The sequence below is a fragment of the Lathyrus oleraceus genome, chromosome 4 (assembly GCF_024323335.1).
Source record: "Lathyrus oleraceus cultivar Zhongwan6 chromosome 4, CAAS_Psat_ZW6_1.0, whole genome shotgun sequence".
In the NCBI taxonomy this organism is placed as follows: domain Eukaryota; kingdom Viridiplantae; phylum Streptophyta; class Magnoliopsida; order Fabales; family Fabaceae; genus Lathyrus; species Lathyrus oleraceus.
In genome coordinates, this window is record NC_066582.1 from 355,028,015 (window position 1) to 355,100,103 (window position 72,089).

Below are 72,089 nucleotides of genomic sequence, written 5' to 3' on the forward strand. Positions count from 1 at the left end.
TGTTAAGAAATATTTGTGATTGCAAGGTCCAAAGTTCCAGTGAAGATTACTGCTACCAGAGTACCTATGAAGATTGTTGCTGAACCCAAGGTAGCTCCCCTAATCATTACCGCACCTGGCCCAGTACCGTATTCCTCAAGCAAAGCCATTCCGTGGAATTATGGAGGTGATGTTTACATCCATGGCGTAAAGCAAGTTGGTAATTCTGCTAATCCTAATGACATTGTTGGGACTAGTAAAGTTACTCGAAGCGGAAGGATCTTCTCTCCAGAAATCTCACCTCCCGCCCCTGAAACTCGAGGAAAGGAACCAGTAGTCAACCCTTCTTAGTCAGAGACATCGGTCGAAGTTACTACTGAAGATGTTGCCAAACAAGAAATGGAAGAAGTGTTGAAGATCATCCGCAAGAGTGATTTTGATGTGGTAGAACAGTTAGGGCATACTCCGTCTAAGATCTCGATGGTATCCTTGTTGTTATCTTCTGAATCTCATGCCAATGCATTGGTAAAATTCTTGAAGACTGCTCATGTACCGCAGGAAACATTTGTCGATCAGTTCGAAAATTATGTTGCTAACTTGGCTATTGACAATGGTCTAGGCTTTTCCGATGCTGACCTGACACCAGCAGGAAAGAATCACAATAAAGCTCTGCATATCTCCATTGAGTGTAAGGGGATCACCTTGTCTCATGTGTTGATCGATAACGGCTCTTCTTTGAATGTGCTACCGACAGCTGTGCTCGATAAACTTGATTGTAAAAGCATTGAACTGAAGCCTAGTGACATTGTGGTGCGTGCTTACGATGGTGCGAAGAGCGTTGTCCACGGTGAAGTGGTCCTCCCTATCAAAATAGGACCTCAAGTCTTCAACACTATCTTTCACGTAATGAACATTCGTCCTGCCTATTCCTGCTTGCTGGGACGCCCTTGGATTCATGGGGCAAGTGTTGTAGCTTCATCTCTCCATCAAAAGCTGAGGTATCCAATAGAGGGTAAGATCGTCACTGTGTGTGGGGAAGAAGAGTATATTGTCAGTAGTGTGCAGGCCTTCAGATACATCGAGATGGATGGAGAATTCTTCGAGACTCATTCTCAGTCATTTGAAGTGGTTCCCCCGCCTAGTCCTGTCCTTAAGCCAACTCCCCTTGTGCCCAAGGTTATTCGTGCTCCTCCTGCGATGATTTCTCTGAAAGATGCTCAAGCCGTGGTCGAAAATGGTGGTCGTACTGGTTGGGGTCAACTGATCAACGTACCATACAAGTCTGACAAGTCTGGTCTGGGATTTAACTCTGAAAGGATGATCAAAGATCAAATTAATGCTATAGAAGATGCTGACAGCGATTGCGACCTGGATAGCTGGATTTTCCCAACAATTGGTGACGGACTCAATAATTGGAAGGCTGAGGACACTATCCCGATTTCCTTTAGTCAGGAGTAATTGTTATTGTCTATTTTAGTGTTGCAAATTTTTAGTTTTTACAATTGAACTTCTTAAAGCATTGTGCCTATGCCCGGGGCACAATAGCTAATTTGTTAAGGGTTTTGTCATTTTCATAAGCATATTCACATTCAATAAATCAATGGACTTTTTGCATTCAAATATTGCGCTCTTTATCTTTCCTGTCATCTGCCAAAAAAGGCTATGTTTTCTTACACACACTCACGTAACAAATTGCAGATCCATACCCACTCTGGATCCTGTTGATAATAGTTCTACTACTGTTCATTATGACTTTGAAAATCCGATCTACCAAGCCGAGGATGGAAGTGAGGAAGATTGTGAAGTACCTGGAGAACTTGCCAGACTGTTACTACAAGAGGAAAAGACTATACAGCCGCATGAGGAATCAATCGAAATTGTAAATCTGGATACTACAGTAGACAAGAAGGAAGTCAGAGGTTCCTTGGGACGCTTGAATTAAATCGCACGATTTATCGCCCATTTGACTGCTACCTGTAAACCCATCTTCAAATTACTGAGGAAAAATCAAGAGATGATATGGAATGATGATTGTCAAGAAGCTTTTGACAAAATCAAGAAGTACTTCCAAGAACCTCCAAATCTGATGCCACCAGTTGAAGGAAGACCTCTAATCATGTATTTGACCGTGTTAGAAAATTCAATAGGGTGTGTGTTGGGGCAACATGACGAGTCTGGTCGAAAAGAGCATGCAATATACTACCTTAGCAAAAGGTACCGACTGTGAAACAAGATACTCACAGCTCGAGAAAGCTTGCTATGCTTTGGCTTAGGCTGCTCGCCGACTAAGACAGTATATGTTGAATCATACCACTTTATTGATTTCTAAGATGGATCTTATCAAATATACATCTGAGACCTGCTCTCTCCGGAAGAACAACAAGATGATTGCTGAACTCTGCACGCAGTTCAAAATAAAACACCATAACTCTTCTCCGTACCGGCCAAAGATGAATGGCGCCGTGGAGGCTGCTAATAAGAATATTAAGAAGATCATACAAAAGATGACGGTAACATACAAAAACTGGCATGAGAGGTTACCCTTTGCTCTTCATGGTTATCGCACTTCAGTGCGCACTTCGATAGGGGGCAACTCCTTTCTCTTTGGTCTACGGAATGGAAGCCGTTTTACTAGTGGAAGTTCAGATTCCCTCTCTAAGAATTATGAAAGATGCAGGCTTAGATGAAGATGAATGGATTCAGACTCGACTCGATCAGATAAATTTGATTGACGAAAAGAGACTTGCGGCTGTTTGTCATGATATATCAGAAGCGCATGACCCAGGCATTTAACAAAAAGGTCAAGAGACAGGTGTATCAAATTGGCAACTTGGTGATCAATCGTATCATTCTACCGCAAGGTGATCCCAGAGGCAAATGGACTCCCACATACGAAGGGCCATTTATGGTTAAGAAGGTATTCTCTGGTGGAGCCATGATACTTGCTACAATGGACGACGAAGACTTCCCGCATCCTGTGAACACGGACATAGTTAAAAAATACTACGCATAAAAGAGACCCGCTAGGTCGACGTACCTAGGCAAAAGTAAGGGCATCCCGGCGAACCAAAAGGGTTCGGGCAAAAATTAGGGATAAACGTATAAAAATGTACACCCGGCAAGTCGAAAACCTGAAAAGGCGGCTTGGGCAAGAAAGGGTATCCTGGTGGACTGAAAACCTGACAGGGCGGTCCAGGCAAAAATTAGGGATTAAAGCGTATGACTATGTTCCGTTCTCGATCAGCCTCACCAAGTCAAAGGGACTGAACAAGCCAATCACTTCTATCCGACAGCAGGAGATGAGACGCTTGAAGACATAATGACAGTAGTGGAATTAAAATCAATAAGACTTTGTCTGCATAGCTTTCTCTTTATTTTCTTGACAATTTCCTCTTACTAGGATTTCTGTCTCCTTGTATTCAAATTGCCTATTTATAGGCCCTCTTTCAAAATCAATACAATTTTGTTTCCAAAAAAAAAAGATGCTTTTGTTTTACTTTCTCTGTTTTGTTTGCATAAACGCCCATTGATTTAATTTGAATTGATATATGTATTTGAATACGATCGATGTTTACCAAAAATACATGCATAAAACGGAATAGCAATTACAAAAGACTTCAGGATCGAGGAGAAGGTCTAACCATGCGTTCCAATGAATCCGGTTGCTAATTCTATTCCCCAACAAGAACCAGCTATTTCCCAGAAGAGATTGGCATCACCAGACAGACTGGTCACCTCTTCCATCCCCAGCCAGGCTCTGTTGAGTATTTCCACCATCAGACAGAAATCAAGTATCCCTAGCTAAGAAAGGGTCATCAATACAAGCATCTCCAACCAGAAGATGGGGATTTATTTTCCCCAGTGAGTCGCTAGGAAAAACTTTTCAGACGCATAATTCATTCATTACGTCATTTCACAGCATACGCATGCATACATTGTTCGCATTTATTTTCATAAGCATAAAACATCTCATGCATCATGACATGGCATGAAGCTAACTTTTCTTTTCAGGTTAATTATCCTCTGGATACAGTCAAAACAAAGGTCCATTCAGACGGACATCTTTATCAATTACATTCAAGATTCAACTACATCTCTTAGATACAATCCATATGAGCATTCGCTCTGACAAGCACTCTGATATCCGCCCAATGGTGGCATCTTTAAGCCCACCCCAGATATTCATTGCAAATACAACATATACAAATACTATCAGATATAGCCTAGCGTACGGTTCATTCTGATTCAGCTCAACATATGACTCCTTCAACTCAGATACGATCTAACGTACGATCCATTCTGACCTTCAACTACTCCAATACGGTCTAGCGTACGACCTGTTTGGATCTTCAAATCCTCAGATACTGCCTAGCGTACGGTACATTCCGGGGTGTAGTCTAGCGTACGACTACTTTCTTCTTCAGATACAGCCTAACGTACGGCTCATTCTGCAACTCCAATACGGTCTAGCGTACGACCCATTCGGATCTTCAAACCCTCAGATACTGCCTAGCGTACGGTATATTCCGGGGTGTAGTCTAGCATACGACTACTTTCTTCTTCAGATACAGCCTAACGTACAGCTCATTCTGCAACTCCAATACGGTCTAACATGCGACCCATTTGGATCTTCAACTCAGATACGATCTAGCGTACGATCCATTTTGATTCTACCTTCGTCAGATACAGCCTAACGTACGGCTCATTCTGCAACTCAGATACGATTTAGCGTACGATCCATTCTGATCTTTCATCCCCAGCGAAGTCATCCGCCTAATGGATAACTCATTCTGTTACTCATATACGATCTAGCATGTGGTCCATTCTGATCCTTTATCTCCAGCAGCGTATGATCCACTCTGATCTTTCATCATCAAACTTCCTGGATGGCATATTTAAGCCCATCTCAATCAAGACTAACCTTTGATTAACAAGTGCAAATTTTTGAGGCATTCTAGTGTTCAATAATCTTCCACCTCCAGACCACGAATGGCATACACACCATTCTAACTCTCTCGGTTCAAGAATATTGAACAGGGGCAGCTGTCATACCCAAAAATTTGCCCGTTAATATTACAAGGCATTTCTAAGGCACTCCAACTTATTTTTCAAGGCATTGATCTTAAAAAAAAAACAAGGACCCAACACACAGATGACAAAATCCAGAAAATGGCCTAAACTGGTTTGCTCGCTAGGCGAGCAATTCCTTCGCCTAGCGAACCCTTCGCTACGCCCCTCGCCTAGCGAAGCTTGCGAATACCAGAAAATTCTGGGCTTCATTCTGAGCCCATTAGGTCATAAAAAGAGCATTATAAATACCACAACTTCAGTCAGAAAAAGGGGGACGAAAACGGAACGAAAACCGGAGATAGAAAGAAGGCACAACAAACCCTGGAGGCTAACCCAGAGAATTCAGGGCAACCCTAAAGGAAACCCTGTAGGAAACTCATCTGCACCGAGGTTACCGCCGCCTAACTCAATCCGCCGCCCAGCTCAATCCGATACCAAAAGTGATCTGCCAATTCAACGTTGCAATTCAATTGCAAACAGGTTTGCGCATCACTACTGTTTTATGCTTCCAATCTGTAATCTCTAAATACATAATGCATCATGATTGAATTTTTGGATATGTAATTAGATTTTGCATGTGAGTTTAAGTATGCCTGAATATCATGAATGTTTGACCATGTTATTTCTGTAATTGAATGCCATAGGGTTCGGAGTTCCGGAAATCGTACTGCTGTCAAACTCAAAACCCGTAGCCGCTCGTTAGCACATCGCTAAGCGAGCATGTAGCGAGCACTCGCTAAGCCTTCGCTAGGCGAGGCAGCAGCGAACATGACAGTCGCTGAATTTTGTTGTTCTGTTTTGTGCCTACCTGATCTGATTCATTATAATCATGCGTTATTTCACCTGACATTATTACTGCTGTGTTTCTTTTGTAGTGCAATTCTCGATTGCACTTTGTCTCGATATTCTAACCCATTTGCTGAATTTTGTAAGGGCTTACATATTCCCGGAAAAAGTAGCTTGCTAGGTATTCCACTTTATTTGTGGGATACCCTTGTGGAGATTCATCCAAATTACTTAGTTGATTTTAATGTGGAGATTCATCCTAATTATTTAACTCATTTTAATGCGGAGATTCATCCTAATTATTTAATTGATTTTAATGTGGAGATTCATCCTAATTACCTAATTGATTACAACTACCTAATTGATTATAAAATATTGCCTTTGAATATGTGATCTTGGACCTCTCTTTGTTGCCTTACGATATTACGGTATTATGATCATGTCCCGCGAATGTGGGGATACACTTAGCAAAGACCCTTCGGTTAAATCATCATGTCCCTATAAAATAAATCATAGTCCCTCGGATGTTGCCTTCGAATATATGATTTTGTCCCTCGATGACCCTTCGGTGTAGCCTACGGTTAAATGATGATCGTCCATTCGAATGCTAAGGTATCCTTACAAATGTTGCCTTCAATGACCAATCGATGACCCTACGATGACCCTTTTACATCCAAAGGATAAAACTACTTATTTCTCAATAGTAAGGACAGTTTTACCCTCATAAGGATAGGAAATGCCCATAAAGACCTTGGGTAGGTATAACTCTTAATTGCTGACTCACAACCTAAAACATTTTTCATACCTCACACCTTGCAAATACTAGAAAATCACCACTTGGTATACATTCGTACTAGAATCATTACCAAGTTATATTTTTCTAAACCGCTTTCAAAAATTAAACGAGATAAATACTTTGTATACATTCGCACAAGAATCATTACAAAGTTAAACTCTCTTTTCAAAACATTTTTTAAGCAATTCACAAACACTTTTTCAGACAAACATAAGTGATCCAGCAATTAAGAGCCCATGGATAACCATGGATACGAAGGGTGCTAACACCTTCCCTTTGTATAATGTACCTCCCGAATCCAAAATCTAATTAAGGTCTTTCCTGTTCTTTTCCACCTTTCCTTATGGGATAAAAGAAAAGTCGGTGGCGACTCTTGCTAACCGCGACATTTGCTTTCCAAAGCAAAAACACACAAAGTCAGTTCACCGTATGACAGTCATCATCTCATCTTTCGGATATTATCGGAGAAACGACTACTCGTATTCCAAAAATATTCTCAAGAGAGACTCTTATGAGTGTAGTATCGCATAACAATCGTATCAAATCTTACATTTGAACGACTTTCACACTACATCCTAAGAATAGGCCAAGATGGGCTTGGCAAACTAAGGTCCTTGGCTTCTAAGGTCCATATTGAAAAGAGTAATGTCTAACCACAACTACTTGTCTGACATTATTGATCCCAACATGACCTCCACCAAGTGAATGGACTTGCAAGTCAACTTGCTAAGGAATAACTCCACACAAGTCAACAAGACTATGCCATTCTCCTATCCTAAGTGCACTCGAGTCCGGGTATAGAACTCATCTCACAAAGATCACCAAGCATACAAAGAACTAATATTCAAGAAATTCAATCATTACATACAATACAGTAATCCCAAATTGTACAAAAAATATGTCACAAAACAATACAACACAACAAGTATGAAAAGTAGGCAAAACCCACTGGGCTAAAAAGGTCCCCAGCAGAGTCGCCACTTTTCTGTAGCGGGGTATTCGTTACCATTAGAGATATTGACTAAATCCAAGGTAAACCATACAAGTCGAGTCGCCACCGCACTTCTATTTATCCAAAGGAATGGTTAGAAAGCGAACAAAAACCTAAAAGCTTTATCAAATAAAAAACTTGTAAAAGAGAATCAGAGATCTGGGTAAGGGGGTTGGTTATGCAATGGGAAGGTGTTAGGCACCCAAAACATCCTAGGTACTCCTAGGGAGCCCTTTTCATACTTGTTTTAAGGTTGTTGTTTTGTGAAAATTTGTTTGTGCAAACATGATTGAGGAGATGAGAATAGAATATACAAGTTATTTACATTTTGTGTTTGGATGGACAAACCCATTGCCTACGTACCATCTTAAAAAAGATTAGGATCAAAACCTCGTAGTTCGGGGTAAAAATCTCAAAACAAGTTGGTTAATTGATTGGTCCAAAAGCCTTAAAGTCTTTTGTTATCCAATGGAGAAAACTCAACCTAAAACCACAAATCCACCATGTGAGGAAAGCTTCAACATGCTAGTGAGGGGTTAACCCTATAATAAGCATGAAAGACTCATTCTCCATCACTAAGGATATAGGTGAGTATTACATCTACCACAAAGATAACTCAAACCTAATAGCAAAAGGTTATGAAAAATTGATTAAGAAAGTGGCCATTGAAACCACAAAAGCATTTGAATGGGTTATATTTACCAATGAAAAGTATGTACAAAATGGTCAAAGTTGACTTAGAAGTTCAATTCAAAATAAGTGTTATGAAAAGAAAAGTTTGAAAATCAAAAGCATAAGGCTTAGATTTCTAATGTTGAAAACAAATGTTAAATGTTTGCACAAAAGTTTTGGCTTGGGTTAGAGTGGAGAGAAGAAGAAGAAGGGCTAAGATCCTAAAGCATGCAAAGAGGTGAGGGGTAAGAAACAAAACCACAATGGAGTTCCTCCCTTGAGATCATAGTGATGATCCAAGTAGCTCCCATCCTTTGGAATAAGCAAGCAAACAAAGCATAAACTCAAGCAATCAACAATCAAATGAACTCTTGGAAAGACCCCTCAATGTATCTTGGGTCCCTCTCTCCTAGAAGCTCATGGTAATGGTTCCTCAATTAAGCTCAAGTTGGAACTCCTAGTACAAGAAAACACACATCAAAAGGTTCTATAATACAATCAAAGAATGGACAAGAGGGAGTTTAGAAGTTGGTCCTTTCAATGTTCATCTTCAAGATTAAGCATTCTAAAGGCCCCAAGGCCTAGTTGCTCTTTGACTTTTTATAGCACTCTAAAGGCCTAATGCCTAGTTTCTCTTTGATTCCAAATTTGCATAGGGAAGATCCTAAAGTCTAAGTCCATTTGTCCAATTCTTTGCATTTGGTTCACAACAATCAAAACAAAACACAAGTACAATAGTATATACAAAATTATGTGCTCAAGTGAGCAAACGGCAAATGGCATTAACATAAACATGTGCTCAAGTGAGCAAAGGAAAAAGCAAATGAATAATATGTACAAGAATATTAAATTGCATAAAAGTAAAGTGCAAAAAGTAAATGTTAATTGTTAATGGTTAGTGTTAGTAGTTAGTGTGCCATAAGGCAAATTTAGCGCTATGTTAAGCAATCGTAATTGGACTTATGTAGAAGTCACAACTATCTGAGGCCGGTCAATAATAATGTAGGCAACAACAAAAGTTAGAAGTCTTGATTAGTGAACCAAGTTCCAACAACTTACCATGCCAAAAAGAAGAAGAGAATTGATCTTGTATTGGTTTAAGTCTTTTGCATAATTTAGGAAACAACCTATCCTTAATGCAAAGCCATTCACTTGATCAATTGATCAAGATGAATTAGATTTGAATCAAGGAAGGTTAAGTCTCCCTAATCAATGCTAACTTATCAACCTTCAACTCATTGATCAAAAAGAAAAAGAAGAAGAAGAAGAAAGAGATGAATAATGGAAAAGGAAATGGAAAGCATAAAGTGCATAAGGTGAAATCAAATGTACCAATCCATATGTGTTGACCAAATGACATTGAAAGTCAAAGTCAAACAATGAGAAATCAGAAATGAGATGAAGATTGGAGGTCAAACAATAAGCAAAATATTTTTGACATTTTTAATATTAAAATAAACTTGAATAAAAAATAAAAGAAAGGTCAAACTCCAAAATCACTTCAAATCAACCTTGAAAGGTCCAAGTGATTTATCCTAAGTTCAATAAGGTCAAACAAGGTTTGACAAAAAATTTCAGCATTTTTAAAAGTCAAAAACTATTTTTAATCAATTAAAAATGAATAAAAATAACCTAATTGAACTAAAATCTCAAATAAATCTCAAATCAATTAAAAAATTGATGAGAAAATTTTTCATAGATTCATCATCATTCAAATAGGTTGGGAAAATATTTTTGTATTTTTTGAATATCAAAAACTATTTAAAATGAATTAAAAATAACCAGAAAAGAGAAAATTCACAAAAAATACCAAATGACAAAATAAAAAAGATTAAAAATCAAAATTAGAAACTAGAAATTATTTGAGGAAGAATGCAATTGGTCCCATATTTTTTGGAATAAAAATGAAGAAGATATGAATTTTTGAAAATAATGGAAATAAAAGAAGTAAAATCAGAAAATAAGAAATTCAAAAAAAGAAGGAGCGTCTGATCAAGCCTCATTAATTGATGTGGCTGATCAGACGCTCCACATGCGCGCTTCCATGGTGTACCAAAGTCATCAGCGAAACACATGGCATTATTAAAAGTCAAAAGATCCAAGGGCTGGGATATAAACTGGAGATCAGATCCAATGGTCCACAACGCATCTGGCAAAGGGATGGCCACCGGAGCCACCTTCTTCTCCGGTGAGCATGAAGATTCCGGTGACATTTGCAGGTTTCAAAAGATTAACTAAAATACATGATCCATACATCATTGGAAAGCTGGGATGATGTACATCATCCCTGTACCACTCAATTCCACTCTAGATCTCTATATTGAGAGAAATCAGAGATGGAAATTCTGTGGTGTTCAAGTGAACTTCATGGATTTCAATAATTGAGCATACAAAACAATTGCCTCTATGAAGAGGACTTCAGCCAACACAAAATCCAAGCAAATAGATCAATCATTGGTGAGTTTCAAAGAAAAAACCAGTTGAAGAACAACCATGGATTCTGGAGATTTGAGCTTGCTTCCTTGCTTCCTTTGGCCAAACAGAAGATCAATGGAGTATGAGAGAGAGGTCTAGGAGCTTTAGATCCAAAGATTCAACCAGATGTAGTTGAATTTTAGATCTGAAAAAAATTGGAGAAAAGTGAAATAGCTCCTTTGGTGAGAGGTTAGGTTTTCAGTTCACCAGCATTTCAGGTTAATTCATGGATGAAATTTGAATGGAGTAAGGCTTCTATTTATAGAGGGAAAGGCAAGGCAAGTGTGATCAAAGTCGTGTGCATGGAATTGGATATTCATTGCATGGGCTTTCATGATCATTCAAAAGGCCCAAATCCAATGCCAAATGCAATCTGAAATGAAGGTGAGATATTGTGGACGTGTAGCTTGGAGTGAATTGGCTTGTGCATGGAGTTTTGATATGTTATGCATAATTGAACCAAAAAACTTCCCCTCTTCGAAAATGCCATTTGCCAAATCCAAACATAAGCATGTGAGTAATGGTTGGAAAGGTTTTGATGTGAGGAACAATTGTTATGTTGGGAAAAAATCCATTTGAAGTGTGGAAATTGGTGAATTTTGAGTTTAAAGTGCAAGGTGCAAAACATGTAAAGGCAAAGTTTCTAAATTTGGCCAATGTTCAAGCCCTAAATGAAATAACCTCCAACATAAAAGTTGTAGATATTTTCAAGACAATCAAAATGGAATTAAATGTTGCATCATTTCGATTTTTGATGAAAGAGTTATGGGCACTTGAAGTTGGACTTTTTTGCCTTTCAATGCATTTGGTCCAAAGTGACCTATAATGTTTTGCATTATCACATGTATTTCCATTGCGATTTTGAAATTTTGTTCAACATAACATTTGAAGTAGACATCTTAAGCTTTCCAATGCATTTGATCCAACCTCTAAATCATAACAAATGAATGAATTATGTCCTTGGGAAGTTGACCCAAAATTAGGGTTTCAGTCAAAATGACCTATAATGTCTTGGAATGGGAGATGCCCTTCCAAGCTTTAAATCATTTTTTTATGAACATGAAAGTTGTTCCTTTTGTCCTCAAGAGAATTTTTGCTTTTAGTATCATCTCCATTTGACCAACACATAAAACGTTAGGTCTCAGTGCATTTCAAAATAGCCAGATGAATTGACTGATCAACTTCTCAAGTCCATGACTCATATCTTGATGAATTGATGATTGAGGACACTCAAATAAGTTCAAATATTCATGAAATGATGAATTAAAGAACTTCCCTTGATTGCATTTGATCATGGGCTGAGGTTGCTTCAAGAGCAAGGCATTGTGGTGCACAAATGAATTAGGGTTTCCTTGGGGGACCAACCTCAAACCCTTTGACTTGTTATGATCACAATGATGAATTTAGATACTAGGGATGCATATTTGATGGATGAGAGCTTTGGGAACCATTACCATGCTTGCTTTCCTCTTCTTTTGACCATATCTTTGTACCAATGATCTCCTTGAAGCTTTTGACCTTGTGAATGCTCAAGCTACAAACAAAAGATGTTAGTGACATATTTTTATGCTTTTTGTTAGTGAACAACATAAGACAAGCAATGATATACAAATCAAGCATGCTTGGTGATCTCAACCCACTCACAAGAGGTCCCACCCAAAGGCAAATGGAACCAAGATGCTTATGATCCTTGAGGCTTTGCAAATGCAATGTTATGATGCCATGAGGGATCTTAGGGCCAAAATTGGGGTCTTACACCGACGAGCATTCTGGCTTCAAAGGAAATTTATGCTCGACAATCTCAGAATCTAAACCAGGCAAATATTGATAGGACCTGTAAGACCCCAATTTTGACCCTAAGATCCCTCATGGCATCATAACATTGCATTTGCATTGCCTCAAGGATCTTTAGCATCTTGGTTCCCTTTGCCTTTGGGTGGGACTCCTTGTGATTGGTTTGAGATCACCAAGCATGCTTGAATTATACATCATTGTTTCTCTTACTTCTATTTACTAACCAAAAGCACAAAAACGTGTCACTAACATCTTTTGTTTGAAGCTTGAGTATCATCCAAGACACTTTGTGGGTTCTATTTAGATGATCAGTCAACACAAGAGAATGGTTTGAGATACTTCCAACAGGTTTAAATGGGGTCTATTCGTCAGTCAAAACGTTAATCTTGAAGGAGAAAAAGTTTGTTCATGAGTTGTCATGCTCGCTAGGCGAGCAGAATGGGTCGCCTAGCGAGTCCCAAGAAAAGCCACAAGAATCACCTACGCTCAGAGGAATTTCTGGAAATGTCATGCTCGCTAGGCGAAGCCCACGTGTTTAAAAAAAACGAAAAACGAAAAAAACAAAAAAAAAACGAAAAAACAAAATAAATAAATAAATAAAATATAACAAAAAAAAATTGGACTTAGGCCTCTCTCATTTGAGCCCACAGGTCCACAAAAATCAGGTTATAAATTCAGAGTTTCAGTGAAACAAAAGGCCATTCTATTCCTATTACCCTGTCAGGAAAAAGATAGTGAGAGATGAGATAACAGAGTTCAGAGCAACCTCCAGAGATTGAAGGGAACTCATCTGCAAAGAACCAATTCCCTCTCATATAAACCCTAAGAGTGCTTTGCAAACCCAACCAGACAATTCAATTTCATTCAATTTCTCCAGTCAGGTTTGTCTTATTCCCATTACTTTATGCTTTTAATTTGAATGCTCTGAATGTATGAGGTATTATGGGTGAATTTGATACCCTTTTGATGCATGTGTTTGACAAGAGGTTTAGGCCTCCTACCCTTAGTTGCTTTTTGTGAGCTTTTTGTGAATTTTAATGGCATGATTCATGTGGTTACATTTTGATTTGGGGGCAACTCTGGGTTACCCTATCTTGTTTCTCTAACCTGTTTGTTGAGTTTTTTTTTGTGAGGGCTCACATGACTCTTGCAGAGATGGCTTGCCTGGTGTTCCACTTTATTTGTGGGATACCACCTGGAGGTTTATTCCGATTACCTGTACTGACTCACTTTCTTTGATGGTGCTAGCTTGAGAGATCTCTAGGTTTCTTATTTATCTAATTGTTGTTACTTCGGATCTTTATCCATACGGTAGATCTCTCGATCCCTTTACTTTTCCCACATGTTACCGATTTCTTAGGTTTCGTATAGCCTCTCGTGGCATGTCATTTAAGGTAGCGTGGTTCCTTCTCCTTCCTCTCAGATTCAAATGAGATACGTATGCAGTGGATGTGACGTCCGTGCGAGTCATTTTCTTTTGACCCTTCTTTTAGTAAGTAGTACATTAGATAAACATACACGCTTTTCTCATCCCTTCAGTCATGTTTGCATAAATAAATTTTCACAAAAAACAACAACCTTTGCAACAAATGTGAAAAGGGCTCCCTAGGAGTACCTAGGATGCTTTGGGTGCCTAATACCTTCCCATTGCATAAACAACCCCCTTACCCAGATCTCTGACATTTTTACTAGTTTTTGATTCGATAAAACTTTTAGGTTTTTGTTCGCTTTCTAACCATTCCTTTGGATAAATAGAATTGCGGTGGCGACTCGACTTGTATGATTTACCTTGGATTTAGTCAATATCTCTAATGGTAACGAATACCCCGCTACAGAAAAGTGGAGACTCTGCTAGGGAACATTTGCCTAGTGGGTTTTGCCTAATTTTCATATTTGTTGTGTTGTATTGTCATGTGACATATTTTTGTGCAATTTGGGATTACTGTATTGTATGTAATGATTAATTTGCTTGATATTAATTCCTTGTATGCTTGGTGATCTTTGTGAGATGAGTTCTATACCCGAACTCGAGTGCACTTAGGATAGGAGAATGGCATAGTCTTGTCTACTTGTGTGGAGTTATTCCTTAGCAAGTTGACTTGCAAGTGCATTCACTTGGTGGAGGTCATGTTAGGATCAATAATATCACACAAGTAAGTTGTGGTTAGACATTACTCTTTCCAATATAGACCTTAGAAGCCAAGGACCTTAGTTTACCAAGCCCATCTTGGCCTATTCTTAGGATGTAGTGCGAAAGTCGTTCAAGTGTAGGATTTGATACGATTGTTACGCGATACTACACTCATAAGAGTCTCTCTTGAGAATATTTTCGGAATACGAGTAGTCGTTTCTCCAATAATATCCGAAAGATGGGACGATGACTATGGGAACCTTTTGTAGAACATGTTTGGCAGGTTTAAACCCTAGTACACTCCCTTTTGGGTGGTTCTTAACCTAACTCCATGCTCGTGACTTACAACAAACCCTTGATTCATGGTGGATCCGTTCATGAATCCTTAATATCAATGGAACTTGGGTGTTGATAAGGTGTAAACCATAATCCACCAAAATGGATGGTTGATATTAAGGATAACATGATCCATCCCATGACCTTTCTTTAGTGTGCTTTGCTTGATCCTTGAGTGTGATTGATGCATTCATGCACCCATTTGCATTCATATCATCAAAATAATAAGAAAATTTTCAAGGAACTTAAGAGGTTTTTTTGCAAAATTTTCAGACATGGAAAGACAAAGAAGGAATACAAAGAAGTACAGCTTCAGGCAACCAGATTTGAAAGAGTTAAGGAATCTGACATCCTATGTATTAGATCCCTTGGGTTTCAAGGCTCATTTTGGGAAGCTTCTTCCTCTTCTGACTACCCAGGTGGATGAAGGATTGGTGAGTGTATTGGTGCAGATTTATGATCCCTTGTACCGTTGCTTCACGTTTCCGGATTTCCAGCTTTTTCCTACACTAGAGGAGTATGCTTATCATGTGGATATACCTGTTCTGGATCAGTTGTCGTTCAGTGGCTTGGAAAGGGTTCCCACTTCTCAAGAGATAGTAGACATGTTACACATAGATGATTCTCTGGTTGATGCTCATATGACTACCAAAGGTGGAATTCAAGGTCTCCCTTCTGAGTTCCTCATCGCTCAAGCTACTATGTATGGGAAGGCCATGAGTGAGGACGCCTTTGAGGCCATATTTGTACTTCTCATCTATGGGCTAGTGTTATTCCCCAACATCGACAAGTTTGTGGATTGGAACGCTATTAGGATTTTCTCTACTCTTAATCCCGTTCCGACTCTGTTGGGCGATACCTACTTCTCTTTGCATATGAGGAATGCAAAGGATGGTGGCGCCATTGTGTGTTGTTTTCCTCTGTTGTATAAGTGGTTTATTTCTCACTTACCTCAGACGGTCGCTTTCAAGGAGAACAAGGAATGTCTACGGTGGTCCACGAGACTTATGTCTCTCATTAATGGTGATATCTCCTGGTATAACCATGTGTATGATGGTGTGCGTATTATTGACTCTTGTGACGAATTCTCCAATGTACCTCTTCTTGGTACATGTGGTGGGATTAACTACAATCCTGTTTTGGCACGTCGGCAGCTTGGGTTCCCCTTAAAGGATAAACCCAATAACATTCTGTTAGAGGGTGTATTCTTTCAGGATGGTAAAGATCCCCAAGGCTTGAAAGCTAGGATGGTCCGCGCTTGGCGGAAGATTCATAGGAAAGGAAGGAAAGAGTTGGGTCCTAAGAATTGCATCGCTATGGAGCCTTACACTGTTTGGGTTAGGAAGAGGGCGTCTGAGTATCTCATGCCTTACGAGTATCCGAGACCTACACCTATGATTATGGCTGGGCCTTCAACCCTCCCTAATCAAGGAGCAGAGGAGTTGAGAGACGAAGACCGTTCACGTGCCTGGATCTGTGAACGTGAAGAGTTGCTTCAGCAGATTAAGGAGAAGGATGCGTTTATTTAGTTTCTTGAGCATCAGGTTATTGATGACCCTGATGATATATGGACTTCTCTACTTCCTCAATCTTCTAAGTTCTGGAAGAGGAGGTATGATCGACTCGCCAAAGAGAAGGCCGATATGGAGGCAGCCTACGAGAGGGAGGTGAAGAGGCTTCGCGCATCTTATCTTCCTGTGTCCCGAGCTTTAGATGATTGTTTCTAGGGATCCATAAGACGATTGTTTTCCTTTTCTCTTGTATATGATTGACGATGCTGCACTTCTTTTCCCTGTTATTATTTGATGAGATATTTCCATATGTGATAAAATGCTTAATATTTCCAGAATTTGCAAATAAAACTCTAAAGTTCCTTTGAAATAAAAAAAAATCATATGCAACACATTGCATGCATCATATGCATAAGCAGGTTTTGTTTCTGGTCCCTTTCCCTGTGGTCTAACTCTGTGTCCTTCATTTATTTTGAAGACAAGATGACTCACCAGTACTACACTAGAGCCAACATTTCAAGACTGATGGATCACTTAGAGCAAGAGAACCGTGAGCTGGAAGAGGAAGTGGCCAGATTGACTGCCCTAATGGAGTCGTTCATGGCTGCCCAGAGCCAGTCTTCTCCGACACCTTCAACTCCTCCTCAGTGGACAGTTATCTCCGAGATTGTCTCCTCTACTGTGCCCGCTGCCAGTGCACACTTTGTTCCAACAGCCATGCCAACCGGTTTCCCGTGGGGGATGCCTCCCAATTTCATGCCTGAGGGTCCTGTTCCTACCTTTGCTTCTCTGCCGGCATCTAGCCCGGTCCTTGCCATTCCTCCTCCTGTCGTGCATACTTTACCCAGGGTAGACGACACCATCTATCATTCTGAGCCATCTGAGGGTCCAGATGTTTATGAGAAGATGGATGCTATGAACGATCAATTTCTTAAGCTTCGCAAGGAATTGAAAACTCTCAGAGGGAAGGATCTTTTCGGCAAGTCTGCTGCCGAACTCTGCTTGGTTCCAAATGTGAAGATCCCTATGAAATTCAAGGTCCCTAATTTTGAAAAGTACAAAGGAAATACTTGTCCTCTCAGCCACCTGGTCATGTATGCCAGGAAGATGTCGACTCAAACCGATAATGACCAACTACTCATCCACTACTTTCAGGACAGTCTGTCCGATGCCGCTTTGCGTTGGTACATGGGTTTAGACAGCGCGAACATCCGATCCTTCAATGATCTCGGCGAAGCCTTCGTTAAGCAGTACAAGTACAACGTGGATATGGCTCCCGATAGAGATCAATTGAGAGCCATGTCCCAGAAGGATAAAGAAACATTTAAGGAGTACGCCCAGAGGTGGCGAGAGGTGGCAGCACAGATCGTGCCTCCGCTAGAAGAGAAAGAGATGACTAAGATCTTTTTGAAGACTTTAAGTTCTTTTTATTATGAGCGGATGATTGCTAGCGCTCCTTCTGACTTCATCGAGATGGTGAATATGGGGATGCGTCTAGAAGAAGGGGTCCGTGAAGGACGGTTAACTAGAGAAGAAGGCTCTTCTGCCAAACGTTATGGGGCGTTTGCAAAGAAGAAAGATGGAGAGGCACATGTTGTGATCTCCCATGAGAAAGCAAGAAGACCCTCTGTGAGGAGGAAGATTGTGCGTCCCGCCAGTAACCATCACCAGGTGGCTCATATAGCACCTGTTTTCAGAGACAATCAACAGTATCACCAACATAGCAACAATCAGCAACCACAACAGCATCGTCCGCAACAGCAGGCCTACCAGCCTCGAAACAGTAATCAAACCAACATGAGTTACGAGAGGAAAAGGGTCACCTTCGATCCTATTCCTATGACGTACGCAGAATTATATCCCTCTTTGATAGAAAGGAAGCTGATTACTCCGAGAGACCCACCGGCTATACCTGCTAACCCCCAGTGGTGGTATAAGCCTGAGTTACATTGTGTTTACCATTCTGGGGCTCCCGGCCACGACGTGGAGAATTGTTACCCTTTGAAGACCAAGGTTCAAGACCTTGTGAGGTGTGGCATTCTATGTTTTGAGGATGTAGGCCCTAATGTGAAGAAGAACCCATTGCCCGAACATGGGAAATCTGTCAACATGGTCCAGGGTTGCCCTGGAAAATACAAGGTCAAATATGTTAGTCATATTCAACAGTCTCTGGTCCAAATGCATCGTTTGTTGTGTGACTACAGTCATTATGAGCATGACCATGATAGATGTCGAGTCTGCTCTGTTAACCGATTGGGTTGTTGCCAGGTGCGCAAGGATGTTCTGGAAATGCTGGACGAAGGAGTCATTGAGATCCTTCAAAACAGGAATGTTGATGAAAATGAGCCTGAGGTCAACGTGATTTCCCCAGTGTTCCGGATACCCGAGCCTGTTACCATCAAGTACAATGGTAGCAAGCAGAAGGCTTCTCCCGCTCTGATCATTAAGCCTGCTGGTCCTGTGCCTTACTCTTCTGAAAAGGCAGTTCCCTATCGCTACAACGCTGTAGCAGTAGAGAATGGGAAAGAGATGTCCTTGCCCTCTTCTTCTGTTGTGAATATTGCTGATGTTAGCGGTTTGACCCGTAGTGGCCGTGTATTTTCAGCACCGCTGAAGCCTCAAATTAATGCTGATTTTGTTGAACGCCCGATCGGGAATGCTGTGAATTCTCCGAATCCGACACTTGCTGTTAAGCCCTCCTCCGTATTGAAAACTCCTACTTTTGTTGGCCCGAGTGGCAATGTGAAAGAAGACTGTGATGAGATGCTGAGGCTCATCAAGAAAAGCGAGTATAATTTTGTAGACCAACTTCTACAAACGCCATCCAAAATATCGGTGTTATCTTTGCTATTGAATTCAGAACCACACCGAGAGGCTCTGCAGAAGGTGTTGGATGTGGCATATGTGGATCACGATGTCACTTTGGAGAAATTCGATAGCATTGTTGCAAACATTACTACTTGTAACAACCTGAGCTTTTGTGACTCTAATCTCCCTGAGGAGGGAAGAGACCACAACTTGGGTTTACACATATCTATGAATTATAGAGACGACGCCATGTCCAATGTACTGGTGGAAACTGGGTCATCATTGAACGTATTGTCAAAGTCCACTCTCTCAAAACTATCATATCAAGGGCCTCCCATGAGGCAGAGTGGGGTAGTTGTGAAGGCTTTTGATGGGTCTCGTAGGATCGTGATTGGGGAAGTTGATCTCCCAATCAAGATCGGACCAAGTGATTTTCATATTACCTTCCAGGTTATGGACATTCACCCATCGTATAGTTGTCTCTTAGGCAGACCATGGATTCACGAGGCAGGCACCGTGACATCCACCCTACACCAGAAGCTGAAATTTGTGAAGAACAAGAAACTGGTGGTGGTAGGGGGAGAAAGGGCTCTCCTGGTTAGCCATTTGTCTTCCTTCTCTTATATAGATGCTGAGGTTGAAATTGGAACTCCTTTCCAAGCTTTATCTATAGCTGAGCCTATTGAGAAAAGAACTCCTTCATTTGCTTCCTACAAAGATGCAAAGTTGGCCATTGAGTGTGGTGCAACTGCTGGTTTAGGAAAAATGATTGAGTTAGAAGACAACGAGTCCCGGGCTGGCATATGTTTTTCTTCTGGTACTTTCAACAAGCAAGGGTTATTCAAGAGTGGAGGTTTCATCCGCACTGGTCTAGATGAGGAGGTTGTTGCCGTTTTAGAAGAAGATACAAAGGATTCTGGCAATTTCATCATCCCTGGAGGGGTCTGCAACAATTGGGTCGCTGTGGATATTCCGACAGTTGTCCATAAGTCAACGTAATAATCACTTTGTTTAAAAACCCTTTTCCCATGCCAAAAGGAGGAGTGATAACATTGATGGCGCATAAATACAATGATATTTTAATTCAATAAATTCATGTTAAATGTTTGTTTTTCCCATTTATTTTCCCTTTTTGTTTTTGCATGAAATTGGTGATCACATAAAACCCTAAAAAATAAAATAAAATCAATCTTTTCATCTTCATAATGATTTGTCTTGTTTGAATTCTAAATCTTTTCATATCCAAAATCATTATGCAGGTTGATTTCTAAACCCATTGAACATAGTGACCCAACACCATCTCCCAATTTTGAATTCCCTGTATTTGAGGCAGAGGAAGATGATGTTGAAGAGATTCCTGATGAGATCACCCGACTACTTGAGCATGAAGAGAAGATCATGCAGCCGCATCTTGAGAGTCTAGAAACAGTCAACTTGGGGTCTGAAGATTGTGTGCGAGAGGTAAAGATTGGGGCACTTCTGGAAGAATATGTTAAGAAGGGGTTGATTAAGTTGCTACGAGAATATGTTGACGTCTTTGCATGGTCATATGAAGACATGCCTGGTCTAGATACCGATATTGTGCAACATTTCTTACCTCTAAAGCCTGAGTGCATGCCTGTAAAGCAGAAGCTCAGAAGAACTCATCCTGATATGGCAGTGAAGATCAAAGAGGAAGTTCAGAAGCAAATTGATGCGGGGTTCCTGGTGACTTCTACATATCCTCAATGAGTGGCCAATATTATGCCCGTGCCTAAAAAAGACGGAAAAGTCCGGATGTGTGTGGATTATAGAGATTTGAATAAAGCTAGTCTGAAAGATGATTTCCCTCTACCACATATTGATATGTTGGTAGGCAATACAGCTAAATTCAATGTCTTCTCATTTATGGATGGATTTTCCGGATATAATCAGATTAAAATGGCACCCGAGGATATGGAGAAGACAACATTCATCAAATCTTGGGGAACATTCTGTTATCGAGTGATGCCCTTCAGTTTGAAGAACGCCGGAGCCACGTATCATAGAGATATGACCACCTTGTTTCATGATATGATGCACAAGGAGATTGAGGTGTACGTTGACGATATGATCGCTAAGTCAAGATCGGAGGCTGTTCTCCCTGTAGAGGTGGAGATCCCATCAATGAGAGTCTTGATGGGAGCCAAGTTGACTGATGCTGAATGGGTTCAAAGTCGTTATGACCAGCTGAATTTGATTGAAGAGAAGAGATTGACTGCTATGTGCCACGGTCAGTTATATCAGCAAAGAATGAAGAAAGCTTTTGATAAGAAGGTCAAGCCTCGTGTGTTATGAGAGGGGGACCTTGTGCTCAAGAAAGTCTTGTCTTTCGCGCCTGATTCCAGGGGCAAGTGGACTCCAAACTGTGAGGGTTCGTATGTTGTTAAGAGAGCCTTTTGAGGCGGTGCTTTGATACTTAGAACTATGTATGGGGAGGATTTCACTCGTCCTGTGAATTCAGATGCAGTCAAGAAATACTTCGCCTAAAAAAATAAAAACTGAATAGCTCGCTAAGTTGAAAACCCGAAAGGGCGGCTTAGGCAAAAATGAGCGTCTCGGTGGATTGAAAACCCGAAAGGGCGATCCAGGCAAAAGTTAGAGACACAAAAAATATATAATAATGATATATGTATCCCGCTAGATTGAGTACCTCATCCTGGGGAAATCTAGGCAAAAATTAGGGATTTGGCAAGTAACTGCATCCTGACAAGACTTTGTTCTACAACAGTCGTCCGTCAGAGATCCTTGCTCATTATCAGCCAAAGCTTCAAATACATCGGATTCAGAATTGGTGGAGAAATGGTCATTATGTTCAATGTAGCCCTTTTCCAATATATATCACCAATTTCAAATTTGTAAAGATCTATGGAGCCTTGCCATTTGCAGACTACCATTCTATCAAATAAATTTGAGCCTTTTATCCAATTATTGGCACTCTTATCTGTTTCTATTCAACAAATGTTTTGCATGTTTTGATTAAGAAAATATCATTGTTTTAAACGATCAAATTTTTTATTTGTTTTTAAACAAAGTGAACATTCACAATGACGAAAGGATACTTAGGAGATCCTCAGTGCTCTCCCAAGGGTGGTACGATCCCCAACAGGGTAAGATTTTTGTCCATATTCCTGGCATGACTGTATCTCCTCCCTCCGGAACCCCTTGTGGTTTATCCTACCAAGTGGATTGCTTGTTGAGAGTCACCTCTCTTCCCTTCAACAGAGTAGCAATATTTCTTCCTCAGCAGCTTAGATCTCTTTAGGCAAGAGCAGTATTTGGTGGTTGATCCCGATAAATCCTTTATCTCCTCGGATAGATTCCCCAGTAGAGTTGTTGGTGTGGTGGACCTTGTCTGTGATAACTCTTGTCCCCAACTGGAATGATTGATGATCCATCCCTTGTAGAGTTCTTTGCTTCCTGGTATCTCTGATCCCCAACAGATTGGATACTCCCCGATGAACTTGGCTTTCTATCTTGAGATGTAGTACCGGGTGGTTGATTCCTAGACCTGGTTGTGTTAGATATGTCTATCTGTCAGCATACATCATACATAAACCACGCATATTAATGCATAATTATAACATTCAGTTATTGATGTTGCATTCTTTTCCATATATCGTTGTTTGTTGTCTCCTGCTATTTGGTGATATATTTCCCCAAGCAGATGTGTGTGTCTGATCTCTCCATATAGAGTCAGCTCCATAAGCAGAAAGCGTTTATCCTTTCTTCCATATTCCCCACCGGGTTATATCCTCGTGGATGTTGATTGTTTTTGTTCCTTCCCAACACATATACTGGGATGGTTTTCCTCATTGAGTTATATCCTCACCGGGACAAGTCTTGATTTGGTTTGCCTATCTAGTTTGATCCTAGATCGGTCTCTTGAGACTCTTTTCCTGTTTCCCCGTGGTAAATGAATAATTGCTTAATAATTAGTAATTATCATCCCCGACGGAGTCTGTGTTTCTCTACCCTCATACCGGTAGTTGTAAACCCTATTTCTTCCCTTTTTGCAGAGTAACTATTTTTGCTCATCTTTAATTGGTGACAGTTATCTTCATCCAATATTCGGTGATGATATCCCCTCATCTGCTTGGATAATTGCCCTGATTACGCAATTTATCCCCAGCGGGTCATCTCTCGTCTACCTTGTTGTTGTTGGTAACGATTGTTTCTCCCCTGAATTGGTCATCATTATATACCTAGTTTCGGTATCCCGATGCCTTTTCTTTTCGGTCGATTTATCCTTTATTAACCCAGTAACCGGTTGTGGATAATCGTCCATGGGAGTATATTATCTACGTTCAAACGGTAATAGATAGTATATCTCATACACTCTTGGGTCTGAAGCCTTTTGTTCTTCCCAGTTGAGTAAGATTCGTATCCCCTTTGTGGAGTCGAATATCCATCCTGTAATCGAGTTTGCTTTTAGCCCTCTTTTGGATGATGCGTGTTTTGGGAATATTCCCCAATTCACGCCTTGGTTCGTCATCTATTATATGCCCAGTAACCGGTATCCCTGGTGTTCCTTCCTCTCTGCTCCCTATTATGACTTTTTGTCCCCTGTGGAGTCGGAATCCCTGAGTTGAAGTATACCTCTTAGGTTTTCCTCAGATGTTTTGAAGTTTTGATATCTCTCACCCTTATACCGGTCTTGGATATTCATCTCTTCTTGAGCATGTTGTATCTCTCACCCTCATACCTGGCGTTCAGATCACATGTCTCCTTGAGCTTATTACCCAGTAACCGGTAATACCTCGTCCCGCTGCTTCCCCAGGAGTGTCCTTGTGGACATCCCCAGCGAAGTCCCTTAGTGGATTGTTTTCATCCGGATTTTATCCGAAGTATCCGTTGTGGATAGTTTTTTGCTGTATTGGCATATTCCCCAATACATGCATCTTCGAGTCAGCTCGAGTCTTTCCATTGGATCTTTTCCCTTTGGAATTCTGTTCCCCACGCTTTGAGTCGTGACCTGCTCGTGCATTTTTATCCCCTTTCTATCCCCAGGAGAGTCCCTAGGGTCTTGGTCCCATGGAGTGAATTTCTCATATGGATTATCAGTGGCTTCTGATTTCTTTGCTTTTGTGGACACATATCTCCAAAGAGTGTTACCATTTATCATACCTACATTTGCATCATGAGGTCTCTTAGGGACCAAAATTCGTCTCTTTGTTATTATTTAAGCCCATTCTACCCCGTCGAGACGAAGATTTTAACGTTCAATTCTCCGGCTAGAATGACCTTAAATAAGGGCATCTGTAAGACCCCAATTTTGACCATATGATCCCTCATGGCATCATAACATTGCATTTGCATTGCCTCAAGGATCTTTAGCATCTTGGTTCCCTTTACCTTTGGGTGGGACTCCTTGTGATTGGTTTGAGATCACCAAGCATGCTTGAATTATACATCATTGTTTCTCTTACTTTTGTTTACTAACCAAAAGCACAAAAATGTGTCACTAACATCTTTTGTTTGAAGCTTGAGTATCATCCAAGACACTTTGTGGGTTCTATTTAGATGATCAGTCAACACAAGGGAATGGCTTGAGATACTTCCAACAGGTTCAAATGGGGTTTATTCTTCAGTCAAAACGTTAATCTTGAAGGAGCAAAAGTTTGCTCATGAGCTGTCATGCTCGCTAGGCGAGCATAATGGGTCGCCTAGCGAGTCCCAAGAAAAGCCACCAGAATCACCTACGCTCAGAGGAATTTTTGGAACTGTCATGCTCGCTAGGCGAAGCCCACGTGTTTAAAAATAAAATAAAATAAAAACAAAAAAAAAACGAATAAAAAAAAGAAAAAATGAAAAAACAAAAATAAATAAATAAATAAATAAATAAATATAATATAACAAAAAAATATTGGACTTGGGCCTCTCTCATTTGAGCCCACAGGTCCACAAAAATCAGGTTATAAATTCAGAGTTTCAGTGAAACAAAAGGCCATTCTCTTCCTATTACCCTGGCAGGAAAAAGATAGTGAGAGAAGAGCTAACAGAGTTCAGAGCAACCTCCAGAGACTGAAGGGAACTCATCTGCAAAGAGCCAATTCCCTCTCATATAAACCCTAAGAGTGCTTTGCAAACCCAACCAGACAATTCAATTTCATTCGATTTCTCCAGTCAGGTTTGCCTTATTCCCATTACTTTATGCTTTTAATTTGAATGCTCTGAATGTATGAGGTATTATGGGTGAATTTGATACCCTTTTGATGCATGTGTTTGACAAGAGGTTTAGGCCTCCTACCCTTGGTTGCTTTTGTGAATTTTAATGGCATGATTCATGTGGTTACATTTTGATTTGGGGGCAACTCTGGGTTACCCTATCTTGTTTCTCTAACTTGTTTGTTGAGTTTTTTTTGTGAGGGCTCACATGAATCTTGCAGAGATGGCTTGCCTGGTGTTCCACTTTATTTGTGGGATACCACCTGGAGATTTATTCCGATTACCTGTACTGACTCACTTTCTTTGATGGTGCTAGCTTGAGAGATCTCTGGGTTTCTTATTTATCTAATTGCTGTTACTTCGGATCTTTATCCGTACGGTAGATCTCTCGATCCCTTTACTTTTCCCGCATGTTACCGATTTCTTAGGTTTCGTATAGCCTCTCGTGGCATGTCATTTAAGGTAGCGCGGTTCCTTCATCTAGGACTGCCTTTTTGCATGAGCATCCCTAAACACCCCAAACTCATTGATTTTTCTTCTCCTAAGAACATGTTATCTCCTTCTACTACAGGTGAGTAAGTCTCCAAAGGTCGAGCATCCGGTAGATTGCGTAGTAACGTCGTTCACCCCAAAACACAACCCTTACCCCGTAGTTGGTCGAACTACGTTTTGCTCTGATTTTCATCCCAGATGAGATACGTAGACATAAGACGCGATGTCTTAGCGAGCACACTCCTCTTTAACCCATAGGTAGCCGAGCTACGAAGACTCTGATTCTCAGATTCAGATGAGATACGTATGGAGTGGATGCGACGTCCGTGCGAGTCATTTTCTTTTGACACTTCTTTTAGTAAGTAGTACATTAGATAAACATACACGCTTTTCTCATCCCTTCAGTCGTGTTTGCACAAATAAATTTTCACAAAAAACAACAACTTTTGCAACAAATGTGAAAAGGACTCCCTAGGAGTACCTAGGATGCTTTGGGTGCCTAATACCTTCCCATTGCATAACCAACCCCCTTACCCAGATCTCTGACATTTTTACTAGTTTTTGATTCGACAAAACTTTTAGGTTTTTGTTCGCTTTCTAACCATTACTTTGGATAAATAGAAGTGCGGTGGCGACTCGACTTGTATGATTTACCTTGGATTTAGTCAATATCCCTAATGGTAATGAATACCCCGCTACAGGACCAAGCAAACATATCAGAATACTCTTGAAGAAGATCAATCAACCCCTTCTTAGCTTCTGGACACAGTTGAGACCCAATCTTGACTTCCTATACATCATCCTCTGAACCCAAGTTGACTAATTCAGTCTACTCTTCAAACGGTTGAATGTATTTTTCCTCGTGCTCAAGGAAACGAAATAACTCATCAGATACTTCTTCATCAATATTCTCTTCCTCAGCTTCAAACACAGGGAAATCAAAGTTTGGAGAGGGAGTAGGACCATTACATTCAATGGGTTTGAGAACCAACATGCATAATGATTTGATATTTTGATTTTAGAGAAGTGGAGTGCAAACAAATATTATGCAGATGGAAAGTTTATTATTTATTTATGTTCTTTGTGATTATCATTTTCAGAAAAAGCAAAAAGTAAAAACAAACATCATAGATGTGGATGAATAAAATTGTACTTTATTAATTCCCAACAATGTTTCACTTCTCCCTTAGGCATAGGAGAAGAATTTTTCTTAAAATAATAAAAACAAATTACTTAGAATGGTGCATAACAACAGGAACATCAACAGTAATCAAGTTGTTGCAAGTCTGGCCGTGTGTTACCCAGTTGGCACAAGTCTCGTCTTCATCACCATCTTCAATAATGGTAGCTAAGTGTTGATCATTCTTGTGAATGAACCCTCAACTGCGGAAAACTGGTTGCATAACCTTGACATTGGCGTTGAATGGCCCTTGCTGAAATCCCATCCTTGCTCTACTCTTATTCTCAATGACTTCTACCACGCGACCCCATATGTCGGTGTTACCAGTCTGAACAACCTCTTTGGCATCCTTTAAAGAAGACATGGGTGACCCAGCCTTCTTCAATTCATCAGCAACAAATAAGGCTTGGAACAACGTTCTAATCTCTTTTTCACCATCTACATAAGTAAAGGATGACAAATGGCTTACTAATAATTTTTTCGCACCACCAACAACGACAAGCTTGTCGTTCTTCAAAAATTTTACCTTCTGGTGCAAAATAGATGTTACACCGCCAGATTCATGGATCGAAGGCCTCCCCAACAAGCATATGTAGGCCGGGTGAATGTCGATTACTTAAAAAGTAATTTGAAAATCAATCGGACCTAACTTAATTGGAAGGTCCACCTCTTTGATGACGGTTTTATGAGAACCATCGAACGCTTTGACAACTACACCATTGTACCTCATCAGGGCGCCTTGATAGGATATTCTTGATAGAGTTGACTTTGGCAACATATTCAGCGACGAACCAATGTCAACCAAAACATTGGACAAAGCATCCTCCTTGCAATTCATTGAAATATGGAGCGCCAAGTTGTGATTTCTACCTTCCTCAGGAAGTTCTTCATCATAAAAGCTCAAGTTGTTACAAGAAGTGATGTTGGCAACAATATGGTCAAACTGATCCACAGTAGCATCGTGTTCAACATAAGCTTGTTCCAACACTCTCTACAAAGCTTCCCTGTGTGCCTCAGAATTCATCAGTAATGACAACACATAAATTTTTGACGGCGTTTGAAGCAGCTGCTCCACAATGTTAAATTCACGTCTCTTAATCAGGCGCAACACCTCATCATCATCGTTAGTTTTCAACTTGTTGGATTCACCAGACTGACACGTTGGAGCACTAACTGGATCAACTGCAGGAACCTCTACCTTCTTACCCACTGATACATCTTCCACAACTTTAGGAAAAACCTGAACATAAGACCACTACGGGTCACCTTCACTATGTCTGCGATATTCACCACTGAATCTGCAACTAGAAGAGGAACCTATTAACCATTTTCTATCATGGTGGCATTTACTTGTATGGCACAGCTTTATCGGATGAATATGGGACGGGGCCCGCTAACCGTACAACCAACGGCGATACCAATATGTTGTCATTATTTTTGTTGCTATTATCAAATTGAATAACTACCCGCGCAGGGGTTTTGAACACGAGTACTAACACATTCACATCATTTCCCTGATTTCGGGACTGGTTGATTTGAATAAGACCTTTATCCATCGGTCTTTGAATATCCCTCTTGACAATTACACACCCTCAAGGATTCACACTGCAAATTACACATCCATCATGGTCATGTTCACATTCACTAACCAAGCATATATCCTTATGAATTACCACCAACGATCCTCGGATGTGAAGAACTTCATAAACTCTGAATTCACTGGGACAACCGTCCACCATATTTAAAGAGGTGTTTCCATGAGGAGGCAACGGATTGGCTTTAATATTCGGTGCTATGTCCTCAAAGGACATGTAAGACCCCAATTTTGACCCTAAGATCCCTCATGATATCTCATCATATGCATTGTCTTTGGGATCACAACTTGACATCCTTCTTACCCCTCATTCATTGGGTTTGTACGTGGAGAGATCACCAAGCACATTTGATATGTATCATGCTTTATTTTAATTATTTACTAACCAAAATACCAAAAATATGTCTATGTATAGCTTTGTTTCTTTTGTAGGTAATATGTACATCCACCAATGCCTCATCAAGCTGATATCTAGGGTTTGAGACCCTCAATGCAAGGAGATCAATCAAGAGACGGTTCACATTGGTTCTAAACATCATATATGGGTCCCCATGTTCTTCATTTATCATTTTGATCAAGAATTCATTAAGAATTTGAAGCTTGTTTGCCTTGGTAGACCTAATTCATCTGGGTATCTTGTGTGACTTCCTAAACAAGTTTCTTTAACATTTAATCAAATATATCAAGGGATAATTCATTATACATTATCTTATACATATATGATCCTCCATGAGTCCAATAGATCAAAATAAATTCAAGTTTGCAAGTTGGTTCATGGTGGTTGACCAGAGAAAGTCAACTGGTCAAAACTGGGGTTCACTAGACCCTATCTCCTACAAATTTTGTCATATCAAAATTATTCCAAGATCAACGTTACTCCTTATGACATTACAAACAACTTTAATGTTGAGGTCAAGATCTAGTTTTTCTTGGAAATTCATTTTTTATGGCTTAATTTCCAAGGACCATAACTTGCTCATGTTTTATAAGATGAAGTCCATATAAGTTTCATGATCAAATTCAAGATGTCTTCTCCGACTTTTATTCTTTTAGAAACTTTAAATTCAACTTGTAAGGGAATGTTCCACAAGGAGACATTATAGATCATTTTGGGTCAATACCATTGAACAAGCAATTTTCCTAAACTTCTAAAATGCATAACTCCTTCATGTCAAATCCAAATGAGGTCAAATTTGTGACCCAATTTAATATTTTTGAAAGAGATACAACTTTTATGAAGAAACTGTTTCCATTTGAAGCCCATAGCAAAAGTCATTCAAGTTGGAAGAAGTGAACTTTGACTTGGTACTTAGAAAATTTTCAATTATGTTTGATTTCCCAAACTTCCACCTCAAAATTCATCATGATCCAAGCTTCAAATGGAAAAGTGTTAACCATGAAAGTTGTTCCTCTTAATCTCAACTTTCTAAAAAGTCCAAAATCACTTTATTTGGAAAAGTATTTAATGACTTGTGTATGGCTTTTCTTCAAGGTTCCATTTGGATGAATCTCATTACCATTTCCCAAATTCCAAATGCATGGCTTCATGACATAATTTCAGCATCACTCATGATCAACTTTGGACCTTTTGACATCACTTCATGGGCTTATCACTGTTGGTATAAGCCCTAGAGGCCAATACTTTTGGTACTTGTATCGAATTATTTATTAATAATAAAAGGCATTTTCTTTATTATGGTTGATTAATAAAGTCCCTGGAATAGATTGTCTGTTTAATGTATTAAGTGTGACTTAATCATGAGAACACATTAAACATAAGGACACTATTCTTAAAGTATCTGTAGTCGAGCTTTAGTGTGAAGTGGGATAACATTAAAGCATTAAGACTATTATGTTTGTAGACTGATGATCACATCTCATGGATCATGGATAAGGAGTAATCAAGTCTTAAACATAGGTATGAATATTAAGAGTAATATTTATACCGGATTGACCCGCTATGAGAATACTATATAGAAAGTTATGCAAAGTGTCATAAGTTATTCTCATGGTGATAATAGTGTATACCACTCTTCAACCTGAAACCACTATGGATCCTAGATGTAGAGTCGAGTGCTTTATTGTTGATCCAACGTTGTCCGTAAATGGATAACCATAAAGACAGTTGATGGGTACTCCACAAAGCATGCTGATGGACATGAGTGTCCTAGATGGAATTTGTCAATCCTGCGTAACAGGATAAATATCTATGGGCCCAATATTGAACTGGACAAGCATGACACGGTCTATACCTTGTGTTCAATATAGACATAAGGGAAAAGGGGTAATTATACACATAATTATTATCACAGGACGTTTTGTCAGATCACATGACATTTTCGTGTCTTGGGTAGCAGTGATGTATTGCTAGATACCGCTCACTGTTTATTATGTTAAATGTGTGATTTAATATAATTGCCAACGTCACGAAAACCTATAGGGTCACACACAAAGGACGGATTGATGAGAGATAGAGTAACTAAGGAACATCGTAAGGTACAGTGTACTTAAGTAGAATACGAAGTATGGTAAGGTACCAAATACTTAAGTGATTTTGGCATATTATGAGATATGGGCCAAAATACGCTCAAGTGGGCTTTTTGGCTTGAAGCCCACACAAGTGGTTCTATAAATAGAACTCTTGTGCAGAAGCCTTGTATGGGAATACAACACAACTGAAGAGTTGGAATTTCGTATCTCTCTTTCTCTCACTCAAAGCCTTCATTCATAACAGCTAGCACTGCGATTGAAGGAATCCGTTCGTGTGGACTGAGTAGAGACGTTGTCATCGTTCAACGTTCGTGATCGCCCCGTGGATTTGTATCCAAGGTTTTGATCGTTATAAGAGATCCGCACCAAAGGTTCGAATCGCCACAATAGGTAACGATGCTATCACTGATCATGCCAATTCGTAAGGATCACTAAATGGAGAAATTTTTAAATTCCGCTGCGCATTGGATGGCAATTCTCCTTCAGTGGTATCAGAGCCACTTACGAAACCATGAATCTGATAACTGTTTTTGTTCTGTATTAATATCATTAAAGACAGAATGAATCAAAGATTAAATTGAGATCGATCAAGTTACATATATATGATATATGTAATCCTAATGCAAAATACATTATATATGATATAGTGTTCTCGTTTCGTTCATTCAAACACTCAATGATTGTTTTGCTTTGAGCGATCAATGGTCGTTTGCTTCTTGATCTGACATTAGTATGGTGAAGCAATGACGTGTTGATCAATCATACTGAATTAACAATCGAGATGTGTTTGACGGTCTGAAATTGGTGCATCAGGGTTAGTGATGGCACAAGGGTTGTGTTGTCAGTGAGTTATGCGATTGGGGTTTGACTGCACAAGAGTTGTGCTTTCTAAACGCTTTTGGAACAGTGTTAACTGGTTAACGAATATGGTTAACCAATTAACGCAATACGAAATAATTTTTTTTTATTTTTCAAACAGTGTTAACCGGTTAACGCATTTGGTTAACCGGTTAACGCAAGGCGGAAAACAGTTTTCCAAGAGAATTTCAAACAGTGCTAACCGGTTAACGCATTTGGTTAACTGGTTAACGCAAGGCAGAAAAGAATTTTCTAACAGATTTCAAACAGTGTTAACCGGTTAACGCATATGGTTAACCGGTTAACGCAAGGCAAAATTCACCCATTCGACTAACTCAGTGCTTTAAAAGTATCAAGTGTTGATGCGAAAAGCGACATCGATTTTAAATGAATTGTTCATTAAAATGTGGTGATCGGTCGTCGAGATTTAATTTGGTTTTAATTAATTAACGGAATTATTAATAATAATAAAGTGTTTATTATTGTCTTGTGGTGATCGATTATGGCCTTAGTTTTCCTTTATTCTGCTTTGGGTTTTAAAATACGACCTGCGTGTCGTGCCTCTCGCTTAATCTCCCAAATGTAACTTCTTTTCTCATCTCACTCCCTCGTATGTAAAACGAGTTTCTTTTATGTAATGTAATGATATGAATAAAGCAAAGAAGTCAGTGCCAAAGGAGGACAACCTTGAAGATCTTGCTTGGAGAAGCTTAGATCGTTGTAGGTTAGCTTAGGTTCTCTCATTGGCCTGGGAGAACAATTGCGCTAGGGGCCATAACTGTTTCATTTTATTTGTATGTATGTTGATGCATGTGAATGTATGTTGATGCATGTGAGAGACGGTTTATATGATAAACAAGCCGGTGAGATCAGAAAAATTGCAATTCCCTCAAATTAAATATTAAGTTTATGTGTAAGACCCCAATTTTGGCCCTAAGATCCCTCATGGCCCATATCATATCATATCATGGCCTCAAGGATCATTGCATGCCTTTGCTTCCCTCCTAGTGGGTAGGTTGCCTTGTGGTTGGTTTCTTGATCACCAAGCATACTTTGCATTTGTATATCTTTGCTTTCATATGTTTGTCATTCAAAAAGTACAAAAATATTGTCAGTCTAACCTTGTTGCTTGCAGTTGAAGCAATCATCAGCGATTAGGTCAAAGACAGTCAACAGTCAGTCAAAGCAATGGATGGTGGCCATTCTTGCAGAATTTGGGCACCATGATCCATAATCAAGAGTTCATACAACTTGTGACATCATTTGAAAACAAGTTCTCAAGGAATTAGGGCTTGGAATTCATCAGAAGTGGTCCAGTCATCCAAAACCCTAGAAAAGTCAAAATTGGTCAACGGTTGATTTAATCAGAGATTTGATGAATAGAATTGATCTGAAGAAGCTCATTCATGCTTGTACAAGCCTCATCTATCATGTTCAACCTCATCATGGAAGAAAATCAAGTGAAATCAGAAATTTTCCAGAAATAGAAAGTGGACCTGTAATTTCAACTGCCAAAAATGGAAACTTCTTGATCTTAAACTTACATCATGATACAAGCTTCAAATGAATTTTTGCCCAACATGAAAGTTGAAGATCTTGTTCTCCCATTTTCAAAAAGTCCAAGAACTCTCAAATCCCATGTGTGGTTGTCAAGATATGATCAATTCATTTTCATCAATTTTTGAACTTCAACAAGCCATATCTCTCAAACCATAAGGCCAAATTTGGTGGGGTTTTTTCCTACACACCACATTTTTCATCCTCTTTCCAAAAATATAAATTTCATAACCTAAAACCTTACCATTCAAAATGGCATTTTTGGACCTTTTGCATTTAAATTCAAAGTTTGACCAAACTTTGACTTTTTGAATTAAGACTTTTTTCATCAATTGGCCAATTGGGAAAGGTTTAAAATCACATTTGAAACTTGCCTCAAGTCCTAATTCATGCACATTTCATCACCATACCACAATTTTGGATAAAAATGCAAACTTGGCAATTTTGCAAAATGGTTTCAATAAGTAGAATCAAGTACAGCAGTTCATGTACAAACCACAAATAGCAAATTGGAAAGTCTTTTTCCTGCTCATTTCAGGCCCATTCGACCAAGCCATCACACCCCTTCTTTCACTTATTGCAAAATGGACAAATATGCAAATGGCTTCAAAAGAGTAAAACCAGTACAGCATTTCAGATGTACAACCAAAACAGCAGCTGTGAAGGTCTGCTTACAGCCTGGCCAAAGCCCACTCGAGCCAGCTTGCACCCTCCATGTTCCACATTCTTCCACTTAGCAAAAATGCAAATGAGTGCATTAACACTAAACCAATTTACAACATGGATTAAGGACCTAAAACAGATCACATATAAGCCTTCATTTTCTGAATCCAACCCTAGTTTTGGACAGCCACCATACAGAATACACACACACTCTCATCTTGCATTTTGGGGCCAAAACGAAATTCTGCAAAAACCCTTCAGAACCTTCGAGCATCCTTGTTTCCACCAAGCTATAATCACCACTTAGAACCTTTTGCAAGCATTATTCACCACCTGTTTTGCAGCTTGAGTTCTGTTTTCTCTAGGAGCATTTCCATGGCAAATCGAAAGTTGAATGTGGTTAGACATTCTTGAGCTAAAAAAGGTTCACCATCCATCATTCTAAGGCACTCTCTTCATCTGTTTCAAGCCTGTACCATCAATACCTCACTGCATCTTGAGTTGCTTCAAAACTAAGTAAGTTTTCGAATCCCTTCTTTTGCCATGCCATGATGTATTTCTGAAAGATCTTTTTGAGCTGGTTCTAATGAACTAAAGCATGCTTGATTTGGTTGTGTTTTGGCCAAGAAATCTTGAGTTTCATTTTTGTGTACAAATGCATTCTCCATCGATTTGCTCACATATGTGTGATTTCATGAAAACCCTTGCCACATTTTTGTTGTTTGATGTATGCTGAGGCTATTGGTGTACTTGATTGGGATTTCTGTACAATTTCGAAATTTCAAGTTGCATGAGAATGTTGAATGTATGTTGTTGTTCGAACATTACCCTGCACCAGAAAAATCCCATGTTTGTTGCTGTTTAGTTGTTCTCAAATGTTGCATGGGGATAGAATGTCATGGCCATGTTTGACTTTTGATGTTGGTTTATGTTTGTTGTTCATGATGTTGAAGTTGAATGATGAAGCTTGCCCTGCTGTTTTGAGCCTTATGAACATTGTCCTAAAAATCCATTTGATTGTGCTGTATGCTGTTGATTGCCTGCTGCTACACATTGCCAAATGCTATGCTGCTATGTGCTGTTGTTTGTTTTGCTTGATTTGGTGATGGACATTGGATGATGAATGTGTTTTGCTGCTGTTAAAATACTTGTCCTTGCCAGAAATTTACATGAATGTAGTGGCTTACTATTGCTTTAGTTGTGTGAGAGCCAATACCATGCTGTGGTGTGATTTGCGTGTTTTGGTTGCTGTCTGATGATTTTGAGCATTGATGTTGAACATATACACTGTTGTATTGAACCCTACTCGGCCCAGTACATGAATTCATGATTATGTGTGTTCGGTTGTTAGTTGATGTACATGTTAATGGTGTTTCATAGGTCATGATTATTGATGATTCTGTTTATGTTTTGGTTGTTCATAATTTTTGGTTGATGTTAATGATGAACATGAGCTGCCATGCTAGTTAAACCCTGCTGCTGTTATTTGAACCAAACATCATGACCAGAAAATCCATGAAACATGTTGTTGCTGTTGTTTGTTTTGTTTGATATGATGATGATGAATGCATGCTGCTATTGCTGAACCCTGCTGCTGTTTCCAAAACCTTCCCTGTCCAGAATTTTCTCATAATCTTGTTTGTTTGTTGTTAGTTAATGTGGCATAATGATGTTGTTTAAACTGCCATGTGGTTTGCCATGATAGAACTTCGATTGATGATGATTGATGAACATGATGCTATACCCTGCTGTTGTGATAAACCCTCATGTTTTTTTCCAGAACTCCAATTCATGTTGTGTTGGTTGCTGTTTGTTACATGTTGCTTGAAACCCACTACACCATGCCATGATTATTTGTTGATGCTGGTTGATGTTTTGTTCATGATGTTGTTGCTGGTCGAGTTTGTGTGCTGCTTTTGTGCTATGCTTTTGCCATGCTGCAAACCTTAGGGTTTCTAAAACCAGCAATTTGAGCTTTTTAGCTGCGCTCTACTGTTCCATTGGCTGAGAGCCAATAGGAACATTTCATTTCCCTCATCAAAACGCTGTAGTTTAATTAAGTGACTTCACTATTTACACAATTGCCATCCGTTGACTTGGTTGACCCCATATGCCATGCTTATTTGCTCATGTTCCATCCAAATGTTCATCAACTTGCCAAATTCATTTTAAATTCATTTCAACTCCAAAAATTATGAAATTTTTTCCATCATGATCACAAGTGTATCCTCTATTTTATTGTGAATTTTAATTAATTTTTCATTGTCTGGATTTTTAATGATAATTATTTTCTTCACATGTGTGCATAAGTGATACATTGTGCCATTTCAATTGTGAAATACTCATGTTATATCCAATGCCTTTGAAATTTTTTGTGGTGAAACTAGACACATTGACCTTCATTTCCATATAAAGTTTGTGCATTTATCATTTGTGGATTGAGAGTTATGATTTTCTGAAGTTATGTGTTACATTTGGTGCTATACCATGATCATGCATTTTCCCAATTTTTGTTCACATGCTTCCTCTTATCCAATTGACCCCAAATTTTGCATGAACCATCTATCACATGTCTAGTTTGTGTATGAATTTTTTTTGAATTAATCATGCTGTTTTTCCATTTATTTGAGAATTTTCTTCCATACTTGGTCCTTTGTTGACTTTTTGTGCTATGCCTTGCCAAATCCTTTGTGAAATTCTCAAATCTTATTGTATGATCATGAAATTTCATATGTGATAACTAGACTCTTTGAGCTTTGCATTGGTGTTAATCTCATTCATTTCTCTTCTGTTTTCAAATTGATATGATTTTTTGAAGTTGACCCATGCTTGTTGACTTTCACCATGCTTACTTGAATTTGGTTTGACTTCATGATTTTATTTGACTGCCTTCCTCTCATCCAAGTGCCATGAAATTTTACATGTATACCATGTTAGATGTTAGGATTGAGTGTGATTTATTTCATAATTTTTGAGATTGTTTGAGTTGAATTTTGAATGAAGTCTTTGCTGTTGACTTTTGTATGCTTCTCTTGCCATGCTTTGCATCCTTTTGCATATGAAATGACCATGATGCATGATATAATTATGAATCCAATTGAGAATGATTCTTGAATGTTTAGACTTGGTTTGGGTTGACTTTTCCTTGCTGCCTTGACTTTTTTCTTTCATCTTTGACCCTAGGCTAGTCCTAGTGGTCTTCTAAGCTTATGTTGAGTTCATCTGTTTCAGGTTGAGCACCAATGCCCCAAAGACCTTTCAATTTTGATTGAGTTGGTTTGTTTATCATGTGCTAACACTTGTTTTGTAGGTTGACTCATATGCTTGAGTCTTTGTGCCTTGCACAATTGATCCCTCTGTGGTTGACTTATGTTTATCCATTTGCTTTTGATTTTGACTGTTGATTTGTTTACTAATTGGTTTGACTTTTTCAGGTACTTTAGTTGCCTAAGTTCTTTGAACTTGATTGCTTGCTTTGCTTTTTAGCATTTGCTTTGAGGTATAAACCCTTCTTCTTCATGTAGTCTGGAGACCCGGTCTGTTATTTGACCGGGCAAACTGTCTGAAGTCCTCCTTAAGAGGCAATGCCTGTGTTTGTTTATATTTGTCCCAAGCAGGAAAAGTCCTTCAAGAAAGGCAATTGGTGGAAGGTAGGGATAAGCAATCTATCCCCCACTATTCAGTGTGTCCTCTCTTTGCTCCCATTACATGGTTGAAGCATTGAGATAAATACCCAAAGATCTAATCGAGTCAATAATGTGGAGAGAGTTCCTACTTTCTGAACTCCCACACTTCCTTTGATGCTCTCTCTAATCAGGGATAGAAGCAATGAGGCACACCCCTCATCTCCTTTTCATCTGCTTCACCTTAGCCTCTCAATGGCAAGGTTAAGAGCGACATTTACCCTATTACAGTTGGCCTCAGTGCCTAACCTTCTTGTATGAGCCCCCTTGTCTGGCTATAGAGTGTGCTGTTTGATATTGATTGATTGATTGATTGCTTCATACACATGTTTGCTTTCATGCTTTGTGCACTCATCATCATTAATTGTTCATCAATGCACCATCATCTCATTTGCTTGTGTGCTATCATTGCTGTTTACCCATTGAGGACAATTGTAAGTCCATTTCTTTGGCCATTGCTCCTATGATATGGAAGTGAGTATAAGACCATCACCTTGGCCACTCATCTTATCTTTGCTTGATACATTTATTTGATTGTATGTGAGGATACAACTGTAAGTCCCTGCAAGTTGGCATTTGTATTCCTAGGATCATACTGTGTATGTTAGAGTAAGCCCAGACAGATTGGCATCTGACATCCATGTTTCGCTTTCTCTGTTTATGTGAGGTTGCAACTGTAAGTCCCTGCAAGTTGGCATTTGTATTCCTAGGATCATACTGTGGAGTTAACCTAAGTCCAGACAGATTGGCAGTTAACTTCCATTTCTCATCTTTGTTGTTCTTTTGAGGAGATTGGTGTAAGACCATTGAGTGGCATCTGATATCCATTTCTGTTTTAGGAGACTGGTGTAAATCCATATATTGGTATCCGGTATCCGCCTTTTATTTTCTTTGTTAGGAGATTAGTGTAAGACCATTGAGTGGCTTCTGATATCCCGTTTTGTTTTAGGAGATTGGTATAAGACCATTGATTGGCATCCGGTATCCGTCTTTCTTTTGCTTTGTTTGTTTGTTATTCATTGCTATTCCAAAGGACACACTTGAATCATCTGCCATATGATTTCAAGAAGTGAACCTTCTAAGAAGTTTTACTATCCATCCTCATCCATTCATCATTCATTATGTCCTAAACCTTTTCACACAGTATCTTTCAAATTTGACATAAGTGTTGTGCAAACATCTTCGTGTTTTTCTAACTAAAAACCTGGACCTCAAGTCCTTGACCTTTTTAAACTCCATTTTCATAATACTTCTTTCGAATCAATCTTAATCATACTCTGACTTCACTTTTCATAATCACAATCAATTAACTTCACTCATTCACTTGTTTTGGCTCTGTCCATTGTTAATCTTTTCACATTAGCCATAGGTTTCAATTATCTTTGTGGTTGATGTAAATCTTGCCTATCCTTAGTGAGTCGACAGTAAGACTTCCGTACTTCAAACAGGGCTAACCCCTCTAGTACGTCGAAGCTATCCTCGCATGGTGGATGTTGTTTTTGGTCGAGTGTTCTCCCATTGATAATGAAAAGCCTCAGCGCTTGTGTTTAAAACTGAATCCACCAACTTTTGGAAATCTTTTAGCCGAACTACGGCGTTCTGATCCTTACCTTTGATGGAAGGTACGTAGGCAACGGGTTCATCCGTTCGAACCCAATAACCTAATAAATTGTATATTCTTTGCTCATCATCCCAATCATGTTTGCACAATACATATGTCATAACAAATAACAATCTTTTACAACAAGTGTGAAAAGGGTTCCCTAGGAGTACCTAGGACGTAGTGGGTGCCTAACACCTTCCCATTGCGTAATTTACCCCTTACCCAGAATCTCTGATCTTTTTATTAGTTTTCTACGTGTAAAACTTCTTAGGCTTTTGTTCGCTTTTTAGCCAGTCCTTTGGATAAATAAAAGTGCGGTGGCGACTCGAAATTTCAATGTATCTCTTAGCTTGTGGTTTAATCGATAAATCATATAGCGACGAATACACCGCTACATTATGCTTTCCAAGTTTTAACACTCATCAAGACTAGTATCGAATAATGTAGGTTTCGCCTACGTGAGGTGCATGTTCTATATTAGTAAGGTGCGATGGGATAATTGTAATATCCAACTGTTAAAACAATGGGTCAAACTTAACTAAACAAATTATAGTAAGATTATATATATGTTTAGAAGCAAGAGTTGGGAATGATCCATATGATGGATTGGAATAAGGAGTTATTCACCCAACTGAAATTTTCGAGAGTTGTATGAGATACAATTGGAAGGAGTTCCTACCTAAATAACCTAGTTTTGTGTAATCCGCCTACGCGGACTTAGAACGAAGTGAAATATGGATCTCGACCCACTAGAAAATCTTCCAACGGGATTTTCCGAATCAAATGATGAGGGTCATTTGTTTTGAATAAAATAGTGGGAGCATGTTTAATTAAAGGCCTAATTAAATATGTCAATGATACTTATATTTTCATTAATCCTTATGTAGATAACCATGACAACAAACACCTCTAACAACATATTACGATCAAACCTTGGGAAGGAAAAATTGTCTGGGACAAATTTTCTGGATTGGTACCGAAACATGAGGATTGTCCTCAAACATGATAAAGGGAAAGGCAAGGAAGTTGCCAAACCCAAACCCACTATTGCTGCTTTGAAGCCTAGTGGAAGGATAGAAAAAGAAGGCACCTACTTCTGTTGCGGTAAGACCGCACACTGGAAGAGGAACTGCCCAAAGTACCTGGAAGATAGGAAGAATGGAGTAGAGACTCCAGCTTCAGGTATTTTTGTTATTGAAATAAATTTATCTACTTCTGCATCATGGGTATTAGATACTGGATGCGGTTCTTACATTTGTATAAATGTGCATGGACTAAAAAGGAGTAGAGATTTGGCAAAAGGTGAAGTCGATCTACGAGTTGGCAATGGAGCAAAGGTTGCTGCCTTAGCCGTAGGAACTTATGAATTGACTTTACCTAGTAGTTTAATAATTCAGTTAGAGAACTGTTATTATGTACCAGCAATTAGCAGGAACATTATTTTCGTTTCTTGTTTGGACAAGTTCGGTTTTTCATTCATAATAAAGAACAATTATTGTTCAATTTATTTGAATGATATATTCTATGCTACTGCTCAAATGAACAATGGATTATATATCCTTGATCTTGAAATGCCAGTTTATAACATTAATACTAAAAGGATGAAACCTAATGAGTTAAATCCAACTTACCTTTGGCATTGTCGATTAGGCCACATAAATGAGAAACGCATTTCCAAACTCCATAAAGATGGACTGTTGGACTCTTTTGATTATGAATCATATGAGACATGCAGATCTTGTTTAATTGGAAAGATGACAAAGTCTCCATTCACAGGAAAAGGTGAAAGAGCTAATGATCTTTTGGCCCTCATACATACTGATGTATGTGGACTACTGAACATACCAGCCAAAAGAGGTTTTCAGTACTTCATCACATTCACTGATGATTTCAGTAGATATGGTTATGTGTATTTAATGAAACACAAATCAGAGTCCTTTGAAAAGTTCAAGGAATTCAAGAATGAAGTACAAAACCAACTAGGTAAGAATATTAAAACTCTTCGATCAAATCGAGGTGGTGAGTATTTAAGCCTAGAGTTTGATGACCATCTGAAAGAGTGTGGGATCCTATCCCAACTCACTCCTCCTGGAACACCCCAATGGAATGGTGTATCTGAGAGAAGAAATCGAACCCTGTTGGACATGGTCCGATCCATGATGAGTCACGCCGATCTTCCAAACTCCTTTTGGGGACATGCGCTGTTGACAGCAGCTTACACACTTAACTGTGTTCCATCTAAAAAGGTTGAGAAGACACCATATGAGATATGGAGTGGTGAGAAACCATATATGTCTTACATGAAGATTTGGGGTTGCGAAGTTTATGTGAAACGACAAATTTCAACTAAGCTTGAGCCCAAATCTGACAGATGCTTATTTGTGGGGTATCCTAAAGAAACAAGAGGGTATTACTTCTACAATCCTTCTGAGGGCAAAGTGTTTGTCGCTCGAACTGGAGTTTTCCTAGAAAAGGATTTTATTTCCAAAGGAACCAGTGGGAGGAAAGTAGAGCTTGATGAAATTCAAGAATCACAAAGCATCGATACACCTATGGAGGAATTAGAGCAGGAAACATAAGTGGTTATGGAAGAGCAACCTGCTCAAGTAGAACAAGACCAGCGTAGGTCAAGCAGGATACGTCACCTACCTGAGAGATATGGATATCTCATAACAGATCAAGGTGATGTATTACTCATGGATCAAGATGAGCCTGTGACCTACCAAGAGGCCATAACTGGTCCCGAGTCTGAGAAGTGGCTAGAAGCCATGAAATCTGAAATGGATTCCATGTACACAAACCAAGTTTGGACCTTGGTAGAGCCTCCTGTAGGAGTTAATCCTATAGGATGCAAGTGGGTCTTCAAAAGGAAGACTGACATGGACGGTAAGGTACATACCTATAAAGCAAGACTGGTTGCAAAAGGATATAAACAAATTCATGGTGTTGACTATGATGAAACCTTTTCACCAGTTGCAATGCTTAAATCTGTTCGGATTTTACTTGCTATCGCTGCATATCATGATTATGAAATATGGCAGATGGATGTCAAAATTGCTTTTCTTAATGGAAATCTTCTTGAGGATGTGTACATGACACAGCCTGAAGGATTTGACATACCAGAAGAAGCCCAAAAGATATGTAAGCTACAAAGATCAATCTATGGATTGAAGCAAGCTTCTAGAAGCTGGAATCTTTGTTTTGATGAAACGGTAAAACAATATGGATTCATCAAGAACGAAGATGAGCCTTGTGTCTACAAGAAGGTTAGTGGGAGCATGATCATTTTCCTGGTATTATATGTAGATGACATATTACTCATTGGAAACGATGTCCCTACCCTGCAACAAGTAAAGACTTGGTTGGGGAAATGTTTTTCTATGAAGGACCAAGGTGAAGCAGCCTATATATTAGGAATCGGAATCTATAGAGATAGATCACGAAAACTGCTTGGCCTAAGTCAGAGTACATACATAGACAAAATGCTGAGACGCTTTAATACGCATGATTCCAAGAAAGGATTCATACCTATGCAACATGGCATGTGTCTGTCAAAAGCACAATCCCCTTCAACTAAGGAAGAAAGGGATCGCATGAAAAGATTCCATATGCATCTGCAATAGGATCTATCATGTATGCCATGTTGTGTACTCGACCAGATGTCTCGTATGCTTTAAGTGCAACGAGTAGGTACCAATCTGATCCTGATGATGCCCATTGGGTAGCTGTCAAGAATATCCTTAAGTACTTGAGAAGGACTAAGGACTCATTCTTGATATATGGAGGTCAGGAAGAATTGGCTGTAATTGGTTACACCGATGCTAGCTTCCAGACAGATAAGGATGACTTTAGATCACAATCTGGTTATGTGTTTTGCTTGAACAGTGGCGCTGTAAGCTGGAAAAGTTCAAAGCAAGATACAGTTGCTGATTCTACAATCGAGGCCGAGTATATTGCTGCCTCAAGTGCAGCAAAGGAAGCTGTTTGGATCAGGAAGTTCATTAGTGAACTTGGCATAGTCCCTAGCATTGTGGATCCCATTGGTCTCTATTGTGATAACAATGGTGCTATCGCACAAGCTAAGGAGCCTAGATCTCACGACCGATCTAAACACATACTTAGGCGTTATCATCTCATTCGAGAGATAATAGATAGAGGAGATGTGAAAATATGTAAAGTACCTACACTTGACAATATTGCTGACCCACTGACAAAGCCTCTTGCGCAGCAGAAGCATGATGGCCATACTAGATCAATGGGCATAAGGGGTATGCCTGATTGGCTCTAGTGCTAGTGGGAGATTGTTGGTGTAAGCCCTAGAGGCCAATACTTTTGGTACTTGTATCGAATTATTTATTAATAATAAAAAGCATTTTCTTTATTATGGTTGATTAATAAAGTCCCTGGAATAGATAGTCCGTTTAATTTATTAAGTGTGACTTAATCATGAGAACACATTAAACATAAGGACACTACTCTTAAAGTATCTGTAGTCGAGCTTTAGTGTGAAGTGGGATAACATTAAAGCATTAAGACTTATTATGTTTGTAGACTGATGATCACATCTCATGGATCATGGATAAGGAGTTATCAAGTCTTAAACATAGGTATGAATATTAAGAGTAATATTTATACCGGATTGACCCTCTATGAGAATACTATATAGAAAGTTATGCAAAGTGTCATAAGTTATTCTCATGGTGATAATAGTGTATACCACTCTTCGACCTGAAACCACTATGGATCCTAGATGTAGAGTCGAGTGCTTTATTGCTGATCCAACGTTGTCCGTAACTCGATAACCATAAAGACAGTTGATGGGTACTCCACAAAGCATGCTGAGGGACATGAGTGTCCTAGATGGAATTTGCCAATCATGCGTAATAGGATAAATGTCTATGGGCCCAATTTTGAACTGGACAAGGATGACACGGTCTATACCTTGTGTTCAATATAGACATAAGGGAAAAGGGGTAATTATACACATAATTATTATCACAGGAGGTTTTGTGAGATCACATGACATTTTCGTGTCTTGGGTAGCAGTGATGTGTTGTTAGATACCGCTCACTATTTATTATGTTAAATGTGTGATTTTATATAATTGCCAACGTCACGAAAACCTATAGGGTCACACACAAAGGACGGATTGATGAGAGATAGAGTAACTAAGGAACATCGTAAGGTACGGTGTACTTAAGTAGAATACGAAGTATGGTAAGGTACCAAATACTTAAGTGATTTTGGCATATTATGAGATATGGGCCAAAATACACCCAAGTGGGCTTTTTGGCTTGAAGCCCACACAAGTTGTTCTATAAATAGAACTCTTGTGTAGAAGCCTTGTATGGGAATACAACACAATTGAAGAGTTGGAATTTCATATCTCTCTTTCTCTCACTCAAAGCCTTCATTCATAACAGCTAGCACTGCGATTGAAGGAATCCGTTCGTGTGGACTGAGTAGAGACGTTGTCATCGTTCAACGTTTGTGATCGCCCAGTGGATTTATATCCAAGGTTTTGATCGTTACAAGAGATCCGCACCAAAGGTTCGAATCGCCACAAGAGGTAACGATTCTATCATTGATCATGCCCATTCGTAAGGATCACTAAATGGAGAAATTTTTAAATTCCGCTGCGCCTTGGATGGCAATTCTCCTTCAATCACACGCCCATGCATCCATGCAAGTGAGAATTGCTATTTTTGGCATTTGATTGGAAGAGTGTGGAAATCAATTGTTCAACCTATAAATACATTGCCTCATGCTCAGAATTGGAAAGACCTTGCCCAAGCTTTAATCCTGAAACCCTACCCTTCACCATTAAAGGATAAACTTGAAGATTCTTAATTGAAAATCGAGTTTCAATTTCAATTCTATTTTGAAGTTGAAACTCCAAGAATCCAAGCCATTCTTTATTCCAATTCACTTCCTGCAAGCTTCTGAAGTCAAGCCAAGGCCGATTGGAAGCAAGATCCAGCAAGATTCAAGCTCCTCGAAGGTGATTTCTTAGAAACTTTCTCTCTTCGATTCTCTCTCAATTCTTCATCCTTCTCTTTGATTTTTGGTTGGCTGAAGTCCTACCAATGTAGACAACAAGATTGAATTTCTTTGAGGTAAAATCGAAGTAACTCAATTCATGATCCTCAAAATTCAAATCCTTGTATCTTTCAATATACTTGGAATTGGAGAAAATTGAGGCCAAATTCGAGCTCCTGAGCATTTTTCCTTTGAATCCATGTCCTTGTTTTTCATTTTAGTGAAGGTTGATGGGGGACCAGTCCGGTGAGGTCCACCGGAGAAGAAGACCGGAGCCCTAGCTCCGGTGATGTGTTGGCAGGCCTCATAACCATCTGATCATGTTAAGTTGTTTTAATGTTAGCCATTCCTTTTAAATACCACACGTGTGCTGCATTGACTAGAGTCCATTATAGATAGCACGTGTATGGCCATCAGATCTGCCACCTCAATTAATGAGGGTGATTTGATGACCATTATTTTTTTGCTTTTTATTTTAATTTATGATTTTCTTTCAATTGCTTCTATTTTATTTAATTCTTAGAAATTTCATTTTTATTCCAAAAAATATAGGACTTTCACCAAAAATCTTTAAATATTTTCCTCTTCCATATTCTGAATTAAAATTATTTTTTGGATTAATTTTGATATTTTTCATGAATTAAATGTTCTTGTGCATATTTTTAATTGTTTAAAAATACTTCTGACTTTTCAAAAATAGTGAAATTTTTTGTATTAGATCCTTTGACGTAGGATAAATCCCTTGGCCATTTGTTTTGTGTTTTGAAGGGATTTTAGGTTTTAACCAAATTAAAATATATTTTAATTCATTTTAAATTAATTTTTAATTGATTAAATGTTTAAAAATATTATTGAGCCATTTTTATGGTCTTGTGATGTTTGACTTTCTGTTTGGACCTTGGTCAAGGTTGATTTGACTTTTGTTGGATCAAAAACATTGGATTTAGGGGATTGACGAAATGTACATTTCATCTCCCAAAATGAATGAATGATTTTGATTTGATGAAATTCCTCGCATGATCAATTTGTGTTTCTATCTCCCCCCCCACCCCTTCTTCATCTTCAAACCTATTCTTCCCCATTCCCTCATTTGACCAATGAAATCTCTAATGTCTAAAGGCTAATTGATTCATCAATGACCTTTGTGTCGGATGAATCAATACAACTATGACTGAGATAGGTCCCCCCCTCTTGATCTTTTCTTTTAGTGTGTAGTATGTTTTAGGAGTTTGATTCTTCATACCAAATCTCTAACATGCATTAACACCTAAATTTTTATTGCCCGACATCAGATAGTTGTGACTTCTACATAAGTCCAATTACGATTGCTTAACATAGAGCTAAATTTGAACCTCAAGGCATAATATTCTAGTAAGTGAGATTGTAAGTCTCCCATTCTTCATGGCATTGTGTGGAGACTTGACCTTTTTTCCTTTCATGGGTGCTAGTGGCATACTAGTTAAATTATCCAAGTTGGGGCCCTTCTCATGGAAGATATCTTGGTTTAAGGATTCATACTTGTGAATGAATGTTTATGTGTTCTCCAAAAAATGAATTAATCAATTAAAAATCACCACTAACACTTGACTAACTTTTGATTAACATTTGACTAACTCTTGTTTCAAGTCATTTACTTTATGCAATTTAAATTTCATTCATTTATCATTCATTGCCATTTACATTTCATATAACTTGTTTATGTTTATATTATTTTCACTTTGCTCATTTGAGCCATATCTTGTGATTGTATATATTTGTGTGTGTGTTTTGACTTTGTTTGTGGTCTTAGGACCTTAAAATACTTAATAACAACAAAAACACTAAAAAAAATATGTTGGACTGTTGAACTTGATCTGAACTTTTAGACTTAAGATTAGGCAACATTCCTGTACAAAAGGACTTGGCCAATGCCAACATTTTGAGACTGAGTCTTCATCTGATGTAAGTCTTGGGATTTGTTTGAATTCATCTTCTACTTTGTCTTTGTGCTTAATTATTATTTTAACCCTGTGTCGGATGCTTTGTTCTGAGTTGATCAAGGAATATTTCATCTGATACATTGGAAGACAAAGAAGACTGCTAGCTATGGGAATTGCTTGCTTGGATGTGGCTATCTTTATTTGATTCCTTGATCTTCATGATGTCTGGATAGTGTTCATTGCTTATTGATTATTGCTTGATTAAAGTCAAAAGGAAAATGGGTTTCTATATGAAATTCTTGTCCGTCGGATTGCATCCCATTGGTCAGATCTTTTTAACCCTTAACTTTTAAGTTTGTGCTTAGGATAGTCTCTTCATCTCCTCCCACTTCTTAAATTTCAGAATCTCTCCCTCTTTTCAAAAACTTTTCTGCTTATGATTCTAAACTTAGACTTTATTTTAATGATTAGAAACTTTGGCCTTATGCCATTGAATTTTTAAACTGTTACTTAAACAATGAATTCTTTGTGCTTAGGATAATCAATGAATTATTTTCTCGTCCCCCCAATCTATTTTTCTCAAACATCTTTTATACCAAACACAAATGAATACATAAAAAAGGGTTCCCTCTATGTAACCAACCCCCTTACCTATAATCTCTGCCATTTTATTAGTTTTGATTTGAAAACTAATTATCTTTGGGTTTTGTTCGTACTTTTTCGTTTTTCTTTGGAAACAATAAAAGCACGGTGATGACTCTGGTTTTATTGACGATAAGCTTATCCATAGCTTGATGGTCATGAACTTACCGCTACAAAAATTAAGTGGCGACTCTGCTGAGGAGTAGTCCTCAATGGGTTTGGCCTACTTTTTTATGTGTATATATTTGTATATTTGATGTTTGTATATTTGTTTATATGATATAATCTACCTGTTGTGCTTGGTGATCTCTAAGTGGTGGGATAAGTTCTAACCCGAGCTTGAGTGAAATTAAGATAGGAGGCTGGTATAGTCATGTTCAACTTGTGTGGAGTAGTCCTTAACAAGTTGGATTAAGACCTATCTACTCATTGAAGACCTTTTTGGAGCTACTAATGTCACACAAGTTATTTGTGGATAGACATTATTTTCTCTGATTTGGGGTCTGAGAAGCTGATGACCGTAGAACATTTAACCTAACTTGGCCTATTTAGGACGTAGTGCAAAGAGTGTTCAAGTGTAGACTTGATCACAATTATTACATGATTCTACACTCAGACGAGTTTCTCTTAAGAATATTATGGGTTGATGAGTCAGTCATTCTAACCTATAATATTCGATAGATGGGATCAAGACCATGGGAACATCTTAGAACATGATCTACAAGTTTTTATCCTTAGTACACTCTTTTGGGATGGTTCTTAACCTGACTCCATGCTCGTGACTCACAACAAACCCTTTGATTCTCGATTGATCCGATCTAGTCTTGTCAATATTAATGGAACTTGGGTGTTGATAAGGTGAAAACCATAATCCACCAAAATGGATGATTGATCTTGATGATGACTTGATCCATCCCTTAACCTTTGTTTGTGTTTACCTTGTGATTGATCCCTTGTTTGTGATTGTTGCATTCATGCATATATGCGCATTATAACATTCATCACAGAAAATAAATTTCAAGGAAATTGAGGTCTTGTTTGCAAATATTTTCAGACCATGGATTATGGACGAAGGAATACTAAGAAGTATGGTTTCATATGTCCTGATTTGAAAGAGCTAAGGAAGTTGTCATCCTTTGTATTAGACCCCTTGGACTTCAAGCAACATCATGGGAAGCTCTTGTCTATATTATCTGTTGACGTGGTTGAAGGACTTCTGAGTGTTCCGGTTCAATTCTATGATCCTCTCTACCGGTGCTTCACTTTTCCTGATTACCAGGTTGTGTCTATGTTAGAAGAGTATGTCCATCTCTTGGGAATACTCGTATCTGACAAGGTATCTTTTAGTGGATTGGAGGAGATTCCCCAATCTCACGTCATAGCCGAAGCTCTTCATCTGAAGATATCTGAGATTGATGCTCATTTGGTGAAGAAAGGAGGAATTCATGGTCTGACTTCTGATTTCGTCATTGTAAAAGCTATTGTCTTTGCTCAAGCCGGTAGTATGGATGCCTTTGAATCCATCTTTGTATTGCTCGTCTATGGTCTAGCTTTGTTCCCCAACATTGACAGTTTTGTTGATGTTAACGCGATTAGAATCTTCTTGATTGGGAATCTTGTTCATACTCTGTTGGGAGACATGTATTTCTCTTTGGATTTGAGGAATTCTAAAGGTGGTGGGACTATTATGTGTTGTGTTCCTCTTCCATACAAGTGGTTTATTTCGCGCTTGCCTCAGACGCCTACTTTTTTGGAGAACAAGCAATGTCTACAGTGGTCTCAGAGACTTATGTCTCTCACTAATGATGATAGTGTTTGGTATGATTCTGCATTGAGTAGTGTCGACATTATTGACAGTTGTGGTGAATTCTCTAATGTGCCTCTTATTGGTACACCAGGAGGAATCAACTACAACCCTGCTTTGGCTCGTCATCCACTTGGGTTCCCCTTGAGAGATAAACCTAGTAACGCTCAGTTAGAAGGTCTTTTCTATCAAGAGGGTAAAGGTCCCCAACATTTGAAGAAAAGGATGGTACATGCTTGGCATAATGTGCATAGGAAAGGAAGATCCGAGCTTGGTCCATGCAACTGTGTAGCTTTGGAAGCTTACACAATTTGGGTGAAGAAGAGAGCTTTGGAGCTGAAAATGTTTTACGCTTGTGAAAGACCTATGTCTATGGTTGTGGCTGAGCCATCAACCCTCCCTAACCAAGATGTAGAGGAGTTGGAAGATGCACTCACCAAGACGAAGCAAGAGAGAGATGTGTGGGAAGAGCGATTCCATGCTTTGAGCCAAAAGCATAAAGAGTTGCAGCTTGAGTCGAAAGACAAGGATGCGCTTATTGAGATTCTTGAAGACCGAGCAGTGAAGAGACAGAGAGAGACATAAGTTTTCTTTTCTCTTGTATTTGTATTTTGGTTTCTGAAGTTGTACTCGGTGTAATCCTTCCAAAATTTATGAATAAAAAGAGATTTTATGGTTAATCAAATTGTCATTATTGTTATTATTTAAATATATATTTGCAAAGTGGACTTGATATGTTCCTTGATATTAAACAAATCAAAAACTTTGCATTTCATGCATCATTTGCATTACGGGTTTTCTTCCACCAGATGTCTTATCAAATCTTCTTCTGTGCATCAGCCAAGCTGACTCACCGTTACAATACTCGCGCTAATCAACTGAAGATCATGTAGCATATAGAGTAAGATAACCGAGAGCTGAAGGATGAGATCGCCAGATTAACGGCTCTGATGGAATCTGTGATTGCTGCCCAAAATCAATCATCACCAACTCCTGCAACTCCTCCTCAGAGGACTGTCATTTATGAGGTTGCTACCTCAACTGTTCTTGTTGATGTTGTCAGACTAATAATGATCAGTTGCTGATTCACTATTTCTAAGACAGTTTGACTGGAGATGCCTTGAGGTGGTATATGGGTTTGGTAGTACAAGCATCCATACTTTCAATGACTTAGGGGAGGCCTTTGTCAAGTAGTATAAGTATAATGTGGATATGGATCCTGATAAAGACCAGTTGAGGTATATGTCTCAGAAAGATAAGGAGACATTCAAATGACTCTACCGATAAGTCCACCTATTGAAGAGAAAGAGATGACAAAGATCTTCTTGAAGATGCTAAGTTCGTTTTATTAAGAACGTATGATTGCGAGTGCTCCCAATGACTCTACCAAAATGGTAAACATGGGGATGAGGCTAGAAGAAGGAGTGCGTGAAGGACGTTTGTCTAAAGAAGAAGCATCATCCAGTAAGAAATATGGTGGGAGTTTCTCCAAGAGGAAGGAGGGAGAAACTAATTCAGTGTCAGTGGGGAGGCAGAGGAGGCTGGTTTTAATACACAAGAAAACAAACGAAATAGTGAGAGAGAATAAAGGTTTTAGTCTTGTGTGAGCTTGTGTATTGTGAGCCATTCATTCATCCTGTTGATGATTGAATTGGACTAACTTTTGTGTTGTAATTTGTCCACTTTAAGCTTTGAAGCATGAGTGTGTGCTTACTTGGTTGAAGCTTTTATGCAAGATCAAGTATGTGTTCTTGAAGAGTGTCTTAATTCTTTGTAATATTTGTTTTTACATCACTGTTGTGATTGAGGGGGAGTGAGTAGGGTCTCTTATCTAAGAGTTCTTAGATAGAAGTCACACGGGTAGAGATTAGGTGAAAAGACTGTAACTTGGAGTTGTTTACTGAGAGTCTTTGGATAATAAGGCTTGGAAGGCTGTTCTAACAGGCTTGGAACATCCCGTTATTACTAAGGAAGGAGAAGTTACAACTGATAAGAAGGCTGAGGAACAATGGACTAAGGAGGAGGATGAACTAGCCCTTGGAAACTCTAAAGCATTGAACGCTATATTCAATGGGGTTGATAAGAACATCTTCAGACTGGTGAACAACTGTGAGGTGGCTAAAGATGCTTGGAATATTCTCAAAACCACTCATGAAGGTACCTCTAGAGTAAATATGTCTAGATTGCAGCTGCTTACTACCAAGTTTGAAAATTTGAGGATGAAAGAAGATGAAAATATTCATGACTTTCATATGAATATCCTAGAAATTGCTAATGCCTCAGGAGCCCTGGGTGAGAAGATGTCAGATGAAAAACTAGTGAGGAAAATTCTCAGGTCACTCTCCAAGAGATTTGCCATGAAAGTGACAGCCATAGAAGAATCTCAAGACATCTGCAAAATGAGAGTGGATGAGATAATTGGATCCCTCCAAACATTTGAGTTGGGAATGAGTGATGGTTCTGAAAAGAAAGTCAAAAGCATAGCCTTCATGTCAAACACTGAAGAGAAAGAGGAAGAAAGTAGTCAAGATACTGATGAAGATCTCGCAAATGATGTAGCATTACTGGGGAGACAGTTCAACAAACTCCTGAAAAAGATGGATGTAGGGTCAAAGTCTAATGTCAAGAACAACTCATTTGAGATCGGTAGGTCCAATGATGCTGGAAGAAGAACAAAATCTGATGATAAGTCCAAACAAGGAAAAGGAGTTTAGTGCCATGAATATGATAGGTATGGACACATTAGAGCTGAATGTGGGACCTACCTCAAGAAACAGAAGAAGAGTATTGCTGCTACTTGGTCTGATGAAAGTGAAACAGAAGGAGAGTCTGCCAATCTTGTGACTACCTTGACTGGAAGATGGGGTTCTGATGAAGACTCAAGTGATGATGAAGTAACCTTTGATGAGTTAGGCACTACCTACAGAAAGTTGTGTTACAGAAGTTAAGAAGTGTGTCAACAAGTGGAAAATCATAAGAAATTGATAACACAACTAGAGGATGAGAAGACAAAACACTTTGAAACCATCTCTAAGTTGAATATTGAAGTCGCGTTCTTGAACTCCAAACTGGATGAGACGACAAAGTATGTCAGAATGTTAAACAGTGGATCTGACACCTTAGACAAAATCCTCCAGACTAGAAAAATGGAAGGAGACAAGTCTGGCCTTGGGTTCAATGAATCCACTCCTGAGTGTAGTCACACTGGTAGCAAACCAAAGATGTCACATCATGTGTCACAACATCATAAGGAAAGACAACATAAAGGAAAACACCAAAGATGGAGATGTCATTATTGTGGAAAATTTGGCCACATAAAACCATTTTGCTTTAAGTTGTATGGCTATCCTAGTCCTTCTCATCATCAACCTAGACCCAAACAACACATCCCTGTCAACAGAAAACATTGGGTTCCTAGGATTGGTGCTACTAACCTGATAGCTCACACTTCCTTCAGAATTTTAGCCAAAGAAGACTGGTATTTTGACAGTGGATGCTCCAGACACATGACTGGAAGCAAAAACCTGCTAATTAACCGTCATCCTCATGCCACCAGCTATGTAACCTTTGGTGATGGAGTAAAGGGTGAAATCAAGGGGATTGGAAAGCTAAGCTGCCCTGGAGTCCCTAACCTTGACAATGTGCTACTTGTTAAAGGACTGACTGCAAACCTAATCAGCATCAGTCAACTGTGTGACCAAGGTCTAAATGTAAACTTCACAAAAACTGAATGTCTGATTACTAATAAAGAAAATGAAGTGATCATGAAAGGAGTCAGGTCTAAGGACAACTTCTATATGTGGAGTTATCAAGAAACTGGTATTCATCAATGTGTACTCTAGCCAAAGAAGAAAAAGTGAAGTTATTGCATCAAAAACTGGGCCATCTGCATCTTAAAGGAATGAAGAGGATTATATCTATTGAAGCTGTTAGAGGAATCCCAAACTTAAAGATTGATGAAGGAAGAGTTTGTGGGGAGTGTCAGATTGGAAAGCAGACAAAGATGTCACATCAGAAGATCAAACATGACACCACATCCAGAGTGCTGGAACTTCTCCACATGGACTTGACGGGACCTATGCAGGTGGAAAGTCTTGTTGGGAAAAAATATGCTTATGTGGTGGTGGATGATTTCTCCAGATACACCTGGGTAAATTTTATAAGGTAAGAATCTTATGTATTTGAGGTATTCAAAGATCTTTGCATAAGACTTCAAAGAGAAAAAGAAAGTCAGGTTATCAGAATCAGAAGTGATCATGGGAAAGAATTAGAGAACAAAAAATTTGTTGGATTCTGTTCATCTGAAGGAATTAGTCATGAGTTCTCATCTCCCATTACCCCTTAGCAAAATGGTGTGGTAGAAAGGAAAAATAGAACCTCCAAGAATCTGCCAGAGCTACGATTCATGCTAAGAAATTGCCTTACCACTTTTGGGCTGAAGCTATGAACACAGCCTGCTATGTTCACAACAGAGTAACCTTGAAGAAAGGGACTCCAACTAATTTATATGAAGTCTAGAAAGGAAGAAGACCTACTGTAAAATACTTCCATGTGTTTGGTAGTAAATGTTACATCCTGACTGATCGTGAACAAAGAAGGAAGATGGATCCCAAGAGTGATGAAGGAATATTTCTGGGTTACTCAACAAACAGCAAAGCATTTAGGGTCTTTAATTCTAGAACAAAAGTAATGATGGAATCTATCAATGTTGTTGTTGATGATCAACAGACTGATGTCACAGACGATGTTGAGACATCTCTAAATGATGCCCCAACTGATTTCCTAGACAAAAGTAATGAGAGTGCACCCACTCAAGCTGAACCTGAAGCTGACAAAATTAATAAGGGACCCTCTATCAGAATTCAGAAGGATCATCCTAAAGATCTCATTATAGGAGACCCAAATAAAGGGGTAACAACTAGATCTAGGGAAGTGATCTCACATGGTTGTTGTGTCCAAGATTGAGCCCAGGAATGTCAAAGAAGCCTTAAATGATGAATTCTTGATCAATGTCATGCAGGAAGAGTTAGGCCAATTCAAGAGAAATAAAGTATGGGAACTGGTTTCAAGACCTGCAGGAATAAATATTATTGGAACAAAGTGGGTTTACAAGAATAAATCTGATGAACAAGGGGTGGTTACTAAAAATAAAGCAAGATTGGTAGCACAAGGATACACTCAAGTTGAAGGAGTTGACTTTGATGAAACATTTACCCCTGTAGCTCGCCTGGAGTCCATTAGACTATTGCTTGGAGTGGCATGTATTCTGAAGTTTAAACTGTTCCAAATGGATGTAAAAAGTGCCTTCTTGAATGGTTACTTAAATGAGGAAGTGTATGTTGAACAACCTAAAGGGTTTAAAGACCCAAATCTTCCAAAGCATGTGTGTAAGTTGAGGAAAGCCCTCTATGGGCTGAAACAAGCCCCTAGGGCTTGGTATGATAGACTCATAGTGTTTCTCATTGACAATGGATACAGAAAGGGAGGAATTGATAATACCTTATTTGTCAAAAATGAAGGAGGAAAACTCATGGTGGCTCAGATATATGTGGATGATATTGTGTTTGGTAGGATGTCAAATAAGATGGTCGAACATTTTGTTAAACAACTGCAGTCTGAATTTGAAATGAGCCTTGTTGGAGAGCTGACCTATTTTCTTGGGCTACAAGTCAAGCAGATGGAAGATTCTATCTTTCTATCTCAAAGCAAATATGCCAAAAATATTGTCAAGAAGTTTGGCATGGAGAATGCAAGTCATAAAAGGACACCTGTTCCTACTTATCTGAAAGTCTCTAAAGATGAAAATGGTGTTAGTGTAGATCAAAGTCTCTACAGAAGCATGATAGGGAGTCTGCTATATCTTACAGCAAGTAGACCTGACATTGCTTTTGTTGTAGGTGTATGTGATAGATGTCAAGCTGAACCAAAAGTGAGTCACATAAAACAAGTGAAAAGGATCCTGAAATATGTCAATGGTACTAGTGACTATGGGATGATGTACACTCATGGATCTGGATATGTGTTGACTGGATATTGTGATGCTGATTGGGCTGGAAGTGCTGATGATAGGAAAAGCACATCAGGAGGATGCTTCTTCTTGGGGAACAACATAATATCATGGTTTAGTAAGAAACAAAATTGTGTGTCTCTGTCTACTGCTGAAGCTGAATACATAGCAGCTGGAAGTAGTTGTTCTCAACTAGTATGGATGAAATAGATGTTAACTGAGTACAATGTCACGCAAGATGTCATGACATTGTACTGTGACAACCTGAATGCCATAAATATTTCTAAGAATCCTATTCGGCACAGCAGGATAAAACATATTGATATCCGTCATCATTTTATTAGAGAACTAGTGGAAGATAGAATTATAGCCCTAGAGCATGTTGCTACTGAAATGCAGTTAGCTGGTATTTTTACAAAGGCCTTGGATGCAAATCAATTTGAATTTCTAAGAGGGAAATTAGGGATTTGTATTTATGAGAATTTGTAGCAATTAATTTGGAGTGGAAAAGGTAATCAAAGTATTGCCTGCTTACTTAAAATAAAGTGCCTCATTTATGGCAAATCATCACCTAGTATTGGAAATTCCATCTATTACCTTTTCGCACGCAACCTTTTCTCAAACATTTCCAACTCCCTACGACTTCCTCAAACTTCTCTGCTAGGGCAACTGAAACCTTTCCACAAAAACAACAAGATGTCACAACATCAAACACCATCTGGTTCAAAAACTACCAAACCTACTCACAAGGATAAAACGCCTTCTATGGACTTTCTTGATGAAGATATTTTGGATGTGATTCCCCTGTCTGTTATTCCAGGCGAAGCTCCTAAGCATCCCATGGATGCATCTGCCTCTGCATGCCCCACTCAAGGTAACATCTCTAATATCCCTTCCAGCTCTACTCATACCCCTAGTTCTAAGGACGACATGCATCACACTGATCGTGTCATAAGAAACCTAGTCACTAGAATCCTCAATGAAGGACATTCTGTAAAGGGAGTTTCTACTCCTCTATTAAGAAGGGACCCCTCTCCTGAGGTTGGACCTCATAATGAGAAGGATTATGATTCCTCTAGGTCTGAAAAGGATATGGCTGATGAAGGTTTATGCTCTCTAGGGCAAACTGTGTCTGGTAAGAAAACTGTGGCATTTCCTACTTCCAATGCTTCACAGTCTAAGAAGCATGATTCTGCAAACAAGGTGATTGACCTAAAAGATGATAGTTCGGATGATCAAGATGATAGCTTGCTTCATCACTTAAAGCCTAGTGTGGCTAATAGGATGAAGACTAGAAAAGGTAGGTATGTGGCCGAAATGATGTCAGCCAAAACTTCTAAGAAGACTATTGGTGTAGGCCCCTCAAAATCTTGGAGAAAAGTTGATGTGAAGAAGAGAAAAGTGAGAGAAGTTTCTGAGTCTGATGAAGATGTTGAAGAAGATGTCTCTGACATCTCCCCTGTCAAGAGGACAACTGTTAGGAAATCCCCTGTGAAAGTTGTTGTTGTACACTTGGACAATATCTCTTTCCATCTTGAAGATGGAGCAGCAAAATGGAAGTTTGTGATCCAAAGAAGGGTGGATGTGGAGAGAGAGTTAGGCAAGGATGCTGTTGAGGTCAAAGAGGTCATGGACCTAATTAAAAATGTTGGATTAATGAAGACTGTGGCTGGGTTATCTCAGTGCTATGAAGGATTTGGTGAAGGAATTTGTTGTCAACATTCCTGAAGATATTGTTGATAAAAACAGCAAGGAATTTTGTAAAGTGTTTGTAAGAGGGAAGTGTATCACATTTTCTCCCACTGTGATTAACAAGTTTCTAGGAAGAGGTACAGAAGGTGCATGTGAACTGGAAGCCACAGACAATGAGGTCTGTAGGGAAATTACAGCAAGACAGGTGAAGGAGTGGCCTAGTAAGAAGCATCTCCCTGCTGGGAAGCTGACTGTGAAGTATGCCATATTGCACAAGATAGGGTCTGCAAATTGGGTGCCTACCAACCACATTTCCACAATTTCAAATGCCCTTGGAAGCTTCATCTTTGCTGTTGGAACCAAGCTGAAATTTGATTATGGTAGATTTATGTTTGAACAAATTGTTAAACATGCTTCTACAAATGCAGTAAAGTTGCCCATAGCTTTTCCCTCAATGATTTGTGGGATTATCCTGAGCCAACACCCCAGAATTCTGAGTATAAATGACCTTTCTAGTAGAAGAAAACCTCATCTATCAGTTCACTACAAATTGTTTATAGGCAGTCATATCGAAGACATTGTCATGACATCTGCTGTGAAAAATCCAGCCTCAAAAGGTGGTCTTATTGTTGAGCTAAAAGAAACTTGTAAAGAATTGGATACATGGATAAGGGTAGCAACAGCCAGGAAAGAAGCTTTGGAGGCTCTGATTGCAAGCTTGGAGCAAGCTGAAAGAGAGAATATTGGATAGGCCGAGGAAGCAAAAGCCCAAACCTCTAGTGAGAGGACTGCAACTAAAGATGAAACAAGTGGCAAGTCTGGTTCTGATGTTGCTGAAGATGCAAGCTCTAGCTCCTCTGATTAGCATTTTTTCTCCTTGCTATGATGGATGTTTTTGTTGGCAGTTATGTTCTGCTTCTTTGATATTTATTTCTTTGGATTTTTTGGATTTTATCTCAGCTTGTATTAAGATGTGTATGTTCTTGGATCTATAACACTTAACATTCTGCTTTGACATTCTATTTGTTTGACTAAATAGACATTTATTTTGTCTCTTTGGTCTCTTTTGGCTAAAAAGGGGGAGAAGTAGCTAAAGAAGTTATGCTATACTATTTACAAATGATGTTGGAGATAATATGTATGATACAGATGATGTTACAGATGTATGTTGGAGATAATTACAGGTGATGTTGAAGGTGTTGTTAGAGGGAGAAGTGTTTTGTCTGTGTTGAGCAGACTAGTGCTAGCTGGAACGGAAGGTGGAGCACAAGCGCATGTGTGTTTAATATGTGTTTACTAGTTGCTATTTTACCTAGTAATGTGTGTTTTATTACTTCTGTTGCTGAACTGATACTGTGATTATTCTCTTGTGAAACAAATGATCGGATGTATGTTTTAGCCAAAATTTGCCAAAGGGGGAGTTTGTTGGTTCTATGTGTTGGCATCAATTTTGGTAAAACCTAGAGTTGTCACAAGTTGTCACAAGTGTTGCCTTGACATGAGATATCAGGTTCCTACAGGGTGTTTAAATATGGTTGTGCAGGATTTAGCTGAGATGTCAGACCTGATGTCAAGACATGTGTATACAGAACATTCAGTCTGAATGTTATGTATTTTGTGATTGCGCTTTTCATGCTAATTTGTGTGTGATTGATGTGGAGATTGAACGCGCCATTCAAGCAGTAATTAAAACCAGATTGATTTATTTTCCAATAAGATATGATCAGCTGTTAAGAAGATAAGAAAGGAAAATAGATTTAGGGTTTTATGATGTCCAAGCCCATTTAAAAGCTTCTATTTAAAGGGCATGGAAAACCTTGTTTTAACACACAAGAAAATAAACGAAATATGAGAGAGAATAAGGGTTTTAGTCTTGTGAAGCTTGTGTATTGTGAGCCATTCATTCATCCTGTTGATGATTGAATTGGACTGACTTTTGTGTTGTAATTTGTCCACCCTAAGCTTTGAAGCATGAGTGTGTGTTTACTTGGTTGAAGCTTTTAAGCAAGATCAAGTATGTGTTCTTGAAGAGTGTCTTCTTTCTTTGTAATATTTGTTTTTACATCACTGCTGTGATTGAGGGGGAGTGAGTAGGGTCTCTTATCTAAGAGTTCTTAGATAAAAGTCACACGGGTAGAGATTAGGTGAAAAGACTGTAACTTGGAGTTGTTTACTGAGAGTCTTTGAACTAATTCTGCTTAGTGGATTTCCCTCCTAGCTTGGTAGCCCCCAGACGTAGGTGAGTTTGCACCGAACTGGGTTTACAATTGCTTGTGTCACTTGTACTATTGTTCTTTATCTTTTATCCTATTTATATTGTTTAGATATTAGTGTCGTGACATTACCTTCGACATCTCATATCTGATACCAGAATTTTACAAATGGAAAAAGTTCCTTCATAAAAGTTATAGCTATTTCAAACCTATTAAACTTTGTAACAAATTTAACCTCATTTGGATTTGGCATGAAGTAGTTATGCATTTTAGAAGTTGAGGAAAATCATTTGTTCAACGGTAATGGCCCAAAGTGACCTATAATGTTTCCTCTTGGCACATGCCCTTGAAAGTTGAATTTGAATTTATTCCAAGAATAAAAGTTGGAGATGACACCGATAATTTAATCATGAAACTTGAATGGCCACCATCGCATATAAATAGAGCAAGTTATGGTCATTAGAAGTTGACCTTCTAACTAGAGTTCAGACAAAATGACCTATAATCTTTCACCATAAAAAATGACTTTCCAAGCAAAACGAGCTCTTGAACTCAACATGAAAGTTGTTTGTAATGTCATAAATAGAAACGTTTCTATTGGAATCATTTTCATATGACAAAGATTGTAGGAGATAGGGTCTAGGGAACCCCAGTTTTGACCATTTGACTTTCTCTGTTCAACCACTGTGAACCAACTTGCAAACTTGAAGTTCTCTTGATCTCTTGGACTCATGGAGGATCATATATGCATAATATGATGTATAATGAAGTATCCCTTGAAATATTTAATCAAATGATGAAGAAACTTGTTGAGGAAGTCACATAAGATACCCAGATGAATTAGGGCTTCCAAGGCAAACAAGCTTCAAACTCTTGATGAATTCTTGATCAAAATGATATGTGAAGATCATGAGGATCCATATTGTAAGACCCTAATTTTTACCCTAAGATCCCTCATGGTATCATATCATTGCTCATTGCATTTGCCTCAAGGATCATAGCATCTTGGCTCCTTAACCCTAGGGTTGGACTTGTGTGAGTTGGTTTGAGACCACCAAGCATGCTTGAATTGTATATTATTGCTTTTATTATTTTGTTCACTAACCAAAAGCACAAAAATATTTCACTAATCTCTTTTGTTTTGAAGCTTAAGCAGTCATGTGATCCAAGGCTCCTATGCTCATTGAAGTGGCCAGATGAAGATGAAAGCAAGCATGACAATGGTTCCCAAAGATCTCAATCATAATATATGTTTCCCAAGTATCTCATTTTGTCAATTTTATCAAGATAAACCAAAGGGCTTGAGGATTGTTTCCCAAGGAAACCCTAATTCAACTGTGCATTGATTGTGTCTTGCTCATGAAGCAACCTCAACCTATGATCAAATAAAATCAAGGGAAGTTCTTTCATTCATAATTTTATGCATATATGAGCCTATATGAGTATCCTCAATCATTTATTCATCAAGATTTAAAGTTTGTACTTGAGAAGTTGACCAGTCAATTCATCTGACTATTTTGAAATCCACTGAGACCTAACTTTTGATGTGATTGTAAAATGATGATGACCCCAAGAGAAACAATGTTCTTAATAACCATATGAACAAATTTCATGTTCATTAAAAGTTCATTTGAAACTTGGAAGGTCATCATTCATTTCAAAACATTATAGGTCACTTTGGCTAAAACCCTAATTTTGGGTCAACTTCCCAAGGACCTAACTCCTTCACTTTTTATGATTTTGAGGTGAGACAAAGTGCATTAGAAAGTTTAAGATGTCTACTTAAATTGTTATGTTGGACAAAATTTCATAATCATAAAATAAACACATGTGGTAATACAAAACATTATAGCTTGAACTTCATGGCTAGTTTTTAATATTTTCCAAACTCCAAATGGATTTTTGTTCAACATAGATTTTGTTCCTTATGTCAAGATCTTTCCAACCATTACTCACATGCTTATGTTGGGATTTGCCAAATGGGATTTTCGAAGAGGAGAACAGTTATGATCAATTATGCATTTCATGTTAAATCATGATACACAAGCCATTGCATTGCCATTTGCACGTCCAAACTTGTTTCCTTTGAGTTCAGCATGCAAAAGCAATTGATTTTGGGCCTCACATGCGCCTGTACAGGCCCATGCATGGAGGACCCAACTTCACATGCACACGAGTTTGATCACACCTTGCATCAGCTATGGCTATAAATAGAAGGCATGGCTTCACTTGAATCTCAACCTTAAGGCGCCTGGACCTCCGCTGAATTGCTTCCCTAACCTCTCACCAAAGGAATTTGCATTTTCACTTTTCATTTTCAAGTGTGATTTTCAACAATATCAGTTGATTATCATCACTAATTCCTAAGCCTAGCTCTCATACCAAGCATCCAAATCAAGCTGCAAGCAAAGAATTGGTTGAATTGTGCTCTTGAAAGCTTCTCTACAAAGGTTTATACCTCATCTTTTTTGCTTCAAATCTCACTGATTATTATGCATTGCTTGTGTTGGTTTGCATTTCTGAAGTCCTCATGTGAGAGGCAAGCCAATGGTGGCTTTAATTTTGTGAATTGGTTAAGTTCAAATTGAACACCTAGTTTTTCAACCTCGGATTTCTTCTTCCATGAGAGTCTTGAGACAAAAACTAAGGTCACGGGGGTGATGTACATCACCCCAACTTTCATTTGGTATATAGATCGCGTGTTATAGTTGAGGTTTCAAAACCTGCAACTGGTGGCCGGACTGAGCCTCCTCACCGGAGAAGACGGTGGTTTCCACCACCGTCCCCACGCGTCCAAGCCATAGTCGTTGGATGATGGTTCCAAGATCTAATCCCGGCCTTGGAATGTTATGACTTCATTTAAATCATGGTGTTACACTGTTGACTAATGCTCACCATACGCGCGCGCTTCATGTCCCTTGGATCAGCCACGTCAATTAATGAGCGTTGATCCAAGCGCTGTGGTTTTTTCCTATTTTCTGAATTTCCATTTTAATTTCTTTTATTCCATTTTATTTTAAAAATTCATAACTTCTTTATTTGGAATCACAAAAATATGGGACCAATTGCAAAAAAAATCTCTTAAATTCTACTTTCATAAAATGATTTTTAATTATTTTTGTGATTCCATTTAATATTTTTTGTGAATTATTTCATTTCTGATTGTTTTTAATTCATTTAAAATATCATTTGATATTCAAAAATGCCAAAAATATTTTCTTAACATCTTTGGATGATGATGAATCTATGAAAAATATTCTCATCAATTTCTTAATTGATTTGAGATTTATCTGAAATTTTAGTCCAATTATGTTATTTTTCTTCATTTTTAATTGTTTAAAATTAGTTTCTGTTTTCAAAAAATATTGAGAAAATTTGTCAAACCTTGTTTGACCAAGTTAGACTTATGCTTATCCAATTGGACTTATCAAAGTTGATTTGAATTGTATTTGAAGTTTAACCTTTATTTGTTCATTTTATTTTATGTATTATTTTAATTCCAAAAAAATACCAAAAATATGTTTGACTTTTCTTGACTTCTAAGCTTCATTTCACTTCTGTTTACCATTGATTGATGTTGATTCCATCATGTTTGATCAATGTGTTTTTGTTATGTCATTTGAATTTTCATTTTGTACATTCTATCTTCATCTTCTTTCTTCATCTTTTTCTTTTGACCAATGAGTTAATGATTTGTGGTTAGCCTTGACATATGGGAGGCTTAACCTTCTTTGATCCAAATCAAATTCATCTTGATCAAAGATCAAGTGAATTGCTTTGTCTCAAAGATAGGTTGCTTCTTGGTCAAGCAAAGAACTTGAAATCCATACAAGGTCATTCTTCTTTTCTTTTGGCATGGCAAGTTATAGGAGCTTGGCTTTCTAGTCATGATCTCTAACTTGTGTTTATTTGCCTATAGTTTTATTGACCGGCCTCAGATAGGTGTGACTACTATATTAGTTCACTTACTATTGCTTAACATATCGCTAAATTGCCTTATGGCACACTAACACTAACTACTAATTACTAACTTTTAATTCAAGCATTTAATTCTTGCAATTTACTTTAATGCAATTTAATTTCTCGCTTATTATTCATATTGTCTTTTTCCTTTGCTCATTTGAGCTCATTTTTATGTTTATGCCATTTGCCTTTTGCTCACTTGAGCACATTATTATGTAAATATACTATTGCCTTGTGCTTGTTTTATTTTGTTTTGTTTGTGTGAACCCAATGCAAAAGGAGAAAGGACTTAGAATTAGGACCTTACCTATGCTTAATGGAGTTTCAAGAGCAACTAGGCCTCATGCCTTTAGAATGCTAAAATTGTTGAAGAGCAACTAGGCCTCATGCCTTTAGAATGTTTAATCTTGAAGATGACTTGAAAGGACCCTTATCCTAAACTCACTCTTGTCCATTATTTCTATTGTACTGTGGAACCTTTTGATTTGTTTGTTCTTGTGTGATAGGGATTCCAAACATGAGCTAAGTAGAAGGACCATTGTCATGAGCATCTAAGTTGAGAGAGACAAGTCCAATGGGGAGGATCCTAGGAGCTTGATTGAATATTTGCTTGATTGCTTGAGTTAATTGCTTATTGGTTGCTAAGTCCAAAGGAAAGGAGCAACTTGGATCATCTTTATGATCTCAATAAAGGAACTCCAAAGGTTTTATTTCTCTTCCCTCAACTTTGCATGTTTAGGACCTAGCCCTTCTCTTCTTCTCTCCACTCTAACCCAAGTCAAACTTATTTTGTGCAAACATTGACATTGTTTTCAAAATTAGAAACCTAGGCATTATGCTTTTGATATTTCAAACTCTTTTCATAATACTTATTTTGAATTGAACCTTAAGTCAACTTTGACTTCTTTTTATGAATACTCCTAATTGGTAAATCCCAACTCACTTCAAATTCTTTTGTGGTTCCAATGGCCACCTTTGCCAAAGCTTTTCATAAGCATTAGCTATTAGGTTTGAGTTATCATAGTGGTTGATATAAACCTCACCTGATCCTTAGTGATTGGACTATAAGTCTTCCATACTTATTATAGGGTGGATCCCTCACTAGTATGTTGAAGCTCTCCTCACATGGTGGATTGTGGTTTAGGTTTAGTTTTCTCCCTTCGATAACAAAAGATCTTAAGGCTTTTGACCAATCAATTCACCAATTTATTTTGAGATTTTTACCCCGAACTATAAGGTTTTGATCCTACCTTTTGTGATGGTACGTAGGCAATGGATTTATCCATTCAAACAACAAAATTGTAAATAGTTTGTATATTCTTTTCTCATCTCCCCAATCATGTTTGCAGAAATATTTTCATAAATACCAACCTACCATACAACATTTGCAAAAAGGGCTCCCTTAGAGTACTAAGGATGTTTTGGGTGCTTAAAACCTTCCAATTGCATAACCAACCCCCTTACCCAGATCTCTGACATTTTTATTAGTTTTTGATTTGATAAAACTTCTCGGCTTTTGTTCGCTTTCTAACCTTCCCTTTGGATAAATAGAAGTGCGGTGGCGACTCGAATTGTATGATTTACTTTTGATTTAGTCAATAAATCTAAAGGTAACGAATACCCCGCTACAGAAAAGTGGCGACTCTGCTGGGGAATAACACTACTATGTCCTAGTGGGTTTTGCCTACTTTTTGCCTTTGTTGTATTGTATGTTATATTTACTTGTGACATATTTTGGTGCAAATTTGGGATGATTGTATTGTTTGTAATGTACGAATTTCTTGATATATATCAATTGCTTGTGTGCTTGGTGGTCTCTTGTGAGATGAGTTCTATACCCAAACTCGAGTGCACTTATGATAGGAGAATGGCATAGTCTCGTTGACTTGTGTGGAGTTATTCCTTAGTAAGTTTACTTGCAAGCCCATTCACTTGGTGGAGGTTATGTTGGGATCAATAATGTCACACGAGTAGTCATGGTTAGTGTAGCGGGGTATTCGTTACCTTTAGATTTATTGACTAAATCAAAAGTAAGCATACAATTCGAGTCGCCACCGCACTTCTATTTATCCAAAGGAAAGGTTAGAAAGCGAAGAAAAACCGAGAAGTTTTATCAAATCAAAAACTAATAAAAATGTCAGAGATCTGGGTAAGGGGGTTGGTTATGCAATGGGAAGGTTTTAAGCACCCAAAAATCTCAAAAAATAAGTTGGTGAATTGATTGGTCAAAATCCTTAAGGTCTTTTGTTATCAAAGGGAGAAAACTCAACCTAAACCAACAATCTACCATGTGAGGAGAGCTTCAACATACTAGTGAGGGATCCATCCTATAATAAGTATGGAAGACTTATAGTTCAATCACTAAGGATGAGGTGAGGTTTACATCAACCACTATGATAACTCAAACCTAATAGCTAACGTTTATGAAAAGCTTTGGCGAAGGTGGCCATTGGAACCACACAAAAAAATTTGAAGTGAGTTGGATTTACCAATTAGAAGTATTCACAAAATAAAATCAAAGTTGACTTAATATTCAATTCCAAATAAGTGTTATGAAAAGAGTTTGAAAAATCAAAGGCATAATGCCTAGGTTTCTAATTTTGAAAATAATGTCAATGTTTGCAAAAAATAAGTTTGGCTTGGGTTAGAGTGGAGAGAAGAAGAGAAAGGCTAGGTCCTAAACATGCAAAGATGAGAGAAGAGAAATAAAACCCTTGGAGTTCCTTTCTTGAGATCATAAAGATAATCCAAGTTGCTCCCTTTCCTTTGGACTTAGCAAGCAATAAGCAATTAACTCAAGCAATCAAGCAAATATTCAATCAAGCTCCTAGGGTCTTCCAATTTTGGACTTGTCTCTCTCAACTTAGATGCTCATGACAATAGTCCTTCTAAATAGCTCAAGTTTGGGATCCCTATCACACAAGAACAAACAAATCAAAAAGTTCCACAACGCAATAGAAAGAATGGACAAAGAGAGAGTTTAGATTAGGGGTCCTTTCAATGTCATCTTCAAGATTAAGCATTCTAAAGGCATAAGGCCTGGTTGCTCTTCAACAATTTAAGCATTCTAAAGGCATGAGGCCTAGTTGCTCTTGACTTCCATTAAGCATAGGTAAGGTCCTAATTCTAAGTCCTTTCTCCTTTTTGCATTGGGTACACACAAAAACAAAACAAACACAAAGCAATAGTAATATACACAATAATGTGCTCAAATGAGAAAAAGGAAAATGGCATAAACATAAACATGAGCTCAAGTGAGCAAAGGGCAAAGACAATATGAATAAATGAGCAAGAAATTAAATTGCATTAAAGTAAATTGCAAGAATTAAATGCTTGAATTAAAAGTTAGTAATTAGTAGTTAGTGTTAGTGTGCCATAAGGCAATTTAGCGGTATGTTAAGCAATCGTAAGTGGACTAATGTAGTAGTCACACCTATCTGAGGCCGGTCAATAAAACAATAGGCAAATAAACACAAGTTAGAGATCACGACTAGTAAGCCAAGCTCCTACAACTTGCCATGCCAAAAGAAAAGAAGAATGACCTTGTATGGATTTCAGGTTCTTTGCTTGACCAATAAGCAACCTATCTTGGACACAAAGCAATTCACTTGATCTTTGATCAAGATGAATTTGATTTGGATCAAAGAAGGTTAAGCCTCTCATATGTCAAGGCTAACCACAAATCATTAACTCATTGGTCAAAAGAAAAAGAAGAAGATGAAGATGCAAATGGAATGTACAAAGTTGAAATTCAAAAGACATAACCAAAAGACATTGATCTAACATGAATGGAATCAACTTCAATCAATGGTAAACAGAAGTGAAATGAAGATTGGAAGTCAAGAAAGGTCAAACATATTTTTGGTATTTTTTGTAATTAAAATAATGCATAAAATAAAATGAACAAATAAATGGCAAACTTCAAATCCAATTCAAATCAACTTGGATAAGTCCAATTGGATCATCATAAGTCTAACATGGTCAAACAAGGTTTGACAAATTTTCTCAGGATTTTTTTTGAAAACAGAAACTAATTTTAAATAATTAAAAATGAAGAAAAATAACATAATTGGACTAAAATCTCAAATAAATCTCAAATTAATTAAGAAATTGATGAGAATATTTTTCATAGACTTATCATTATCCAAAGATGTTAAGAAAATATTTTTGGTATTTTTGAATACCAAATGGTATTTTAAATGAATTAAAAACAATCAAAAAAGAAATAATTGACACAAAATATTAAATGGATTCACAAAAATAATTAAAAATCATTTTATGAAACTAGAATTTAAGAGAAATTTTTTGCAATTGGTCCCATATTATTGTGATTCCAAATAAAGAAGTTATGAATTTTTGAAAATGAATGGAATAAAAGAAATTAAAATAGAAATTAATAAAATAGAAAAAACCACAGGCGTCAGATCCAACCTCATTAATTGACGTGGCTGATCACATGGCCAGGAAGCGCGCGCCCATTGTACACATTAGTCAACAGCGTGGCACCATGTATTAAATAAAGTCATAACATTCCAAGGTCAGGATTAGATATGAGACTCATCATCTAATGGCCAGGGTTTGGACGCATGGGGACGGTGGTGGAAACCACCGTCTTCTCCTATGAGAAGGCTCAGTCAGGCCACCAGTTGCAGGTTTTGAAACCTCAACTAAAACACGCGATCCATACACCAAAAGAAAGTTGGGGTGATGTACATCACCCCTGTGACCTTAGTTTTTGCTCAAGACTCTTATGGAAGAAAAAATCTGAGGTTGAAAAACAAGGTGTTCAATCTGAAGTTCACCAATTCACAAAATTAAAGCCACCACTAGCTTGCCTCTCATATGAGGACTTCAGAAATGCAAACCAATACAAGCAATGCACAAGATATAAGGAGATTCTAAGCAAAACAGATGAGGTATAAACCTCTGTAGAGCAACTTTCAAGAGCACAATTCAACCAATCCTTTGCTTGCAGCTTGATCTGGATGCTTGGTGTGAGAGCTAGGCTTAGGAATTAGTGAATATAATCAACTGATATTGTTGAAAATCACACTTGAAAATGAAAAGTGAAAATGCAAATTCCTTTGGTGAGAGGTTAGGGAAGCAATCCAGCAGAGGTTCAGGCGCCTTCAAGTTGAGATTCAAGTGAGGCAAGGCATTCTATTTATAGATGGAGCTGATGCAAGGAGGTGGAAAACTCGTGTGTGCATGAAGTTGGATCCTCCATGCATGGGCCTGTACAGGCACATGTGAGGCCCAAAATCAATTCCAAATGAGTGTTGAACATCAACCAAAATGATTTGGACGTGCAATTTTCAAGGCATTGGATTGTGTAGCAAGATTTAACATGAAATGCATAATTGACCATAAAGCTTCATCTCTTCGAAAATCCCATTTGTAAAATCCAAACATAAGCATGTAGGTAATGGTTGGAAAGGTATTGACATAAGGAACAAAATCTATGTTGAACAAAAATCCATTTGGAGTTTTGAAAATATTGAAAACTAGCCATGAAGTTCAAGGTACAAAACATGTATTTGAAAATTTTGCCAATATGAACCAACTTCAAGCCGTTCAGTTTCAATTACCCAAGCCTCAAATGGAAAACCCTCCAACCAAAAAGTTGTAGATAGTTTCACAGAATTCAATTTGAACTTAAATTTTGCATCATTTGGATTTTTGATGAGAAAGTTATGGGCACTTGAAGTTGGACTTTTTCAAGATTCAATGGCTTTGGTCCAAAGTGACCTATAATGTTTTTTATTATCACATGTACTTATTTTAGGATTATGAAATTTTGTCCAACATAAATATTTAAGTATATATCTTATACTTTCCAATGCACTTGGTCTCACCTCAAAATCATAAATAATGAAGGAGTTAGGTCCTTGGGAAGTTGACCTAAAATTAGGGTTTCAGTCAAAATGACCTATAATGTTTTGAAATGAATGATGACCTTCCAACCTTCAAATGAATTTTTGATGAACATTAAAGTTGTTCATATGGTTCTTAAGAACATGTTTTCTCTTGGGGTCATCTTCATTTGACAAACACATAAAAAGTTAGGTCTCAGTGGATTTCAAAATAGTCAGATGAATGGACTGGTCAACTTCTCAAGTCCAACCTTCAAATCTCGATGAATGAATGATTGAGGACACTCACATAGGCTCATATACGCATAAAATTATGAATGAAAGAACTTCCCTTGATTGTATTTGATCATAGGTTGAGGTTGCTTCATGAGCAAGGCACAGTCAATGCACAGTTGAATTAGGGTTTCCTTGGGAAACAATCCTCAAGCCCTTTGGTTTATCTTGATCAAATTGAAAAATTGAGATACTTGGGAGGCATATATGATGATTGAGAGCCTTTGGAACCATTTTCATACTTGCTTTCATCTTCATCTGGCCACTTCAATGGGCATAGCGCCTCCTAGGAGCCTTGGATCACATGATTGCTTAAGCTTCAAAACAAAATAAGTTAGTGACATATTTTTGTGCTTTTGGCTAGTAAACAAAATAAGAAAAGCAATAATATACAATTCAAGCATGCTTGGTGGTCTCAAACCAACTCACACAAGTCCCATCCCTAGGGTAAAGGAGCCAAGATGCTATGATCCTTGAGGCAAATGCAATGAGCAATTATATGATGCCATGAGGGATCTTAGGGTCAAAATTAGGGTCGTACAGATGCCCCTATTTAAGGTCATTCTAGTCGGAGATATGAAGGTTAAAATCTTCGTCTCGACGTCGTAGAATGGGCTTAAATAATAACAAAGAGACCTCATGATGCCAATGCGTGTATGCAAAAGTTAATATTCTGTGGGGATATGTGTCCACAAAGGAAAAATAAATCAGGAGAAACTGAAAATCCATAGGAGTAATACACTCACTAGGGAGACAGATACTCTGGGGGAAAATAAAGAGAATAAAATGCGTGAGCAGGTCATGACTTAAAACTTGCTGGGAGACACGAAGGGATTCCATGAAAATAAATCGACGGAAAGACTTGAGCTGACGCAAAGATGCATGTATTGGGGAATATGCCAATACATCAAAATTATCCACAAAGGATACATCGGATAAAAAACCGGACTCAGATGGGGAAATCCATAAAGGAACCAGCTGAGGAAGAAACAACGAGATACTACCGGTTACTGGGTAATAAACTCGAAAAGAGACATGTGATCAAAACACCGGTATAAAGGTGAGAGAACAACACGCTCAGGGAGAAAGAATATCTAAGATCGATATAAGGGTGAGAGATATCAATCATCCAAAATATCTGAGGAAGACCTAAAAGGTATATTTCAACTCAGGAAAAGTCTGACTCCACATGGGACAAAAAGTCATAATATGGAGCAGAAGGAAGGAACACCAGGGATACCAGTTACTGGGCATATAATAGGTGACCAACCAGGCGTGAATTGGGAACATATCCAATACACTCATCATATGAAAGGAGGGTTGAGAAAGAAAACTCGACTTTACAGGATGGGCATTCGATTCCACAAGGAAATACAAATCCTAATCGACTGGGGAAGAAAAAGACTTCGATTGAAGAGCGCATGAGATATATTATCTATTACCGTCAGAATGTAGATAACATACTCACATGGAAGATTATCCACAACCAGTTACTGGGTTAATAAAGGATAAATCGACCGAAAAGAAAGGACATCGGGATATCGGCTACTGGGTATAAAATGATGACCAATCCAAAGGAGAGACGATCATTACCAAACAAGGGTAAATGAAAGATGACTCGCTGGGAATAAATTGCTTGATCAAAGAAATTATCCAAGAGGTATATCACTAGTTACTGGGAGATATACTCAAAACGAAGGAATATCAATACTGAATATTGGATAAAGATAACCAACAGAGAGGGGATTACATCTACCGGTTACTGGATAGAAAACCACATAAGAGAATACTCGTCGTCGGTTAGGACGAACAAAATCAGGGATTAACTCTGCAAGGGGATAAAATGGGGTTTACAACTACCGGTTACTGGGTAGAAAACCACAGAAATAGGACTTACAACTACAGGTTACTGGGTAGAAGGCCACAACATCCACTGGGGAAAGAATGAACAATTACTGTTTACTGAGCAATTGGTCACCTGAACCACAGGGAACTGCAGGGGAAATAAC